Source organism: Cucumis melo, chromosome 2 (assembly GCF_025177605.1).
Source record: "Cucumis melo cultivar AY chromosome 2, USDA_Cmelo_AY_1.0, whole genome shotgun sequence".
Classification (NCBI taxonomy): Eukaryota; Viridiplantae; Streptophyta; class Magnoliopsida; order Cucurbitales; family Cucurbitaceae; genus Cucumis; species Cucumis melo.
In genome coordinates, this window is record NC_066858.1 from 17873699 (window position 1) to 17945472 (window position 71774).

Genomic DNA, 71774 nt, shown 5'->3' on the forward strand with positions numbered 1-71774 from the left:
TTGAGAGGAACGCTTAGAGATGGACTTTACCAACTTGAAAGGGTTGGAGTAAAGATAGGAGCAGAATGGATAGTGAGCAGCAGCTTGTGCACAAAAATAAGGGTATATCAACTTTTGTATTGTCTGGAGAGAAAAAAAAATCTTGTCAATACAAATTTTGTTGTATCTAAAGTTGTGTGGCATATGAGATAAGGACACCCTTCTTCTAAAATTTTGAACTCGGTACTAAAGAATTGCAATTTGTCAGTTTTTTAGAACAATGAAATAGAATTTTGTGATTCTTGTCAATTGAGAAAAGTCCATAATCTTTCATTTACTAAATCTGTGTCTTGTGCTGCAGAATCCTTTGATATTGTGCATTCTGACTTGTGAGGTCCAACGCTTGTATGTTCGTCTAATGGTTTTAGGTGCAGTTGTTGTTGCCTTTAAGCACTTTATTACTTATGTCAAAAACCAATTCAATAAAACAATTAAAAAATTTCAATCTGACAATGGGGGAAAGAATAAGAAAATACAACGGTTGTGTTTAACCATGGGAATCGGTTATCATTTCTCTTGCACATATACATCGGCACAGAATGGTAGGGTTGAAAGAAAACATAAGCATGTCGTAGAAATTGGATTCACTCTTTTAGCCCAAGCCAACATATCATTAAATTATTGGTGGGATATCTTCTTAATTGCTGTCATTCTCATTAATAGGATGCCAACTCCAAACTTACAAGGTATGTCTCCCATTGAAATGTTATTTGCTCACAAGCAAAATTTTTCTGAATTGAAGGTGTTCGGTTTTGCATATTTTCCATGCCAAGTCCATATCAATTAAATAAATTTGAGCAACATTCTAAGAAGTGTGTATTTTTTTGCTCAAGTCCAATCCATAAAGGGTTCAAGTGCTTCTAAAAAACGGGCACAATTTTTATCTCCAGACATGTGAGATTTAATGAAAAAGAGTTCCTATTTTCTCAATTATTCCCACCCGAATCCACACTTCAATTGGCCCAACCGACATCTCAATAACCCACGTCGTCTCCCTTCTTTTCTAGTTCTTCCTACACTAAATGTATCACCTCTCTCCAACCGACCTAATCTCCTCCAAGCCCATCTTCTGACCTAATAGAGCCCACCTCATCTTCTGACTCAATATTACCCAGTCCAAGTCCTTCTACCGACCTTCGAAATTCAACCCATTTCACCGACAATAACCCTACTCCAATCATTCTGCCACATCAATCCACATCAACAAATTTTCCTCACTCGTTCTCATTCGCATCACATCCCATCGATCCTCCTCTGCACTCGTCTCCTTCCTCATCCTCTCCTAACATTTTGACAGCCCTCTTGATGTTGATGATATTTTTCACAACCAACCTATACCTAACCATCCCATGGTTAAATTTTTAAACAAAAAATTTGGGGGTCATCTCTTACAACCGACTGGAGCACAACCGAACCCACACAAATAAAAGATGCCTTAGATACTCCTCAATGGACAAAAGGCTATAAATGAGGAATATCATGCTTTACTCAAGTAAAATACATGGAGCTTGGCACCACCGTCTCCCTCTCAAAACGTAGTTAGCAGTAAATGAGTATTTCAACTTAAAGGTCATACTGATGGTTCAATCTATAGATACAAAGCCATAATGGTTGCTAAAGGGTTTCACCAGCACCCTAGTGTGGATTTCTTTGAGATATTCATCTCTGTTGTTAAAGCTTCAACAATCAAAGTTGTTCTTAATATTGCTATAACAAATGGATGGCCACTCAAACAACTTGATTTTAACAATGCTTTTCTAAACGGCCACCTTGAAGAAAATGTTTAGTGACGCAATCTCCTGAGTATGTAAATCACTCTTATCCAAATTATGTATGCAAGTTGAATAAAGCCATATATGGTTTGGAACAAGCCCCCCAAGCATGGAATCTTACCCTTTCTAAAGAATTTTAAAATTAGGCTTTATGAACTCTTTATCAGATTCCTCTTTATTCATATTTCAAAGAAATAATTTTGTTATTTAGTTGTTGGTCTATGTTCATGACGTTATCGTCACTAGTAATGATTCTGTGTTAATTAGCAATCTAATTAATTCATTGGATAAATAATTCTCTCTAAAAAATTTGGGCAGGTTAACTTATTTTCTTGTGTTTTAAGTAAATTATCTTGAATCTAGTTTTATTCTCAACCAAGAAAAGTATGTCGGTGATCTTCTTCACAAACTTCAACTCAGTGACTTAAAACCAGCCCTATCTCCAAGTATTGTTGGAAAAAATTTATCCGCTTTTGATGGCATTCCACTTGATGATCTCTTTGTTTATCGCAACAGTATTGGTGCCTTACAATACCTTACAAACACGAGACCTAACATTGTCTATATTGTTAATCAATTAAGTCAGCTTCTTTATAAGCCTACTGATCTTCACTGGCAAGCGGTTAAACGTGTTCTCATGTATCTCAGTGGTACAAAATCTTTTGGTTTCATGTTTCAACAAGGTGATGATCTAGCCATTTCTACATATTCCAATGTCGACTAGACACCAAACATTTATGATTATACACTACAAAAAATTAGAGCTCTGCTTATGCAGAAACGGGTGTCGGGAAAATGGTACGTTGTAAGATGGCCTTTTTGCGATGCCATGAACAAGGCGTCGAAAGTGTCGAGCTCTGGCAACGTCAAATAGAAAATGTTGACAAAGAATGAGGCTTCCACGAAACCGAGCGAGGAGACGTCGCAAAAACTTTTAATTTAAATAATAATATACACTTTTTGCAACGTCGTGCATGTACATGTTGTCGTTGTTCCAATAACTATCGATTTTGCATGCAAGGCATTGTGAGAGGTCGAAATTGAGCCGACATTTCTTTGATCGCATTGGCAAAGGTTGAACATTTAACAAACTCTAACAACCATTTCACGACGCCAAAATGCCTGGCGTCGTGAGAGGTCGAACATTTATGAACATAGGGTAGACAACATCGCGAGATATGTGATTTGACAAAGTTCTCACGACACCATAAGTGACTGCGTCATGAGTGGAGGATCCTATGCCGACGTCATAAGTAAAACGTCAGGAGTTTCTCTATAATAAACCAACTTCATGTTCTGTAATTTATAGAACTGAAAAGAAGAAGACCGAGAGAGTTGAGAGAGAGACCAAGAAGGAGACCAATCGTCGCTGCTTCATTCCATTTGTCGCAATCTGTTGTCGTCTCTCTTCATTCTAGTAAGTGGTTTACTTTGTTTTAGTTTAGTTTTAGTTAATTAGTTTTAGTATTTAGATTTCAAATTATTTTTAGGTTTTAGATTTTAAATTACTTTTAGTATTTAGATTTTGATTTAGTTGTAGGTTTTAGTATTGCATTTAAACTTAGTGTTGTTAGGATGTAAGATTAAAGTTGAATTTGAGAATGAATTTCAAATTTTTAATTTGAATTCCAGTTTCAATTTGGGAGTTATATATGTTTGAAATTTGTTTCAAAACAATTCAAGGGTGTTTGTTGATATATTTGTGAACATATACAATAGAATGAGTAAAGTGTATTTGGCTAAATGTTATTGACATAATATGACAATGGATGTAAGAAATTTAACTTTACACTTCATAATTATTTGGCAAAATGTATATTGTATGTATGTTTGACATTAAGTTTGTTGTATAGAATTACAATCTGTTATATTGAAGCATCAAAGAAAGAAAAGGAATAGTATGAGAAGACTACTGAAGAGCTTCATTGCAAGAATTTAAAACTCTAATATCCAGTGAAGGAGCTCAATATCAAGAAATTAGAATTAGAAAGTCAAATAGTAGCACTTAAGAGCTCAACATGGACTGTAGTTAGTCTGATCATAGGGACATGGGCAGAATGTGCAAAGAGAGAAGTTGAACATTATTACGAGGTGCGTCGAGGAAAATACGAGGTTTCTTCAAATAGAAACAACCCTTACTCTGGTGGTTTATAAAATTGATTGGAAAGAGAAGAGCAGAAAATGACAAGATCGAGAACCGAATAAGTAAGCCATAGAAAGTTCCACACTTGCATATTATGTAAATATGATTGATTGTTAAAAAAAGGCTATTGTTCAACAAGAGATTTTGGCAAATTAAATCTCGCCACATCATGACAACAAAATTGTGATGATTGGATTTTAATTGGATTTGGGTAGTTAAGTTTTCTCATATCCAACCCAATTCAAGCCCTTAATGAAAAATTGGGTCAAAGAAATAATGGGTATGAATACGTCAAACAAGTGGGCCCGAGCCCAACAGTCAAATGGGCCCAAGCCCAAGCCCAACAGTCAAATGGACCCAAGCCCAAAGACATCTAAAACCCATGAAAATTCTCTATAAATAGAGACCTTCTCATTCATTTTGAAGATCTTTGGTTGAAGGAAGAATCAAAGCTTTGAAGAATCAAAGCTCTGAAGAATTGAAGCTCTAAAGAATTGAAGATTCAAACTTCAAAAAGCTCTCAAAACGTGCTAGTTCTTATCAACATTGAGGTCATTATCTTCTGAAAGATTGAAGACTTGGAAGATTAAACTTTCCTTGAATTTCAGAAGATTGAAGATCGAATTGACTTGCAACTCCAATTTTCTAAAGATCGAAGATCAAAAAGTTCTAAGTTTAAATTGCATTTGAGAGAAAGCATTAAAGCAGTAAATACTAGAGATTGTATCCACAACACCATATAAATCAATACAAAGTTCAATTCCATGAATTACATTTCTTCGAAAATCTCATGTGAACAGTTTAGTATGCCCAATGGGCCAATCTCTACCTCCCATCTCTTTCTCTTCTTGAAGAACACCTAAAGAAATCATGACATCTTAAAGCAACACTTCCAAAGCTCTAAGTGACATCAGCAAGCGGTCAAATACTCACAGTTGCTCAAGGGAGACTTAATCATATGAGGAAATGTCACCCTTTGAGGTCGCAAAGAATATTTGGGAACAATTTTTAAAGCCACCAAAAGGTAGAATTGTAATCAAAGAAAATCATGTGATTGACAAACACAATTCGTCCTTTAAACACTCAAGTGAGGAGACGCCTCACCCAAATATAATGCGAGTTAAGGTGATTGACATGGATATACAAGTGAAGATAGAATGGCAGAGCTTGAAAAGAAGATCAACATGCTCATGAACTACGCAAGAGCCTAAATTGCTTGGTGCTCCTAGCCCACAAGAGATTAAAAGGTGAATGAAAAAAAAAATCAATTGAACTACATTATGACATGATCCCTATGTCATAAAAAGAGTACGTAGCCAGCTTAAAGTTTACTTTGAGTTCAGTAGGATGTAAAAGAAAAAAATATTATGTTTCATTTTGATCTCATAGAAAAGGATGTGTAAATAGCACAAAATGAAATTCATGAGCAGTCACACCAGAATAAGAACATTTTCATTACCATTCAACAAAAATCTTGCATTTACAAGAATACAACGAAAGAAAAAAAGAATGGGAGCAAAGGGCGCAAAGTTAAAACTTTCCCTTGAAGTTCTTAAATTCTTCACGTGAAGCCTCTAGACTCTTATGAACCGTAGCTAGGGTTTCGGTGGCTTCTTCGGTGAGCATGGATGTTTAATTATCTACCTTCTTAATATAGCTAGCTTCGTCTTCCTAAAGAAACTTTGTCGTTGCTTCTTCAAGTTCAAGTTAAAGGCTTTAAACTACATCGTTGCAGGTGCGGCTTCGCCTCCTCTCTAAAATGTCAACCAACAAACTCTACTCCTCTCCGACATGTTGTAGGCTAAGATCTTCATCTCCAATAGGTTGCAGCTGAGAAGATCGTCATCTCAAATATGTTACAGCCTAGAGGATTGTCATCTCAAATATGTTGCAGCCGAAAAGATCGTCATCTTAAATATGTTGTAGCCAAGAAGATCTTCATCTCCAATATATTGCATCAAGAGGGTCATCATCTCAAATATGTTGCAGCCGAGAGGACCATCATCATCATCTTTGATGTGTTGTAGCCAAGAAGACCATCATCATTATCTTTAATGTGTTGCAGCCAAGAGGACAATCATCATCATCTTCAATGTGTTACAGCCTAGAGGATCATCATCTTCATATTTGATGTGTTGCTACCGAGAGGTTCTTCATCTTCGTCATATGTTGCAGCCAAGAAGATCATCATTTTCATCTTCAATGTTGCTGCAGCCGAGATGATCATTTTCATTTTCGTCTTCAATGTGGTCATAGCCGAGAGGATCATCTTTATCTTCATCTTCGATGTAACGCAGCCGAGACGATCATCATCTTCATCTTAAATGCGACACAGCCGAGGCGATCATCATCTCCATCTTCAATATGACACAGCCGAGGCGATCATCATCTCCATCTTCAATGTGATGCAGCTGAGGCGATCATCCTCTTCATCTTTGATGCAGTGCAGCCGAGGCGATAGGATCATTATCTTCATCTTCAATATGGCACAGTCGAGACGATCATCATCTTCACCTTCAATGCGGCGCAGTCGAGACGATCATCATCTTCATCCTCAATGCAAGCCAGTAGGATCATCATCTTCATCCTCAATGCAGTCGCAGTTGATAGGATCATCATCTTCATCCTCAGTGCAGTTGAAGTCGATAGAATAATCATCTTCATCTTTAACACATTTGAAGTCGATAGGATCATCGTCGATAAGATCATCCTCTTTCATGTGTTGCAGCCGATATGTTGTTGTAGTCTATCTTCTCCATCTCCAATCAGACTTGGTGTGCTCCATCTTTAAATTTGTTCAAGCGCTCCATCTCTTTACACTTATATAGCTTCAATCCTAAAAAAAAGGGATAAGTTAGTAGAAAAAATGAGGTAAAAGAATTGCAAAAAAAAAGTTGAAAAAAAAAAGTAGTATGAATAGGGGATAAAAATATTTTTTAAAAAAAGAAAAAGAAAAGAGAATAAAAATCGTTAAAAAAAGAGTTTAAAAAAGTAAAAAGAAAAAAAAAGTAAAAAGAAAAGAGTTAAAAAAAGTAAAAAGAAAAAAGAAAAAAATGAAGTAATTATAAAAGAAAAAAAAAGAAAGAAAAGCAAAAAAAAAACAAAAACAAAAACAAACAAAAAAATGAAAAATGAAAAGAAAGAAAATGAAAAATGAAAAAAAAAAAGAAAAAAAGAAAAAACGAACTTCTTTTCTAGGGTAACCACCTCCATTTTTCTTCTCCTTCTCCACTGTTCTATTTTCCTCTCCAGCTTCTCTTTCAAATTTTAAAGAAGAAGAAAAAAATATATATGTCGATCACCATTACCATCGAATGGTGCCAAAAAAAAGCTTTTTTCAAGCCATTCTCCCTTACCATCGGATGCCAAAAAATTATTAAAAAAATCATCTCTTGGCCGATCACTCCCTTTTCTCCCAAATATGAAAAGAAAATGGAGTTAAAAAAGAAGAATATAGAGGAAATAGTGAAAAAGAAGTGTTTTGATTTTTTGTTTCCACCGATTGTTCTCTATTTATAGAATATAGAATGTAGAAAATCTCAACCAAACTTCTCAACGAACAATTGAGATTGGGTTGGGAGTTGAGATTGAGTTATTAGTTTAATTAAGGGGCTCTTGCAAATATGATAATTAAAGTACCATAAATTAGGCCCATAACACATCATTTTTACATTTACAAAAATAGCAAAATTGAAGCTCAACCCGCATTTTAAAAATACGAAATTACGAAGCTACCCTTCAGTCATTACTGATACCAATATATACGATTGATATACCAATATATATCGTTGAGACACCTGATTTGTTTTGTTGATGTACTACTCATACACTTTTCTTTTACTCTCTACTACTTCACTGATACATATTATTAGTTTGAAACACTTGATATGTTGTTGATACACTTGCTCAATTGTTCATATATTCAATCAATTAAATACACTTGATGCAGTAAGAATGATACACTTTATATATTGTTGATACACTTGTTATTGTTTGCTGATACACTTGATAGATTTAATACACTTAATCACTTGCTAAACTTCGTTGATACATATTATTAGTTTGAAATACTGGATGTGTTGTTGATACACTTGCTTAACTGTTGATACACTCAATCAATAAAATACATTTGATGCACTAAGAATGGTACACTTTATATATCGTTGATACACTTGTTTGTTTCCTGATACATTTGATAAATTTAATATACTTAATCACTTGCTAACCTTTATTGATACATATTATTAGTTTGAAACACTTGATATGTTGTTGATACACTTGCAAAACTATTGATACACTCAATCAATTAAATGCACCTGATGCACTAAGCATAATACACTTTATGTATTGTCGATACAGTTGTTATGATATGTTTACAATCTTAAGAACATGTTGAACATCATTATCGCCTATGGTCAACAAATTAAAACTGAAAGTTCAGTACATGACTCAAACCTGAATTTCAGTATGAATCAAGTTCCCAAAAAAACCAAATGATGATATCACTCTATTTGCTCAAGTAATAAGAGGTAACCAAAACACAATTTGTTTTGTAATCCACGTAGCAATTTTGCTCATCCCATTGACCAACTAAAAAATAATTACTGCCAACTTAACCATAACTACAATGAACTGCAACAATTTTGGAAACATAAAAAACACGTAGTAAGTGTATTAGTCAATTAATACATATAATATCAGTACATCATACCATTGATATAAAAAACTTATACAAATTAAAAGAAAAATCAACTTATACAAATTAAAAGAAAAATCAAACGTAACTAAATAAAACTTAACGGATCTGCAAAGCCCCTTTCGGTAAAAAATATGAGGGACGAATAAAAGATATGAGGAAGAACAAATCGTAGCCTTAATTTCAATAGATAATAAATATGAGCGATTCTTTGAAAAAAAAAAGGAAAAGGTAATGATCAAACTCCCTAACCAATTTTGAACACCAAAATACGTATATAAGTATAAGAAAGAATATTAGAGCTTTAAAAAAGGGAAAGAAATACATACATAATTCTTGTTTTCCCTTGAGAAAAAATGAGGAGAATAGGAGAAGAAAGACGATAAAAAAAGAAGCAGACGAAGAGGGAGAAATCTAAAAGAATGAAAAGAAAGAAGAGAAGAACGATGGAGAAAAGGGAAAAGAAGACAAGGAGAGGAGAAGTAGGCGAAGAGGAGAAACTGTGAAGAAGAACAGTGGAGAAGATCAGAAGAAGAAAACCAAAAATGAAGAAGAACGATAAAAGAAAGACATTCAAGAGGAAGAGAAAAAAATGAAGATTCAGAAAAAGGACAATTTTGGAATAATGAAAAAATTAAAATAAAAAATATCAACCAAAATTAAAAAATTGCTATATTTGCAAAATTGAAAAGGTTAGTGCGAATATTGCTAAATTAGATTTTTATTGTACCACCCAATACAATTTTCCTTTAATTAATTCCTAAACTTTTTTTATTTCAAGTAATAATAATAAATAAATAACTAATAAATCAACTAATTAATTAAAAAAATTCTTTTAAAAAAATTCCTCTTAATTAAATCTAGAAGTGGAAAAAAAATTGGAGAATTAAAAAAAAGATTGCTCAAATCATTTTGTTTTTCCTATGTTTTTCTTACGTTGGAAAAATTTTAAGCTTTATCCCATATTATAAATTTATTTCAAATTTAAATTAAGTAAAAAAAAAAGTTTGGAAAGCTTTTCAAATTTAAGTTTAGGGGAAATTTAAGTAGCACATTTTGCTAAAAATTCCAATTAAGAGATTATGAAAAAATAAATCAAAACTTTGACTTAAATTTATATTTTTATGAGTTGACAATATTCCAATCTTATTCAATTTTAAGTCCAGTTCTCCCAATAAATTCATTGGTAAGAAAAAATATCCAATTTCATTCAAATTATTTCTTGGTCATATTACAAGTGATTTAAATTTTAAAAAATTGAATTAAATTTAAAATTCTCTAAAAATTTGACATCAAGTCATATTCCAAACTTCTTCAAATAGCATTTTAATTACTATGCCAAAATGCATAGTGTGATTAATTTGGCATATTAGCATTGGAGCCAAAGTCAAGCACAAATCACTTGTATTGTTGGTTTCAGCTTATCGTTTTCGAGACTCACTCACCCATACATGTGCACGAATCTCCAAAAGGGGACTTTTGTTGAATAAGAAATTTTGACCAATTAAATCACGCCACATCATCACAGCAAAATTGTGATGATTGTATTTTGATTGGATTTGGGTAGTCAAGTTTTCTCATATCCAATCCAATTCAACCCCTAATGAAAAATTGGGCCAAAGAAGTAATGGGTTCGAACCCGCCAAACAAGTGGGCTTGAGTCCGAGCCCACCAAACACATGGACCCAAGCCCAACAAGCAAATGGGTCTAAGCCCAAGCCCAACAGTCAAATGGGCCCAAACCCAAACCCACCTAAAGCCCATGGATATTCTCTATAAATAGAGACCTTCCCATTCATTTTGAAGATCTTTGGTTGAAGGAAGAATTGAAGCTTTGAAGAATCGAATCTCTGAAGAATTGAAGAATCAAACTTTAAAAAGCTCTCAAGACGTGCAAATTCTTATCAACATCGAGATCATCATCTTCTAAAAGATTGAAGACTTAGAAGATCAAACTTTCCTTCAATTCCAGAAATTAAAGCTCGAATTGACTTGCAACTCCAACTTTCTGAAGATCGAAGATCAAAAAGTTCTAAGTTTAAATTGTATTTGAGAGAAAGCATCAAATTTGTATATAAACCAATATAAAGTTCAATTCCACGAATTACATTTCTCTTGAAATCTCGTGTGAACAGTTATCAATCACATTTACTTAATATGCAAGTGAGAAACTTTCTATCGCTTACCTGTTCGGTTCTTAATCTTGCCATTTACTACTCCTTTCTTCCCAATCACTTTTCTGGAACCACCAAAGCAAGAGTCATTTCTGTTTGAAGCAATCTCATATTTCCTTCGATGAAGCTCGTAATAATATTCAACTTCTCTCTTTGCACATTCTGCCCATGTCCTTATGATCATACTAGCTATGGTCATGTTGAGGCAATGTGCGAAAGTTGGGGAAACTGGCTTCAGCGCTTAGAATTATGGTTTTAGTTTTTAGTTTTTACATTTTATTATTCATGTAATTTCTGAACCTACAAGCATGTACTTTTTTAATATTTGAATTAATCATAATATAAATTCGATTTGGTATTTTAATAATTTTTTATTAATTTTACATTAACTGTAATTTGATTTGGTATTTTAATAATTTTTTATTAATTTTGCGTTAATTGTTTTTAGAATTTCATTAAATTTAAATCAGATAACATTGTTGATTTCGTGTCGATGGTTCATGTAAGTCGACGTACTTAACAACGTCGAGAGTAAGATATTTACGACGCCATTACCAAACGTCGGTAGTTTTCCATTGCCAACGTGTTGACCATGTCGGTAAACAGTGCGTCAACAGTAACCCTTTACCGGCGTCGTCCTATTCACACGTTGGGAGTGCCTTTGATAACACATCTCTCACGACGCTCTTGCCGACATCCGTTTCTGCATCGGCATAGCCTCTTCCGATATATATATCTGACCTATGTTGATGCATCTCTATGTCGACATACGTCCTTCTTCTTGTAGTGGTAAATCTATTACAGCCTACTGTGTCTTCATTAGCAATAATATAGTATCTTGGTCATCTAAGAAACAAACTGTCGTTGCTCGTTGAAGCATGGAATCTGAATATCGAGCTCTTGCCGTTTCTGCATCTAAAGTCATTTGGTTGAAACAACTACTCTCGGAATTGGCTAGTTGCCCATCTCGAAAACTGGTCATTTGGTGTGATAACATAAGTATTGGAGCATTGGCTATGAATCCTGTGTTTCATGCTCGCACGAAGCATATTGAGATCATTGTTCACTTTGTTCGAGATCAAGTTCTTAAAGGTGTCTTGGAAGTTCGTTATGTACCTTCAATTGAGTAACTTGTAGACTGTTTAACAAAATATCTAACACATTCCCAGTTTCAACATCTACAAACCAAACTCAGGGTTATTAATCCACCCTCTCATTTGCGGGGATGTTAGAGAAGATGGTATCAAGTGACTGGGCAGCCCAATCAAAAAGGAAGTGCACAGCTAGATCCCTCTCATCAACAAAATAAAGAAAGCTAATACAATGAGAAGAAATTACCTCCCGTCACAAGTTTAATTTGTTTTTATTCTCTAGTAACAAAGTGACAATTGTCATTTATTATGTGAAGTATTATTTTATTTATTTCATTCTTTTCGTCCAATATTTTAGGGATTTTCAAGTGTATATAATCTGACCAATAATATGTCCTAAATCTCATATTAAGGCAACACCGATATTCTCTATATTTTTCAGACCTTACTTAATTGTTTTTAGCAAAATTTGATTTTAGGTGAAAGATTAGACATAATCTTTGAAAAAATTGAACCCTAGTCAACATAGAAAAGATCAGATTTTTACGTAGATCGACCAATTGGTGTAATAAATTTTAAAAAAACGTGCAATTTCTAAAATTTTCCCAACTTTCTTTAGGATATATATATAGGGCTATTGCAAATATGACAATTATAGTATCATAAATTAGGCCCATAGCACATCATTTTTACATTTGCAAAAATAGCAAAATTGAAGCCCAGCCCGCATTTTAAAAATACAAAATTACGAAGCTACCTTCAGTCTTTACTGATACCAATATATACGGTTGATACACCAATATATACCGTTGACACATCAATATATACCGTTAATACACTTGATTTGTTTTGCTGATGTACTGCTCGTACACTTTTTTTTTACTCTCTAATACTTCACTGATACATATTATTAGTTTGAAATACTTGGTATATTGTTGATACACTTAATCAATTAAATGCACTTGAAGCACTAAGAATGATACACTTTATATATCGTTGATACACATATTTGTTTGTTGATACATTTGATAGATGTAATACACTTAATCACTTGCTAAACTTCATTGACATATTATTAGTTTGAAACACTTGATATGTTGTTGATACACTTGCGAAACTGTTAATACACTCAATCAACTAAATACACCTGATGCACTAAACATGATACACTTTATGTATTGTCGATACAGTTGTTATGGTATTTTTACAATCTTAAGAACATGTTGAACTTCATTATCGCTTATAGTCAACAAATTAAAAGCTGAAAGTTCAATACATGACTCAACCTGAATTTCAGTATGAATCAAGTTCACAAAAGAATTAAATGATGATATCACTCCATCTAACAAAACACAATTTGTTTTGTAATCCATGTAGCAATGTTGGTCATCCCATTGACCAATCTAAAAAACAATTACTGCCAATTTAACCATAATTACAATGAACTGCAACAATTTTGGAAAAATAAAAAACACGTAGTAAGTATATCAGTTAACTAATACATATAATATAAGTATATCATACCACTGATATAAAAAATTGATACAAATTTAAGAAAAAACAGAACCGAACATAACTAAATAAAACCAAACTGATCTACGAAACTTTTTTCGATAAAAGATGTTAGGAACAAATAAAAGAGATGAGGAAGAACAAATCGTAATCCTAATTTTGATAACAATATATGAGCAATTCACAGAAATAATATTAGGGCTTCAAAAAAGGGAAAAAATACATACATAATTCTTGTTTTTTCTGAAGAAAAAATAAGGAGAATAGAAGAAGAAGACGAGGAGAAGATGATTAAAAAAAAGCCGATGAAGAAGGAGAAATCTAAAAGAACGAAACTAAAGAGAGAAGAGAAAGACGGTGGAGAAATAGGAGAAATCGTGAAAAAGAACGACGAAGAAGAGAAGAAGAAAATGAAGAATGAAGGAGAACAATAAAGAAAGAAACAAGAGAGGAAGAGAAAATAGCATAGAAGGGCAATATTGAAATAATGAAAAAATAAAATAAAAAATATCAACCAAAATTAAAAAGTTGTTATATTTGTAAAATTGAAAAGGTTGGTACTAATATTGCTAAATTAGATTTGTATTGTACCACCCAATGCAATTTTCCTATATATAAATAAGCGGAGAGATTAAATTTTTAACTTTTTCACACAACACTCCTCCGCGCCATCAGTCACCGCTTCCTCTCCACCTCCCAATGATTGATTAACTCTGTCGATTGCACCACGTCTCTAGCTGTTGATCGTCGTTCACCACTTTTCTCTCTCTATTTTTCATTCCCCCAACATCTTATTACACAAACTAGCACTACTTCACACCAACTTCCGTCGGCCAATGCTTCATCTCCTTGTCGCTTACCTCCGTCAACCACCACACCTTCGTTGGTCAATCATCTCTTTTTTTTCTCTATCAATTGATTGTTTAGGAAAAATATGAAATAAAAAATAATTAAAGATCCAGATTTGAGTTTACCGCATAAGTTTTGTAGATGGTTTACCAATGTTGGTAAGATCAGTAAATGGTTTACCAATGTTGGCGAGATTAGTAAATTTAAAAATATAAAACAAATTGCTTACCAAATAAACAATAAAAAGTAAAACCATAAGTATTAGTTTTGTCTACTATTTAATGAATAAAAGAATTAGTCGGTAAAATTCAATTTAAATTATTTTAAAAAATGAACCAATTACAGGAATGGGATTGGAATGTACAAGGAGCTAGCAAATTGAATGATCCACAAAGCACAAACACAAAATCTCCAAACCCAACAAAATATTAACATAACAATATGAAGAAGAAGAAGAAGAAGAAGAAGAAGAAGAAGAAACAAAAAACTCAACATTGGTGGAAGAAAGGGAGGGAGTTGTTAAAATTGATCGCATCAGGATCAGAATGTCTCTATTATTCAACCTGCAAAGAGTTATTACTATCAGTTTTGCTATTATTAACCTTATCCTGAAACAAAACTTCCATTTCCTCCAAGCTTTTTCCTTTAGTCTCAGGCAAAAAAAAGTAAAAGAAAAGTGAAGCCACACCCATGATTCCAGATAATACCAAAAACATCCCCCCAAAAGTAATCTCCTTCGAAATACTCAAAAACGTCATCGACACGATTCCACTCACCAATCTATTCACCGAAATCGCCAAGCTCGAACCTTGAGCTCTCATCCTATTTGGAAATATCTCCGAAGAATAAACCCATGTAATAGGCCCAAGCCCAATTGAAAATAACGCCACGTCACCACATAATGCTATTACACTCAATGCTACTCCCCATCTCGGCCTTCCTTTTCCCTCTTTCGTTACTTTCGAGCCCAGGCCCAATAACGCTAGCGCCACCGTCATCCCAATTGAACCCACCAGCAACAGCGGCCGTCTTCCGAATCGGTCTAGATAAACAGCTGACAACATAACGAAGCAGGTTTTTGTAATCCCCATTACCACGTTCACGCCGAACAGATGCCGTTTCTCGTGGATTCCAGCTGCTCGGAATACTTCCGGTGAGTAATACATTACGGCGTCGTTTCCTGATGCTTGCATGAAGAAGTTTATTCCGATGGCGGCTATTAACATTCTCCGGATTGGCTTTGTGGGGTTTATTAGTAGTTCCTTCCAAACCCCTTGCCCGTGCCAGCTGCTGCCTGCCGCCGCGGCGCCGGATATTGATCTCAGTCTTTCTTCTGCTTCGATTTCGTTTGATGAGATTTTGAGTAACACTTTTTTGGCTTCTTCTGATTTCCCTTTCATGATGAGCCAACGTGGGGATTCGGGCATCGTGAGAACGCCTAATCCGACGGCTATCGCCGGGATTCCGGCGAGTCCGAGCATGATTCTCCAGTTGATGTGTGGGGGAAGACCGGATAAGGCGTAGTTGATGATGTAGCCGAGTAGAATACCGAATGTGATGAAGATCTCCGGGAGGGAACTGAGGAGGCCGCGGGATGTGGACGGAGAGAGCTCTGCTGTGTAGACTGGGGCGACCATTAGGGCGTAACCGACGCCGATGCCGGCGATCATTCGGCCGGCAAGGAGGAGAGGGTAAGATGGGGCGAGACCCATTAGTAAAGCGCCGATTAGAAATGTTGTGGATGCGAGGAATGTTGTGTATCGGCGGCCGATTGAATCGGAGGTTCGGCCGGAGGCGAGTGAGCCGATTAGTGAGAGAATGTTTAACGATCCGACGAGGATTTCGACTTGTGTAGAAGAGATTTTGAGATTGTCTTCGATGTAAAGCACAGCTCCACTCATTACTCCGATATCTTCAAGAATCGACCCAAAATATCAGAAACCCAAAACGCGCAAAAAAAAAAAAAAAAAGCCAAAAGAGATTAATTAAATTAAAGAGAAGAAGAAACATACCATAGCCTAACAAAATGGAGTTTGTGGAAGCCAAAATAGAGCAAAATAAAGTGTATTTGTTGATCCCAAATCCCATGGATTGCATTCCTAAGCTTTGTTCTTCCTCTTCAATGGCTTCCACTGCAGGAACTGCAGTGGCCTCCCTCTCCAATTCGTTGCTTGTCTTCAGCGGCATTTTGTGAATATCAATGGACAGTTCTATTTCGATGCGCGAAAATAAAGCAGATAAGAGGGATGTAAATGTAATTCTGATTTCTTTTTGGTAGGTGAGTGAGGATTTAGTTCTTGGAGGTTTTAGGGAATGCCCAAATCTGCTATGAATGGCATTATTTTAGGAACTAATTACACGTCAATTCCTAGTTTCATATGACGTGCCACTTGAAAGATATTTTGTTGATTTTTTTTTCTTGGAAGTTAGTATATAAATTAAGCATCAATTGCTATGGGTATGGCCAATTAAATATCTTTAATTAATCAATGTACAACTTCTGAAAGTTTCTACTAAATGAACTAATTTTGTGAAGTTAGAACACGCTTCCATTCAAAGCATAATAATTAGAAGTCCTAATCGTAAAATACATTGATATCCAATATTGAATTATGTTCAACGTTCTTCACTGTTCTATTTTCTGAGTGGCCCATGAAACAATGGCCGCCGGTTGAATTATTTACAACGGCAAAGGATATGTATTAATGTTTTTCACATCAGTTGTACATTATCAATGTACTGATAGACTTCTAAGGCAACTTCGGAGATCCAATTTGCGGCTGTGCCAAAAAAGAGTTCCCAGAACCAGAGGTCGACGGCTAGGACTGAGGAGAATATTAGCAGTGCCAAGGTTTGATAACGGTTCAATGGCCAACCTGAGACATCCGCCAGAGCCTTGAGAAATGGGAGAGAACTGCTGGCTAGTTTTCGCTTAGTAATTGACCATGCTGTTATCCACTTTACACGACATGGGATGAGATCGAACTCTTCTCGTAATCGCCTCCCCAAGTCAGGCATGTGGCCACCGCCATATAGTATGGCGATTCTGTTGTGCCCCTTGTCAAGGGCATCTCTAAGCGCTTCTGTTGCAGCTTTATTTCTCTCGCCGATTATAACAGAACTCTCCTCCACCTCAGCAGTTACTTGAGTAAATCTTCACCAACAATAAATTACATCAGATCCATAAATAGCTGAGCTAAGACTCACCCATTCAAGCATTTACTCGATTTCAATTCCAAATAGCCTCTAGATTTTAGCTTTCAAATAGAAATGAAGTTCTGAAACTAATAAGGAAACTAACGTGCTAAAGAATTCAAATTATACGTACTCAGATGTTAGTCGCTTCGCCAGAAAAACCTTCATCGCGGCACTTAAATCAAGCCTTGACAATGCTTCGAATTCTGGAAATTCTGATGCTTGACTTCCCCCATCTGCACAAACACTTCCAATGATAAGAAGTCCAACAAGTGGCATAGGAAGCACACGAGATGCCCAGAGAAGCTTTGACTTCCAAGGTTCAAGATCTTCTGGTACTGCAGTTGGCTGAACCATAGCTTTGGTGGATCGTATAGTCATGTCTCTTGCAAATGTAAAGAAGTTTTCCCCTTTTTCTGTCTGTAACATGATACCATCAAATACAGTGTCGAAATATCATCATATAACATCGACCTTCAGGTGTCAAAGACGATCCAAAATTGTAAAAATGAGGAAGCAAGGTCATCTTGGAGTCGAGAGGAAGCAAGGTCATCTTGGAGTTGATAAAGAAGCATACTCTTTAACTTTAAACAGCCTTATACCACTCTAGAAGGCATAAATGTAAAGCGACTATTTCAACAGAAAAATCAAATGGGGAAGTTACTTTTTTTGTAATTGATCATAAAAAGATTCTTATAAAATGCTATGATTCGAATATTTGGAGTATATTCTGTCAATTCAACAATTTCCACTTCATAAATGATCGTACATAGACTAGTTAAGTGAAAAAATCAACCAGAGAATGAAAATGGCCATTTCCAATCACCTGCATCTTGACATCTTTAAAAATATGTTTCTTGCTCAATCGATTGTGTAAGATGTGAGGGAGGGAAAAACCTGAAGTATTCTGAAGGTTTCATAGTCTAGATCTGCATGGCACCAATTAGAAGCCTGGTAATCAAGGCAATCTAATTGGAAATCAAGTGTAAGAACACGAGCCATCTGCCGTTGAATGCAACCCAGAATATTAAGACCTCGTGACCGAGAACTTTTTAGTTTTTTCATAGCAACTGGATTTCTTCTGTTTTCTAAGCTCTCCCTACTAGCCACCATCTCATAAAGTACAGAGTCATAGGACTCGAGTTCTTTCTGTAGGGCCTCAAAATACCTATGCAAAATAGATGGGAACATATAAAGTCAATGGAAAAGCCATATAGTAAATCAACTAATATGCAAAATCAAAGCTAGCAATCGTTATGAAAAGAAAATTCCCTTGAAACCTTCCCATAGTTATATTAGACCTCCAATAATATTTCAGTATAGTAGGAAAAATAAGCGGAAGTCACATGAGGGAATGGGCTGAGTTGTAATAAGCTACAGACTGGTTAGTTAGTCTGTTAGTTAGTAGGTCGGTGAGAGCATGTATAAATAGGTAGTTGTTGGCGGGAAATGGAGTTATGTGATTTGAGGAAATTAGTTGGCTTATTACTTCTTGAGAGAGAAAAGAACAAGATTGCCCTGACCATTGAATTGAGTTTTCCTCAATTCAATTATATTGTACTGATTTTATATTCTTCAATAAAGCTTAAATCATTATCTACAAGTTCGGGATCTATCATTTTGGTATCAGAGCTCGCCGATCCGGTGAAGTGTATTGACGATGGTTCAAACAAGGATCGAAGAGAAGATGGAGATGTTTGATCAAGAGATTACCGGAATAAAGAAGGAGTCGAGTAAGATGCCGGTGGTTGAAGCAACGTTGATCGAAATTACGAAGAACATGGAATTGATGCGTCTAGTGTCCAAAAAGCTTGGCAACAGCAAGCTATACTATCGTACATGGAGACGAATGCGAAGGAGCGATCAATGATAAGTGATCGACTGACTGAGTCGACATTGCGGGAGTCATCGACGATGAAATCAAAGGAGAACAAAGTGACTTCCAGCCAACAAATTGGAGAAAACAGAGCCGAAAAGAAAGCCGATTCAGACGAAAACTCGGGAAATCAAAGCAAATTTAAAAAGGTGGAAATGCCGGTTTTCATTGGTGAAGATCCCGATTCCTGGCTCTTCCGTTGAGGTATTTTCAAATACATAAACTGACTGAATCGAAGAAAATGTTAGTTTCTACTATTAGCTTTGACGGTCCGGCTCTTAATTGGTATCGTTCGCAAGAGGAAAGAGAGAAGTTTGTGAACTGGTCCAATTTAAAAGAGAGACTATTAGTACGGTTTCGATCCACTAGAGAAGGATCTATCTGTGGCCGTTTTCTTAGAATTCGGCAAGAAACAACAGTAGAGGAATATAGAAATTTGTTCAACAAGCTAGTAGCTCCCCTGTCGGATTTACAAGAAAGAGTTGTGGAAGAGACTTTTATGAATGGACTCTTTCCATGGATCGGGCGGAAGTAGCATTCTGTAGACCAAAAGGCCTAGCTGAGATGATGTAGTTGGCTCAATTGGTGGAGAACAAAGAAATAATTAGAGGTGAAGCGAATTTGAATGGATTTTTTGGGGGAAATATCCACCACAGCCTTCAACGAATGTGAAAACTGTAATGAATCAGCCTACAGGTGATAGTAAAGGAAACACTTCATTTCCTATAAGAACTATTACACTGAGGAGTTCGAATACTGGAGAAGTGCGAAAGGAGGGAACATCTAAACGATTACCTGATGCTAAGTTCCAAATGAGGAGAGAAAAGGAACTGTATTTTAGATGTAATGAGAAGTATTCGGCTGACCACAAGTACAAGATGAAAGAACAACGTGATCTCAGAATGTTTGTGGTTACAAATAATCATGAGTTTGAAATCATTGAAGAAGCTGAAACCGAAAATAAATAACGGAGGATGGTGGAGGTAAGAGATGATACCGCAGCCTATGTGGAATTATCCATCAATTCCGTGGTAGGGCTGAATGATCCTGGAACTATGAAGGTTAGAGGAAAGTTATAGGATAAAGATGTGGTAATTTTGATTGACTGCGGGGCCACACATAATTTTGTGTCTGAAAAATTGGTGAATTCGTTACAATTACCAATTAAGGAGACGCCTCATTATGGCATAATCCTAGGGTTGCACAGCTATCCAAGGAAAGAAAATATGTGAATCCTTGGAGGTAAAAATGAAGGAGTGGAGTGTGAAGGAGGATTTCTGCCATTAGAGTTGGGAGGGGTAGATGTTATCCTTGGTATGCAGTGGCTTTATTCACGGGGAGTTACAGTGGTGGATTGGAGAAATTTAACTCTAACATTCCATGATAATGAGAGACAAGTGTGTATTAAAGGGGACCCGAGCCTCACCAAATCAAGGGTGAGTTTGAAGAATTTAATAAAGACAAGGGAGGAGCATGATCATGAATATTTGATTGAATGCAGATCAATAGAGATGGCGATGTTAAATAGAACAGCCCCTTAAGAAACAGATACAAGTTGTGAAACAGAAGGATTAATAACTACTGTGCTAGATCAGTACACTAATGTAGACTGGCCAGAAAAACTACCACCTAGAAGGAGATTCGAACATTATATACATTTAAAAATGGGTACTAACCTTATAAATGTAAGGCCATATCGTTATGCATACCACCGAAGGAAGAAATGGAGAAGTTGGTGGGGGAAATGCTTGCTTCAGGAGTTATAAGGCCAAGTGTTAGTCCGTATTCAAGTCTAGTACTTTTGGTTAAAAAGAAAGATGGTAGTTGACGGTTCTGTGTGGACTACAAAGCTTTGAATAACGTCACTGTCCCTGATAAGTTCCTCATCCCAGTTGTTGAGAAGCTTCATTATTTACTAAGATTGATCAGAAAGCTGGTTACCACCAGATCAGAATGGCTGAGGAAGATGTAGAAAAGACTGCCTTTCAAACACACGAAGACCATTATGAGTTTTAAGTGATCCCTTTTGGGCTAACAAATGCTCCAGAAACATTCCAATCATCGATGAATACAATATTCAAGCCTTACTTGAGGAGGTTTGTTTTAATTTTCTTCGATGATATATTGGTCTATAGTAAGAACATTGAGGACCATTTGAAGCATATGGAGGCAGTGTTGGCTGTGCTTAGAAGACATGAATTGTATGCTAACAGAAAGAAGTGCAGTTTTGGTAAGGCAAGAGTGGAATATTTGGGGCACATCATATCTGAAAATGGTGGGGAAGTGGATCCAGAAAAAATCAGATCCATAGCTGATTGGCCTAAACCAACAAATTTGCGAGAAACACGTGGATTCCTCGGATTAACGGAGTATTATCGAAGGTTTGTGCATCAGTATGGAGCTATTGCTGCTCCTCTTACTCTGTTGCTTAAGAAAGGAGGGTTTAAATGGAGTAAGGAAGCTGATGAGGCATTTGACAAACTAAAGGAAGCAATGATGTCTTTACCAATTCTAGCACTGCCAAATTTTGATCAGTCTTTTAAAATTGAGATGGATGCGCCTGGCTTTGGAATAGAAGCTGTGTTAATCCAAGCTAAACGGCCTATTGCTTTTTACAGCCACACATTGGCGATGAGAGACAGGTGAAGACCAGTGTATGAAAGAGAGTTAATGGCGGTTGTTTTGGCTGTACAGAGGTGGAGACCTTACTTGTTAGGGGCCAAATTTATTGTGTGAACTGATCGGAGGTCCCTAAAAATTTTGTTGGAGCAAAGAGTGATACAACCACAGTACCAAAGGTGGATTGCTGAACTCTTGGGTTATTCGTTTGAGGTGGTTTATAAGCCAGGAGTTGAAAATAAGGCAGCTGATGCTCTCTCGAGAATGCCTCCAACTGCACAATTGTGTAGTATCACAGCTCCGGTTCTCCTTGATTTGAAGACAATTAAAGAAGAGGTAGAGAAGGATGTTAAGCTGCAGAAAGTTATAGCTGAACTCAGTGTAGAGCAGGAACAGAATGACAGCAAGTTCAAAATCCATAATGGCATGCTGAGATATAAGAATCATTGGTAATTACAGAGTCCTCCATTTTGATCCCATCAATTCTACAGACTTATCATGATTCAGCCGTGGGAGGTCATTTTGGATTTTTACGAACTTATAAGAGAATAGTAGGGGAGTTGTATTGGCAAGGCATGAAGGCATACATTAAAAAATATTGTTAAGAGTATTTAGTATGCCAACGTAATAAGACATTGGCCCTTTCTCCTGCTGGATTGTTGCTACCACTGGAAATTCCTACACAGATTTGGAGCGATATATCTATGGACTTCGTGGATGGTCTTCCAAAAGCAGCAGGCTTTGAAGTGATTTTTGTAATTGTGGACCGCTTGATTAAGTACGGGCACTTTTTGCCACTAAAGCATCTGTATTCAGCAAAATCAGTAGCAGAATTGTTTGTTAAAGAGGTAGTAAGGCTTATGGCTTTCCTACATCTATTGTGTCAGATAGGGATAGGGTGTTCCTTAGCAGTTTTTGGAAGGAGATGTTTCGGTTAGCTGGCACGAAACTGAACAGTTCTGCGTACCATCCCCAGTCAGATGGGGAGACAGAAGTGGTAAATAAGGGAGTGGAAGTTTACTTGCGATGTTTGCAGTGAGAAGCCTAAAGAGTGGAATACGTGGTTACCATAGGCTGAGTATTGGTACAATACCACTTTTCAGAGAGCTTTAGGCATGACGCCTTTCCAAGTGGTTTATGGGCGACAGCCACCCCCTTTGATTTACTATGGTGATGGGACAACAACAAATGCTACTTTGGATGAACAGTTGAAAGAAAGAAACGTGGCTTTAGCTTCTCTAAGAGATCATTTGCAGCTAGCCCATGATCAGATGAAGAAATATGCGGATCAGAAAAGGAGACATGTGGAATATGAAGTCGGGGATCTTGTGTTTTTGAGAGTCAAACCGTATTGTCAAATTTCCTTAAGAAGAAAAAGAAATGAGAAGCTTTTCGCCAAGTATTTCAGGCCTTATAAGATCCTTGAAAGGATTGGTCCAGTTGCGTATAGGCTGGAATTACCTGATAATTAATCCGCTCTGTTTTTCATGTGTCTCAACTGAGGAAATTGGTGGGGGAACACATCAATGTTCAGCCAATAAGTCAACAGCTAAATGAGAACTATGAGTGGGAAGCTAATCCTGTAGAAGCTATTGACTATCGCAAAAATAAAACAGGAACCTGGGAAGTTATGGTGAGCTGGGAAGAGCAGCCAAATCATGAGGCAACTTGGGAAGTTTATGAAGAAATGAAGTGCAGGTACCCGAATCTTCACCTTGAGGACAAGGTGAATTTGGAAGGGAGGAATAATGTTAGACCTCCAATAATATTTCAGTATAGTAGGAAAAATAAGAGGAAGTGACACATGTGAATGGGCTGAGTTGTTATAAGCTACAAACTGTTAGTTAGTCTGTTAGTTAGTAGGCCGGTGAGATCATGTATAAATAGGTAGTTGTTGGTGAGAAAGGGAGTTATGTGATTTGTGAGGAAATTAGTTGGCTTATTACTTCTTGAGAGAGAGAAGAACAAGAGTGCCCTAGCCATTGAATTGAGTTTTACTCAATTCAATTATATTGTACTGATTCTATATTCTTCAATAAAGCTTAAAATCATTTTCTACAAGTTCGGGATCTATCAAGTTACAACCAATTCTGGATTAGTTTATTTAAAACCCAGACTACCCACATAGCATGGAAAATAGTAAAGGCTCATGAAAAGAGAGTTCATGCCAGTGCCGAGAACCCACAAAATGAAAGTTTATAAATTTGTGTTGCTAGATATCTGCTTTATTGATTCAATAGAGGTCTCTGCCTGCTATCTTCCAAAGCTAATTTTATCTTAACCCTTTGAATTTAATTGCAGATACAGAACAGTTTCAATAAAATGCAGCTCTTTCCTTTTTCCTAATGTAACAGTTTCTCATATTGTTGTGGATCCCTTGTTGTGACATAAACATACATCTGGCCCCATTTTAAACAACTCCAAAGAAAAATCAAACTGCATATAAATTATATCTCCTAGACATGAGTTTACAGCCAACAATTCACGAGCGGACAAGAGGAAAAGACAGAAGATGATACAATTTGATAAAATGAGTAGGCATACTCTTTGTCTGCAATATGAATTGTTGATACCAAATCAACCTGAAAAAGAGTAGAAACCAAAAATTAAAGAAACCCCATGTAAAAAATAAGAATACCGATTTGAAAAATTAGAAATTCGAGGCGAAACCTGAACAAATGGCTGGAGAATAGACCATGGAAACTTCTTTTTGTAACTAACAATAGCAGTCTGAAGCTCCGCAGAGGGTCCATCCCGTTTGAACCTCATGAAATCAGCAATTGAATTGTTCTGGAAAAAGGAGTCGGGGGAGGCATCGTCGCGTAATTGATTAGAAAGGGAAGAAGAAGAAGAAGAAGAAGAAGAAGAAGAAGAAGCAGGAATTTGGCACCGGAACAACCTAAAACGCTTGGGGAATCTGGAAGAATCTGTGAAGAAGGGAAATTTGGTGGGGATAGAAGAAGAAGAAGAAGAAGAAGAAGAAGAAGAAGAAGAAGAAGAAGAAGAAGAAGAAGAAGAAGAAGAAGAAGGTGAATCAGGTTTGGAAATGGAAGGAAAGGAAATGGGTAAGAGAAGTGAGAGTGAGTTAGAGACCATATCCTCTCTGCTCAGAGAGGAAGCAAGGAGAGCGAGAGAGAGAGAGAGAGGAGTGGGAAGGCAAAGCCCAAAAAATCTGATAATGTTGAGAACTTACAACTGAAATGAAAAATAAAAATATATTCTCCTTTTTAGGACCATATTAATAAATAAATAAAAATATAACCTTTTGAGCTCTCCTAAGTCATAACACAACACCCTTTCCAATTATTTTGGAAGTAGGGAATGTTATGTTTAGTTATACTTTCATACTTCCTCCATTATTGAATTCCAATCTTTTTTTCATTTTTTTTCAAATTCTAACATTATATTTGGATTCATCAAACTTCAATAAATAGTTGCAAAATTTGCAATATATTCGAAAAAAATAACTTCACTTTAGTTTCAATTTAGTTCATAAATTTTAAAATACAATACATGTTTAGTTCTTTGATATTTTATTTTTTTTTTTAGATATTATAATTCTATTTTCTTTTCCTGTCTTATAATCATTTTTATTTTTTTAATATAATGGTTAAATTATTAACCAAATTATATAAACAAAAACTATTTTTTAAATCTACTTATTTTTTTCAAATCTTCACTTGGTTGTTCAAATTATTGGTAAAACGTTGATAACAAAGGAAGAAAATTGAAGTTGAAAGTGATTTTGTTAGGTTTAGTTTTCAAAAACAAAATAAATACCAAATGGAACCTAAACTTTTAGTTCTTAGTTTTTCTAGATTGTTCTGGATTGAGTTCCAATGTTTCAAAACCTTTCTATTGATCCATTCAGGTTTGAATTTTGTTTTAATTTAGTTTGTTTTTTAGGATTCAGAATTCGTACTTTTAACTCCAATTTTTATTAACTACTCACTTTTCAGCCTTTACAACGAACAGATAAACATTAACACTAAAGAGAAACGATGAACATTTATGAAAAATCAAGGCTAAAAGTATAAATCTTGAAATTTGGGAATAAATGAAATAAAATCTAAATCTCGAACATGAAATTAAACTTAAAAGATAAATTGAAACTAGAGTCTAAATTAAAGACTAAAAGTGTAACATTTTAAATATAGAGCTCAAATAAAAAGTAGAAACAAGATTTGGAGATAAAAAAAAAAAAAAAAAAAAAAAAAAAAAGTGTTTTTCTTTTCATTGATACGCAACATATTTGAAAGAAATGTATTTAAAATGGGTTTGGTTGCATATGTAAACCCCAAAACAAAAGGGAGTTGAAGAAGTTTCTTGCATACACACTTTTTCTTATGTTTTGCTAATAAATAATTAGAATGGATTAGGCTGTGTAATTAATTTACCTCCAAACCTATGAAATCTGCAAAAATCAAGTGTGCTTATGAATCCCATCTTTTAACCTAAAAACAATAAAAAAAAAATTATAAATGAGAAAATAAAATAATAAAATAGATCAAAATATTTACAAAATATAGCATAGTTTTGAAAATATGTGTTTGATTTATTTTATAATATTTTAATTAAAATGCTAAAAATGGTATTTGAAATCAATAAATCTATCAACAAACATTACATAATTATTCAAAATTAGGATATTGATTATATTTGGAAGAGAAAATTTCAAAGTTAATAATACATATAAACATAGTTTGCATATTGTTTTAGTAATTTAGACCAGAAAGCATATATATATATATATATATATATATATATATATATATATATATATAATGAATATATTTAGGTGAATAATAATACAAACACGTTTCTGTAGGTCAATAATTCATGTTGGAGAGTTTTTGTTTTAGGACAAAATAAAACTGATGCATATGAGACTGAGTTTGTTGAGATTGGGAATGTAACAATTTTGCACGCAACGCCGAACAATATTCCAAAAAAGATTGGTTTCTTTCAATTGATTACAATCCATATTTCATTACTGAATTTCTAAATAATCATTTCATATGCCGCATTTTAGTTAAGATTTTGCAATCTATACGTCTTTTCCCCCAATGTGATTTTTCTTTTTAAATTTATATACCTTCAAATCTGAAAATTACTATATTTTTGTGAAATTTCGTTGAAAGGTTTTCGGATACCAATTTTTATATAATAAACCAAAACATTTAAAAATATAATAAAATATTGCTATTTATGATGAACGACCAAAATAGATTACTATCGATTGTGTCGTGATAGGTACAGATAATAGTCTATCTAGATTTGTCGCAGATAGATTATAATACGTTATATTTGTAAATATTTTTAGAAATTTTGTCAATTAAAATAATTTTTTTTCTTTTAACAGTATTGGCTTTTTTTTCAAAATCTTTACTATAAATAGACTTTGAGTACTTTGTTTCTTTTTATCATGATAAGTTGAATTCAAACTGCAATCAGCTAGGAAAAGAAGGAAGTTTAGTCTTATTTTAAGAGAGATGGATAACCATTTAAAGTCATATAAAAAGTTTATATATATATATATATATATATATATAGTCATTTTTTAACACAAATCTTGTTAGGAAAAATACATGTTTCTTTTTTTAATAAAAATAAAAATGAAAGAGCTATTGAATATAGTTTTGATTTAGTTTCTAACATTCCAAGTGTTATTTTTTATTGATCAGCAAACCAAGAAACCAAAACAAACTAACAACCCAAACTAGTGATAAAGAGGAAAATAAATAAAAGCCGGTAGACACCATTATAGTAAGAGAAAGCTTAGAACATGGGGCCCAAAGAAGATAACTTTGTTTTCTGCTCTAAGAATTCTTTTAAAATATATATATATCATGGAGGAAGCAACGTTTAAAGCCTCCTTCACACAAAGAAAAATCAATCTCAACAAAATCAAAATCAACAAAGTTCAATTATCTCATGACCTCTGGACATTTATATTTGAATTTCATCAAAGAATCACTATTAGAAAAATGGACTCTCTTGACATTTGTGATTTTTAATACTTGACATTAAAAAAAATCAAGAAATGGATGATTTCAAAGATAAAACGTTAAGAATTTTTATGAAAAGACGAAGGTATGCTAATTTTCGACTTTCTTGATGTTTTTTAAACGTCAAGTGATATGTACTTTTCCTTGACATTTGTAAAATATCAAGAATTTTTATGAAAAGGTAGAGATAGTTGAATTTTTTTTTAAAATGATTTTGTACATCTAAAAAGAGTGAGTAAACAATTTTGAGCTCACAATAATTAATCCTCACAATACAATAAGAATTCTCTCAAGGATAAGATGGAAAGAATGAAAATTGAAAGCTTTAGAGAGAATAACAATGAAAATCGGAAGCTTTAGAGAGAATAACAATAGTGGCTTTTGCAATTTTTTAGGATTGTAAAGTTAAACAAAGTTCATAAAAATTTGGGTGAAAATGAAGTATTTAAAAGGAGGAGAAGGATATTGAAATCCAAAATTATTTTGGGTCGTTAGATGTAAGTAAAAGAAAATTGAATGGTTGGGAACTAAACTCAATTAGGGTGTGTTTGGATTGCATTTTGAAGCGATTAAATTAAAAAAATAAGTTGTTTTGAAAAAAAGATTATGTCTTTGACAACCACCTAAAATAAACTTTGAAAAAATGAATTTATAAAATAATATAGTTTAGGATAAACACCTAAAACCAACGTATAGAAAAATAAATTTTATGTGTTTAATAGTCTCCCTAATTTATATGAAACACCTTTAGCTATCCTCACAAACTAACCTTCGACAACCATCTCTAACAACTGTTGTCGACCAACTTTCTTTCACTGCTTTTTTCATGGTCGTTGCCTATCAACTTTTGTTGGTCATTTTTCTGTGACCATTGTTGGCTTATTTTTGCCAATCCTTTTTTCTATGACTGTTATCAGCCAATTGTCAACAACCTTTTTTTTTTTTGTGATTGTCATTGTTTGACTTCCAACGACCACTGTCGCCAACATCAGATTACAACCATCTCTGTCAACTGTAGATGACCAACTTTCTTTCACCGTTTTCATGGTCATTGCCTATCAACTTTTGTTGGTCATTTTTCTATGACTATTGTTGGCTTTTTTTTTTTGTTAATTATTTTATGGCAACCGTTACCGGTCAACTTTTATCGATCGATTTTCTATGACTATTATCGGCCAATTACCGACAACCATTTAGTTTTTGTGATTGTCATTGTTTGACTTCCAACAACCATTGTCTTCAACCTCTGATTATCATTTTACAGTGATTATCCCCGACCACCTCAAACCACAATCCTCGATGATCATTATTGAACTTCTATCAAAATCTCCACGAATAAAGTTTATATATATATATACAATCTTTTACTCTATTACAAATCGAACAAGTTTTTACCTAAGAAAACACTTTTGAAAAAAAAAAAGTTACCAAACACACATGTGTTTTTCTTTCAAGGAGTTTTTAGAAAAAAAGTTTAAATTTAGAAAACATTTTTTTCTTAATTCATTCCAAAGAGGCTCTTAGGGGCCGTTTGAGGGAAAGGTTAGGTTATGATAAAACTAGTGTAGGTAATAACATGTGTTTGGGGGAAGAGTTTCAAGAGATAATTTTATGATAAGATGTGTTTCGGGAAAGGTTAAGTGGTTAGGGTTATGATAGTGTTATGATAAGATGTGTTTAGGGAAAGGGTTATATAGAGAGTGTTATAATATTTTTTAAAAAAATATATAATATATTCAATATATAAATTTCATAATTTTATTTTATTAAATAATCTTATTTTTCTTAAAATCATTTGTCTTTAATTTTTTTCAATTACCATATTATTGACGTTAATTCGAGAGGAGTGTATCTTTTTTATTGATGTTATACATATTCATTAAATTAGTTCATAAATTTCAAAACGTACAATCTCATTATTGAAAATGAAATTTGTATATATTTTGTTTTCAATTTAATCTCTCCCATTCACATTTTAATCTAAATTTTTCATTAAATTTTCAATATCATTTGTTAAATTCAACTTTATGTTTTTTTATAATATATATAATTAAAATAATAACTCAAAACTTCACTCTTTGCATTTTTTCCGAATTACTTTCTCAGTCAATCAAATGAACAATTATGCATTTCTAATTTTATAGCCCTTTTCAAACAATTTTATAAACAAAATGAACAAAAGAAAAAAAAAACTGAATGAATCAAAATTTCTTTACACAAAGAAAAGCCGAAAATGACAATTAGGACTTTTATTAAATAAAAACTTACTTAAGGTAAGTATAAACAGATTGTTAAGAAAGGTCATTCTGAAGTAGATTAGTGTCAATTAACGACTAATTCTACACACTCATTACAGAAAATTGATGAAATATAGTAAAATTCTAATGTTATTTATCATCTAATATATCTAAATCGAACCCCAAAAGATTAAGGGCCAGAAAAAAAGAAGAAAAAACAGTCTGAAGAACAAAAAGAGGAGGCAAAATCTATAGTTTAGATATAGATTTAATCACCCTCTTCCCTAAAACTCCATATGTATAATCTTAGAGTGATTTTAGTTTTCCAAACTCAAAAAACAAAATATCCAAAAAAAAAAAAAGAAACGAAAAACACATCAATCTCATATAAATCTTTTCCCCCTCTCTTTCCTTCTTCTTCTTCCCTGTTATTTTTGTTGTTGTAATGAGTTTCTTTTAAAATCTAAGCGGGGCCAATGGTACCGACATAGAAAGGGTAATCTGACAAAGGAGAAGATTTATTAGGAGAAGTAGATCTTTTCTAAGGTTGGGAGATCGAGGAGAAAAATAACATCGAAGATGATATCGTATCAGAGAGTAAAATAGAAAGATTTGGATAGAAAAATAAAGATAGAAACGATGAAAGGGGAAGAGACAAAATTGGACAGAAAAAGGAATGATGCATAAAAAAATCGAGAAGGATTACCACGGTTTTAAGGGGTATTACACAAAGGTAGAGAGAGAGAGAGGGGAGGAGTAGTGTGAAAAGGATTTAGGAGGATTATGGAAACCCTAAACAAGGGTTAGGGTTATGGAAACCCAACCCCACAGTGATAAATTGGAGCTCAAACGGCTCCTTAGTCTTTAAACACAAACACAAATAATAATATAATAATATATTATTTTTAAAATAATTTTTTTAAAGCCCAATAAAAACAAGTTTATTATTAGCCATTAGACACAAACATAAATAATAATATTAAATTCCTTTTCTTTTAAAAGCCAATCCAAAAACAAAAGCCACATGTGTTATTCCTTAACTTTCTTTAATTGGTTCAATTTGATTATTTGGTCACCATCTTGAGAATTTCTCTATTAAGTTTCTTTTAACAATATTTTCTTCGTTTGATCTCTAATTTGGGTGATTCAAGAGGCGTCAAAATCATTGTTCTGAGCTCCACATTATAGACTATTCAAAATAATAAAATTATCAATAAAAATTTCAAATTTGTTATCACCAAAATATTAATTAATTAAGTAATTAAATGAAATTAATTAATTTGAGATTAGGGGCCAAAAAACCAACAATTATAAGGACAACAATTGTTTCACAACTACCCAAAAAATCCAATTAGTCCTTGGAGACTTAAACTTCTTTTTGGAGTCGATGGAAAAACATGTTCGACAATTTGATCTACTTGAAATTGATGAAGATATTCATGATTATGAAGAAAATTCCAACAAGGAGATCGTAGATGGAATTTATTAAAATAGAGGAAGCAGATATCCAAGCATCAAGTTGAACAATGAATAGAAAGTTGCTTATAATATGATGATCGAAACAATTAATACGAATAGATATGCAACATTCTTCATAGATGGCCCTCGAATAACTGAAAAAATCTTTTTGTATCGAGTACTTTTAGCTACAATAAGGTCAAAAGGAATGATAGCTTTGGCAACTACAACATCTAGAATAACAATATCAGTTTTGCCAGGTGGTCGAGTTGCACATTCTAGTATCAAACATTCTTTGGAAGCAAATGAAACATCAATGTGCAACATATCAAAGCAGAGTGCAATGACGGAATTAATTCAAAAAGTAAAATTGATAATTTGGGATGAAGCTCCAATGGTAAAAAAAAGTATACAATTGAATCAATTGATAGAACACCAAGAGACATAATGGATTGTCCCTACTCATTTGGAGGTAAAGTAATTGCCTTTATGGAGGAGATTTTCGTCAAGTGCTTCCATTGCTTCCTAAAGCAACAAGACAACAAATAGTGGCAACTGTACAAAGTTCAGCTGAAGAAAAATATGAGAGCATATGATGATACAAGATTTGCAGATTTTATTTTGCATGTTAGAGATGAAAACAAGTCCATCATTAAAAATGATATCATTAAATTGCCTGACGAAATTGTAGTTACGAATTATGGAAATGATGTGAAAGGGATGTTGATTAGGAAAATATATTCACATTTAGAACTACATGTAGAAATAACAGACTACGTAACAAACAAAGCTATTTTGGTAACAACAGAATGACCATGTCGATAGTTTAAATGAAGAAAGGTGAATTGTCTCGTTATTTTATCAAGAAATTTGGATCCATCCAATGGATTGTATAATGGAACAGGATTGGTACGTCGATCATTCAGCAAAAATATTATGCATGCTTAAATAGCAATGAGTGATCATGTACAAAAACTGTTTTTCTACCACGAATACCATTAAGCTCACCAAATGACAATGGATATCCATTTAAGTTCAAGAGAAAACAATTTCATGATTCGTCTATGCTTTGCAATGACAATTAACAAAGCACAAAGACAAACAATTCCTAACGTTGGAATATATTCCTAAAAATGTGTTTTCTCATAGACAACTTTTGTTGCACTTATCTAGAGGAATTTCAATGAAGACAACAAAAGTTTAGATCAAGCCCATAGGTGAAAATAAGTTACCTTCAATTTGTGCAAAAAATATTGTTTATAAAGAAATCCTTTTTTGATATATACATGATGGAATACAAAACATGTACAACAGAAACAAAGATCAAACTTTACTCTATATGCAACTAAACACTTTATTGATTAACATGCTAAAAAAGACCTAATTCAAACTAATTAGGAGTAAGGAAAATACTTACCTTTTGAAGCTATTTTCGACTTCTCGAAATCTCCTCGCGATCACAAATCGAGACCACAACTAGTGTTGACCTGCTATTCTCCGAACTTAGAATCAGGTTGTGGGACCCGTTAAGTGAAGGAAAAATTAGAGAGAAATGGAATTTGAAGGTGGAAAATTAGGTTGAGATTTGAGAGAAAATTAGGTTTATTTTGTAATTCAAAATTAAAAAAATGGCAAAAAAAAATTAATTTGAAAAACAACCTTTAAATAGATAAATTACGTGCAAAAATGAAGGTAATTACGTTCTTAAATCTCAACACCTAATAATCCACTAATAATTAGTGGAACTTAGTGGGCTAGGTGTTTACATCTCATGTAGCCACCTATCCCACTAAGTGTTAGGGGGATTATCCAACAAAATGTTGGATTTTCCCACTAATTTTAGTCCAAGGGCATTATGGTCATTTGACCAATTAAGTCAGAGTCAAAAGTCAACTTTTTGACATTTTACCTTTTGTCCATTTTGACTAATTTCGACTTCCCGAGCATGAATCCACATTCATTTTTCTGAAATTTAAATCACATTTGAATATAAAACCGGTCAAAGTTTGACTTTTCACAACTTAGTCAAATATGAATATGAATCCGTATTCATATTTTTAATATTTAAATTACATTTAAACATAGAGCTCTATAATCGACGACTATATCATATATATTCGTCAGTTTCTCTCTCTACCTAATTCGAACAATTCGAATTATTCCAACATATTATTCTAAGTTAATTACATATGAGCTAGCAGAGGAACCTAATGCACCTATAAATCATAGTCTCCAACGATCCGAGATTAACTGGCTAAATCCTTTTAGACCGAGCTAATCAACATTGTTAACTAAATGGTCATTCCACTAAAGTCCCGTTGTTGTACTCCCCACACTATAGATATATTTGTGTCCATCTCATATAACCATGATCAGTAAGTTAATCCTTCACAGGTTGTTCGTAACCTTGGCTGGGTCAAAATACCGTTTTACCCCCCGAGACTACATCTTGTTCTTTAAGTCCCACTAATCCACTATTGAACATTAGGTTTAAGGTTCAACCTATAAACCGAATCTCTCTCGGGCCAATGAAAGGGCGGGATCCCTTGTTCAAGACTTGGATTCAGTCCTTAAGGGAACAACCTATCTACTAACCCTAAAACAGGTAGGAGTGAATTATGTTTTGCACTCTATATCCCTAGCCATCCACCCGGTCTTACCCCTGAAATGAAAGACTTATTGGGCCAGCACCATTTAACTGTCCTCACCTATGCAGATCTAAGGATAATACCGTTTGAACAAAACTTCATAGTTAGCTTATGATTAAGATTAAGTTACCTAGGTCATCGTAATCGAAACAGTCAGTTTATATAGTCAACGATGTTATAACTTAAAAGTGACTATTTTATGGTTTCAGTTTTATGTAAACTCTTTACATATAATGTCCTCACTTCCATGTCTTTACACGAACGATTTAGGATCACATCGTTTGTACTAACTATAGAGCGGGCTGTATCCATAGCGTTCCCGAAATAAGGCGTCCAACCTTATTCATACAATATAGACCGTTTGGACTATAAACTCGAACTTGATCCACATTTATGTCTTTACATAATGTTCAAGTCTACACTCGATAGCCTCAGGACCTTAGTTAATTGAATTCAAGATTATAGTATTCTAATTTCACTAATAAGTCCTCATAACCACTTTATTGAATAGAATATAATTATAAACCACAAGCTGTTTTATGACATAAATTCCAACAATACAAGCCTTACATTTAAATTATTTTATATTTTAATGTAATTATTGTAACTTCTTTTTATGTACATCTAATTCTATTACATTTTAAATTTCGTACTTTTAAATTGAATACAACTTAAATATATACATGTATTGCTTGCTATAATCTAAAGCTACATATTTTATGTGCATGACACGTATCTTCTACCGGTTAAAAAAAGAAGAAGAGATTATCTTAATTAACATTCAACTCGTGTTAGCTACGTCTCCTCTTTGATTTTGCAAATTGTGATATTAAGAAAAACGAGGACCACTACTTAGAGACAAGATTCAAAAGCATGATACGTGTAAGGCTCCATCACCCTCCCTTTTAGGACTAATCACCATCCAGCTGGACATAGACAACCCGGAAAATGATGTTGACATGGACCAATAGCCCCACGTGTCATCTTTGTCATACAAGGATTGGGTTGCTTATCGTGTGGTCATCACAATCCTTCTTCTCGAATTTACCCACAACGCCACCGCCCACTTCGATATTTCATTCGCTCTATATATACTTTTTCCAAAAATATCGCAGATTTAAACTTTACCCACTTTCCAAAAACCAAAGAAATTGGAGTGATTCTTCTCTTGCATGAATTCCTACCTTTTCTGCAACTCTATCTTCCATTAATGACTACGCTCGCGAAGCTCCACGTCTACCCACAAACTTTTGAGGGTCCAAGTACTAGAGATGGGCATCTGATCGGAGCTCTTGGTCCGGGAGTTCACCGGTTGGATGTTGGAGTATCGACGAGCCGTGGTCGTGGGTTATGCTTGAGAAAGTGTAGATCCTTCAGAGGAGGGGATGGTGGGGATTTTGAGAAGGAGAATAGTAAAGGGGGGAACCGGAGAAATTCGAGGTTGAAAGAGGTGAAAATGAAGAAGGAAAGTCAGTTTTGGAAATTTTTGAGGTCTGGTGTTTTGGGTAAGTTTAATTTGCTAATGGGATCGGATGTTGATCAGGGGAAGCTTATGGCTAATATGGAGGGTTTGCTTTCTTCGGTGAGTATTGCTGTGTGTTGGTCATCTTATCTTCTTCGTAAACCTTGTCTCGAGTTCATGTATTCTTTATTCATAAAGTGATATTGAGTTGTTTGGAACAAATTTGAGGTATTTTCACATAGTCCCCTGATTATTGATTCTTTACCATTAGTTGGCTTGTTGAGCAAATGTGCCTGTAGTTTTAGCTCAAACCACCGTACCTTGATGTTCGATTTTTTTTTTAATATAAGAAACCAATCGTATTAAAGGACATTAAAAAAATCTACTAATACATCCTCCAAGAATGGCTGCATTCGAAAGAATGATACTAAGCTGATAATTACAAAAAGTTTGACAAACGGATGCCCATAAGGAGGCATTAAATCTCACCCCCTCCATATTTGTTCTAAGGAATTCAAATTGGAAGTTTTCGTTTTCGGTGAGTTATTAGTTTTTAGGATTTCGAATTTAATTTCGGATAATGGGATAAAGATATGAATGAACAAGAAGGAAACTCCTCTAGGCTACTGTGGCATAAAATTGAACCAAAGCCAACTTAAGTCGTAAATATATAGATCTACTTTTTTCTATATGGTAGATTTGATGTATACTCATAAACCAAGGACATATGCTTTAATCTTTATTGGAGACTGTAGTAGCATCACTGACTGGAGCTCTTTTATTATCTTGAATAAATAGGCTGCAGTCCAAATTGGAAGATATATTGTTACAATGATGAGCACTGGTGTCGTACTTGCTGTCGGGTTTCAGTTATCAGGTATACCACATTTTAAAGTTCAAAAAAAGAAAAAAGAAAAAAGAAAAATATTGGTGTCATTGTTGATATTAATATGAATTCTGTTTCTTGAAAATTATGAAGGTGGTGACAGCCAGATGAACACATTGATTTGGTATAGTTGGCTCGGAGGGGTTATTATTGGAACCATGATTGGTGCGAACATGGTATTAGAGGAGCATTGCAGTGCTGGTCCACGCAATGTTGTAATAACTGGAAGGTAACTAATCAGTCCGCAGGGAGAATGTAGATAATTGGCACATTGTTTAATAATTACGTGGTGATAGGATGATTACGTTATCTAATGTCCATTGTTGGCTTGTATGATCTTCCTTTGATATATTAATCTGCCTGCCATGTTCGTAACATGAAGACTCATATATGATCTGTTGTCTGTTACATGGATGGTTGATTATGCAGCACTAGAGGATTGGGGAAAGCACTAGCCAGAGAGTTTCTTCTTTCAGGAGACCGTGTGGTTGTAGCTTCTCGCAGGTGGTCTTCAGAATTAAATTAAAGCTCTGATACTTAATATTTCAACGTTTTTACACCTTTCTAACATCACATTTCCTTGCCCAATAATTTTCTGAAGACAGCTCTGAGTCTGTTCAAGAAACTCTAAGAGAGCTCGAGGAAAACTTAAAAGGTCTAATGGTCAGAAGTGGTTCTTCCAATAAAAGCCTGGCACATGCTAAAGTTGTTGGCACAACGTGCAATGTTTGTGACCCTGAAGATGTTCATAATTTAGCCAATTTTGCTCTGAATGAACTTGGTTCCATTGACATTTGGGTGAGTCATGAACTTACAGTGGACTTTTCATGCACGAACTTGTACTATATGCTGGTTTTCTTGAAGTCTTCCGTAATCATAATTTGAGTTTAGATCTACTGATACATTCTTAAAATAGTGTCTTCATGCCTCATCCACTTTGAGGGAATTTATCTTACTATCAAAAAATAAGCTATGCTTATTCACAAACATTTAAATTTTATATCATTAAGGATATTGTATCATGCCTATTTTCAGTCTTGAGAAAAAAAAATCTTGAATTTGTTTAATTGGAAAAATTGTGGACAGATAAACAATGCGGGGACGAATAAAGGCTTTAGACCATTGCTGCAGTTTACAGATGAAGATATTACTCAGGTAAGCTAAAATTATTAATTCTGAATTTTCCCCCTAAACTTCTTTTGATAAATATGAACATAGTGTTCTCCAATAGATATGAGCTCTTAGAATATGTTTAGCGCTCGACAGTTTATTGGGCATATTTAAAATTAAGATACAACTTACAAGTTGATTTAATTTCATACACCGGTTATTTGATAGATTCTCTCAACAAACCTTGTTGGTTCTCTTCTTTGTACTCGAGAAGCCATGCGTGTAATGAGAAATCAGCCTAAAGGAGGGCATATATTTAACATGGATGGTGCTGGTTCTGGAGGTTCAAGTACTCCTTTGACGGCTGTGTAAGTTCATTGGCTCATTGCTTACTGTGAAATGTAAATTTAGTTGTTATGTCTATGAAATCAAACGTTGGTTTTGGTATTTATGCAATTTAGTTTACTGAACTTTTAGGTATGGATCGACAAAATGTGGTCTTAGGCAGCTTCAATCGTCTCTTTTGAAAGAGTGCAGGCGGTCCAATGTAGGAGTACACACCGCATCTCCCGGCATGGTTTTGACAGATCTCCTTCTTAGGTGAATCAAGTTTTTTCTTACTATCCTCGTATCTCTATATGCAACAGATAAATTGCTAGAAAAACACAGTTTTCTAATCAATGGTTTATGCCTTCCACTTTCCCAAGAAATATATGAGCTTGTGTTATACTTGGTTGATACACATTTTTCTGTGGATAAGTATTATCAATTGGAACGATTCTTACTAAACTTGTAATACTCGTGGCTTCCATACAGTGGTTCAACTGTGAGAAACAAACAGATGTTCAACATAATTTGTGAGCTTCCTGAAACAGTTGCTAGAACATTAGTTCCCCGTATGCGGGTTGTGAAAGGAACAGGAAAGGCCATCAACTACTTGACTCCTCCAAGAATCTTATTAGCTCTGGTCACTGCCTGGCTGCGACGAGGTCGTTGGTTTGATGATCAGGTAAGTTCACTTCCATCATGGGAAGTAGCAAACACAGATGCTTCATAAGTTCAAGGATTAGTAAAATTAAAAAATTCATCAAGAACCCAAATGCACAATTGTGAAGAGTTGTATTATTCATCCAGTCTGTCAAAATATTGCAGGGGAGGGCTTTGTATGCAGCTGAGGCAGACAGAATCCGAAACTGGGCCGAAAACCGCACACGTTTCTCCTTCACCGATGCAATGGAGATGTACACAGAGAATACCTGGGTGTCTGTCTTCTCCCTTTCGGTCGTTTGCGCCTTCATAATTCTCTCAACCACAAACAACACTCTTCCCGGAACTTGACTCTTGTCAACTTCAGCAAAGACGACATCATTCACTTTACCGAATTAGAAGCAGCATTGTTAGGTACTGATAGGGGAGAAAAGAAAGGAGAAAGTGACATTGTTAGTTCATCTAGCATCCTTGCACACAAAGAAAAACCAAACCCCACTACCATTAGCTAATGTATTGACTGCCTAACCACAAAGCAAAGCCTTGAAGTGGGTGGCCTCTCTTGAGGCCTATTTATTTATTTACTTCAATGGATGGACTGATCTGTATTGAAATGTAATGTGTAAAATCTACACAGCCAAGTAAAGTTTGTGCCTTCCTTTTTTTTTTTTTTCTTTAACAGCCACCAGATACATTTTTCTCTCTGTGTGCTGTGGGACTTTGTCAAGTCAAATGCTTTGCCAGTCCACAAATGACAAATGGCTTCTGCTGTGTTTCAATCAGCCTTCCTCATTTGAACAAGCAACAATCGTCTTTATCTCCATCCCAGCCTTGGCTGGCAGCCGGTGGGATACGTATTTTAATTGAAAACATAACCAACGTAGTCCTAAAGATGTTACAAAAAAAGCATATCTTAATCATAGAATCCTATGGCAAATATTTAAGTTTAAACATTGACTTTTTTGATATCAAAAAAGTAGGTGGGCTTAAAATATCCACCCGAACCTATTTTTTAAAAATTACAAAAATATTTCGCTAACCAAGAGCTTGTTTGTTCATTTTTCATTTAATTAAAAAATATATTGATTTGAATGTCGATCCCAACCCCACATGTTAAAATCTATATGTAAACTTTTTAACCCTAAAGACACTTCTACTGTATGTTATGAATATTTCAATTTAATCAAAATTGTTCTTCTTTTCTTTGGATATAGCTAACACATACTTAAGCCACGTAAATGTGTATGTTCATAGTCTTTGCTACTTACCATTTTTGTTTGTTTATTTTTATTTGTCAATAGTAAAGAATGATGTGTGGAATGAATGGCCTAAAATGGACCACAACCAAAGGGCACATGGTGGACCTTATACTTTCTCTATTTACTAATTACTTATCCATAATTCCCTATTTCACTTCCATTAAACCTTACCTCACTTCACTTCAAGGGAATGAGAATCATCCAAAGTGACATTTCCATTTGTGGGGTTTATACCCATTCTAGGAATCTTATTCCTCTTTTCATTTTTCTCCATCATCTCATTCTTATTCTTTATTTCCTTATATATTGGTTCATTTTCCTTATTTGGTCCTATCAATTGTTTTTATTTTCCAACTAACCTTATAGTTTTCCATATAGCAACCTACCGTCACATGTAACCGTTGCCATATGTCAAAGGATATTATTGTAGCACAATTCAATCACCCTAACAAAAGAAAGAGTAAGTAATCTTTAAAGGAGAAATTTAACCTTATTTTCCTATATATATGTGTGTATTGGTTGAGTAACAATTTTTGTGTTTGAAATTTAAGTTTCATATATTTGAATTATGTACGGTAAAAACATTTTTTTGTTGCTTCAAAATCTTATTAATAATTATACTTGATGTCTTATGAACATAACTTAAAATTGAAAATAATATATATATTTTTAATTTAAGTTCATATTTATTTAGTTCTTATAGTTTGAAATAAAGTTACAATTCAGTCCATATAATTTTAAAAATTAAAATTTATTAATCTTTATAATTTGAAAAAATCTACTATGTCTATGATTTAATTAAAAAGGCATACATATAATCTCTACGGTAGATATTATTTAGAAAGGTGATATAAAATCATACAAGGGAACTCTCTTTAAATCATTATGAATAAAATTTCAATTTAACTTTCCTTCGAAAATAAAATGGAAAGTTGTAGGGTATTGTGAGAGATTCAAAATTAGGAAAGTAAATTGTTTTTAGATTTTTTTTGTGTGTGAAATTGTGAAATTATGTACATTAGAACCTTTTCACTTTTCATAAATATCCAAGTACATTATCCACGTGTATTTTCTGTGGTTTTGACATTTATTAGAAAAATAGAGGATAGGTGACATTTTAATTATAATAAAAAAATTTAAAATATATAGGGTCTTTTAGTAATTATGACATCCATTTCATCATCAAAACGATGGTAGAATTCACCCTATAGTTAAAATTAAAAAAGAAAAAGAAAAAAAAAGTTGAAGGTGCAACGCTACCATTTGGAAAGAAAAATCTTTTGGCTTTTCGTCACATAATTGTTTAATTAGTGGAAATTGTATTACATCATATTTGGATCTCCTTTCCAAGTTTAAATTAAATCCCATATGTAAATAATAATAATTATAATAATAATAGCAATAATTTTGTAAATATAAAACATATTGTGTTCATTGTGAATGTGGTGTGTCTTTTTGTTTTCTTTCCTTCTCTTCCAATACATATATGTGGTAGGACAACCAACAACTGAGCTTTTTACTACATTAACACTAAATCAAATTATAAATTTATTATTGTTGTTTTTTTTTCCCAAAAATGTTGTTAATATATTGTTTTTTATAAAAGAATTGTCAAAAATAGTAAATTTGACAAAATATTTACGACATATAACAAAATTTCATATCCTATTAATAATAAATATTGATAGACACTAATATACTTCTATTAGTTGCATTGATAGACAATGATAGAAGTCTATCGATTTCTATCATTAATATAATCCAAAATTTTATTATAGTTTGTAAATATTTTAATTTATACATGTATACATAATATAATATAATATAATATAATATAATATAATATAATATAATATAATATAATATAATATAATATAATATAATATAATATAATATAATATAATATAATATAATATAATATAATATAGGAGGAGTTATTTAATGTGACAAATCCTACTACTATCTCCTATATTATCCCTTAAAAGTTTTAAATACATTTTTATTCAAATTTACTTTTATCGTGTTATTGAAATGATAAGATTAAAAATGAAAAATGGTTGAAGATAGAAAAATTAAAGTTGGTGAGACACTTTATTTCAAAAAGAAAAAAGGGGTAAAGTAAGTAAGTAAGTATTATATTGCCCTTGAACTCTTTTGAGATTGGAAGGAATTCTCTATGTCATGTGTTTGTATTAAAGAAATAAATATATGATATATAGTATAAAATGCTCAAATATTGAAAGGAAAAATCAGCTTTTGGCTTTAGGCACATGCATGTTTAATCCCCAAAATTATATTATATCAACCTTCATTTCCTTTCCAATCCCAATTTTAATTAGAATCCTACCTGCTTATTGTGCTTACCCCTTTTAGAGCAAATGAGGCCAACCTTTTTCTTTAGATAATAAAAAAAAAAAAAGCATCAATTAAGAGTAGTTTAGATATTTAAGACATTTTATTTTTTAGTACAACAATTACGAGAATGGATAATTGAACCTTTTATCACTACTCACTAGATCATATAAATTACCATGGAAGATATATTTTTCCTTGTGGGACTTTATTTTTTATTAAAGTTTGTAATAAGGTTGTTCATGTCATTGCAATGATAGAGGTTTGGTTTTTCACAATATATTTTGTAGTGTTTTTTTTTTTTTTTTGAGTTTAAGTTTGGTAGTAGCGATAGATGGTGGATTACATTTAGTTTTGTCTAGTATTATAAATTTAATTTATGGTTAAAAGAAAAATGAGAAACTGATATGTATGATACAAATATTTATATGTAATTAGATATTTTTAGAATATTGTGTTGTGAATGTGGTGTGTCTCATTGGGTTTTGTTTTGTTTCCTCCAAGATGGAGGTTTTTGTGGGACAGCAAACGAATAATGATGATCCAATATTGAATCTTTCCCCTCCCACTATTTCTCAACCAATCTTCAAAATATTAAATTTCCATTTGTCCACTTTTCAAACATATATATATATATATATATATATATATATATATATATATATATATATATATATATATATATTAACAGTGATAAAATATCATTTTCCTTCGTCTAAATACTAAACATTTCTTTATCATTATTTTCCTATTCCAAGAATTTCATGAGAGAGAGAATTAAATTCAAAGTTTTGATTGAAATAATAATATAAATAAATAAAGGAAAAAAGAAAGTCTACTATGGATAGCTGGACAGAACCCAACTTCCACCATTATTTCATTTTTGGAAAAACATATGAATTCTCAATTCTTCATTCCAATTTTTTTTTTATTTTTTTATAAAAAAAATATAAATTTTTTTTATACCATATGGATTATAAATATTGATAGCTTGTATGTCTATCATTTATAAAATCTAAAATTTTACTATATTTTATAAACATTTTTAGTCATTTTGTCATTTGCCATAGTTTTTCATTTTGATTTTTCTATTTTTCAATTGATTAAAAAGTTAGTCTAAATTATAAGTTTGGTTTCAAATTTTCAAATTTGATTTGATCCTTCATTTGTAAGAAATATGAACATAAGCTTTTAACTTTTTGTTTTGTTGATAAGATGTTAAATTAAATAATGTCTAATAGATATTTGAAATGTTAGTTATATATATGTTGTATATTTTGAAAATTAAAAGAAAATTAGGGATTGAAAATTTTGTGAATAAAAAAGGTTAAAATTTTAAGAATTGAAATTGTAATAGGTGAGGTTAATATTATGTGTTTGTTGAGTTATGAGTTATAGAGGTGAAATATAAGAAAGAAGTTGTAAATTAATAAAAAAAGAACATGTTGAATATTAAAGAAAGAAAAACTTAAATTATGGGGAGCGGTTGATTAGGCATATATTCCCCAAATTAGAAAAATGTACATAAATATATAAAATGGTTATCCGAAATAAATAAATAAAAAAGAAAAGAAAAGAAAAGAAAAGGAAAATGATAAAATTAAAATAGAATGAAATCCCACTTTCAGCTCCGTTGGAAAATAAATTAAAAGAAAAATAATCCAATTGCGAAAGGAAAGGAAAGGAAAGGAAAGGAAAGGAAAGGAATGGAGAATTAAACGGAGGAATTGGCGGGCCGTGTGGGTCCCATCTATCTTAACATTATTATTATTATTATTATTATTACTTTTTCACTCTTTGTTTTGTTTTGGAGTCGACAGCTCACATAGTGCAATACAGATTATAGATTTGGTACTCTTTTCACAATACCAAATTTCTTCTTCTTCTTCTTCTTCTTCTTCTAATAATAATAATAATAATTCCGCCATTCCTAATCTTCTACAATTTTCAGCTTTAGAGCACGTATTTTCAATCTTCCTTTTCTTTTTTTCTTTTTACAAACCTCAACCACTTCCTTTTTTTCTTTTTCTGGTTTTTATTGCTCTCGACTGATATTTTTTTTTGGAACAATGTCGTCTCCGTCTCCAACCTCGCCGCCGGCGACTAACACCACCTCACCCCCACCTCCCACCACCACTGCACCACCTCCGGCAACCCCATCTCTCTCACCGCCTCCTCCCGACTCTGCCTCTCAGCCTCCTCCTGCTTCTTCATCTCCTCCGCCTTCTACTACTCCTTCCCCGCCACCTCCGGATACTTCCACTCCATCTCCGCCTACTTCTTCTCCTTCACCACCAACCCCACCTTCGACCTCTTCGCCTGCGCCTCCATCTACAAACTCGACTACTCCCCCGCAGCTGCCTAGTCCGACGCCGCCTTCGGGTTCTGGTACACCTGCGAGTCCCGGAGAAAATTTGACTCCGTCGTCTCCCTCACCGTCGTCGGGAGTTTCGGCTGGACTTGTGGCTGGAGTCGCCATTGCTGGAGTGGTGGTGGTTGTTGTGGCGTTGATTGTTATGTTTTTGTGTATGAGAAAGAAGAGAAGACGCGACGAGGAGGCTTACTACAGGCCGCCGCCGCCACCCCCGGCGTATAAAGGTGAGAAGGGTCAAATATATTCCAGATTTCTCAACTAAACCCTTAATGGATTATGGAATTTGTAATTAACTTTTATGAATAATTGAATCTCAGATGGCCCATATGGTCAACAACAGCACCACTGGCAATCACATCCCCCGCCGCCGGCAGATCATATTGTCGGGGCAGTGCCGAAGCCATCTCCTCCACCAGCACCACGGCCACCGCTGTCACCTCCGATTATAAACAGCAGTGGGGGCTCTGGATCTAATTATTCAGGGTCTGAAAATTCGCTTGCTCCTGCTTCATCTTCTATTCCCTTAGGCTTTTCACAAAGCAGTTTTACTTATGAAGAGTTAGCAATGGCCACAGATGGGTTTTCAGAAGCCAATCTCCTTGGACAAGGTGGGTTTGGTTATGTGCATAAAGGGGTTCTTCCAAATGGAAAGGAAGTGGCAGTGAAGCAACTTAAAGCTGGAAGTGGACAGGGAGAACGTGAATTTCAAGCTGAAGTGGAAATAATCAGCCGTGTTCATCATAGACATCTTGTTTCCTTAGTTGGATATTGCATTACCGGCTCCAAACGATTGCTGGTTTATGAATTTGTTCCTAACAACACATTGGAGTTTCACTTGCATGGTATACCCTTTTGCTCTTTGGGTTGATCTGATACGTTTTATTGTTGGGAGATTTGAGAATCTTAATAGGATAACTCTGTTTTTCCAGGGAAAGGACGACCCACCATGGATTGGCCAACGAGATTGAAAATTGCTCTCGGATCTGCCAAGGGATTGGCTTACCTTCACGAGGATTGTAAGTATATTGTGTTTGTGATAAGATTTGTTCTGGCTTCTGGGTTTGTACAATTCATGTATTGAAAAGAATCTTGTGATGTAATGTGCAGGTAATCCTAAGATCATTCATCGCGACATCAAAGCTGCAAATATACTTTTGGATTTGAAATTTGAAGCAAAGGTAAATAATGGCAGCTTTCTGAATTCTTGAATTTGAATCTATAATAAAGTTGACTCTGTTCAAGTTACTGCCAAGTAGAAGAGTAAATGAGATTTATTCTCTTCTAACAAAATGGGTATGTTGCTGATACGTTGAATTTGATATCTTTTTTCCAGGTTGCTGATTTTGGGCTTGCTAAGTTGTCTTCTGATGTTAATACTCATGTTTCAACCCGAGTCATGGGAACTTTTGGGTATGCACTCTCGAACCACATTCAATTCATGCCATCAATCTGAGTGATGAATTCGTGATAAACTGATAAACCATATTTTTGAGTTCTTGAATTTGATATCATGGTTACTCCATTCAGATACCTTGCTCCAGAATACGCTTCAAGTGGGAAACTCACTGAGAAATCAGATGTCTTCTCCTTTGGAGTGATGCTTTTGGAGATGATTACTGGACGTAGACCTGTAGATACAACTCAATCATTCATGGACGATGGATTGCTCGATTGGGTAAGCCCATTGAGCCCATTAGCTATTAGCAATTAGCCATTAGCCATTAGTCTTTTTTGTTCAAATTAAACATCTATACAGACCTTCCTCAGAATTGTGAAAACTAAATCGACCCATCTTGTCAATTTCAGGCAAGGCCATTACTACTTCGGGCCACGGAAGATGGGCACTACGATGGTTTAGTAGATCCAAAGCTGAGAGATAACTACGACCACAATGAAATGGCTCGCATGGTTGCTTGTGCAGCTGCCTGTGTGCGCCATTCAGCGAGGCGCCGACCACGGATGAGTCAGGTGGTTCATGCTCTTGAAGGTGAATCCTCACTTTCTGATCTTAACGAAGGGATACGGCCTGGACATAGCTCTGTCTACAGTTCTTATGGAAGCTCTGACTACGACACAGCTCAGTACAATGAGGACCTGAAAAAGTTCAGGAAGATGGCGTTGGCAAGTCAGGAGTACGGCAGTGAGTTCAGCGAGCAAACGAGTGAGTATGGTTTGTATCCATCTGGGTCGAGTGGCGATGGCCAAACAACCAGGGAAATGGAGATGAGAATGACGGCGAAGAAAGAAAGTGGAGGTTTTAGTGGAAGCTCATGGGGAGAGGAAGTAAAGAAGCACTGATTCTGTAATGTGTACAATCTACAACACCTTTCTTTCGTTCTCTTGGATTTAGTTTTTGGATTATAGGAATTCTTTCAAAATGTAAGTTGAGTTTGTAAAACGGAGGAGTTTTAAGATGAAAGATTGGATTAGATTTTGTCTTACACAAAACAAAACAAGTTATAAGATGGATTTCGATTCTTTTATTTGTTCTCTGCTGCATTCTGGATTTGTGTACAGCCTAAAATGCACTTCAAGTCTTCATGTACTCTTTCTTTGAAAGTTATACATAGGTTGATTTAAGAGTTCTTTTCACTCAAAGTACTTCAGTGGTGAGCTGTTTACACCTTTTATCAGGTCTACAAATGACACCTTTCAAGTCCTTTAGGGTGCGTTATCATGTCATTGTCGAACAGAAACTTATGAAGTTATAATGTTAACTACATATAAACAATCATTTTACAAATATTCTTGTGGAGAAGTGCCACTAAACAAACAATAAAGCATTTAGATCTAAATTGGAAGTTGTCTAGTAATTAGAACCTTGCCTTCCTGGAACGGGATTCAACAATCGAGCACTAAGGTTACTAATTCATAATGAAAAAATTGTTGTCACAGCCACAATGAATCAGGATCAATTTGATCAAACATGTTTCAAACCTTATTTGATTACGATTGAAGCTATTTACTTATTACTTTGATAGATTAGGATCAATTGGTAATGGTATACTTGTTATAGGCAATAACTACAACAGATTGGTAATCTTTCTATTGCACAAATATCATCTCTTGGTGGTCCTACGCAATAAATTTATTGTATTTGTTGACTATAAATTTGGTTGTGAACCCGACATTCCATTAGGGCAATGATAAAGTAGTAATTGCTTCTTCAAATAGGTCAGCGCCGTGCAAGGAAAAAAGGAATCGCCCTCAAATTTTCTACTCTCCATTGTATCATATCTATAACTACGGGTATTACACAGCATTTACGCGTCTAATTTTACACCAAAAATTCTTTCATGGAAGTATATTATACTTCAAAAACTACAACATCAAAATTTTCCCTCTAACTATATATTGGAAAAACGTGCAGATCCAGATCCTCTTCGTCGCCGCCGTCGCTTCTGTCTAATCCGCCAAAAACTCAAAAGGAGCAAAAGCCCTAAAAGTGTAGAAACCGAGTGAGGGATACATTTAGGAAAAGGAAACCAAATTCAGGAGCAATGAGGAATATATACTGACCTGTTAATGCAACTACAGCAGGAACAAGCCAATGATTAGGAACAGACAAAGGCATGTCAGGCTGCAAGGAAGAACAATTAAGAATCATATTGATGAAATAATATATAATTGGTAATTTATGTCCAAATCGTCTGGAAAGTTTAACCTCACCTCATCCCGGTAGAACAAGCTTAAGTATCGGTTACCATATGTATCACTTCGGTCTTTTGAAGTTGACTTCGGAGGTCCCATTGAACTTTCTGAAGTAGAATTCAAGCCTCGTCCCAAGTCAATTACAGGAAATCCAGGAAGTCTTCGATTTCTTCCCCGGACTTGTGTACTGTATCCCTTGGTCCCCCATACTTCAAACCTAGAATCACTTCTGCATATCAATTCCTTTCCAGCAACAGCAGAATACAAAGAGAAATTTACGTCACTTCTTCGAGATGGTAGTTTGCTGTCTTCTAGATACAAAGGTGTTTTTCGTTTGGAAAACTTGGTGAATAGTACCGGATCTCTAATATTTCCACTCGTAAAATCTAATATTTTCCTCAGCAGCCAATAGCAATTTGTAACCATATGGCTGCTATCCAGACAATTGGAATCTCCATAGACTGCAATGCGACCTTCTGCCGCCTCTAATAAGCCAAGAATCGAAAAGTCAGCCTGCATTTGTTTACGAACAGTTAGTTTATAGGTATTACAAAGACCACAATATGAAAGGATGAATGCAAGACCTTTATATGAAGAATCTTGATGTCAAGAAGAAAACAGAACGAATCTATAATTCAAGCATGTAAGCATGTAAGCATGTAAACTATTTAAACGTTCTTTACAAGTCTTCTATGGTGTCATGCTCCTTTCACAGGAACCAAGAAACTAACTTACCAAGCATTAAATAGATATGCTGCTGCTCAACTTACTAATTCCCTCTTGTGCAAGATATCAACTGTTTTAAGGATCTATTCAACTAAAATACAGAGTTGTTCATAATTGCTTAATTTTCAAAATAGGAAACTGGTTGTTTAGTCAAATCTTAAAAGAATTTTGGTCCCACAAAAATTATTTTAAGATGGATTTTCATAGAGATACTTATGACAAGTTACCTTACTCATGCTAGACGTTAGTATGCTCTGAGCTGCCCCACTCTCTGAGCTATCAACGAAAGGGAAACTATGTACATAACCACCTTGTGGAAACCTCACAATATCTGTTCCTGACGCATACCTACTCTGTTCACCGTCAATAGAAAAATCACCATTCAGAATCTTATCCCCGAAAGCAATGCCAAATGGGGCTAAAAGATCATTGAGTGCAGGAATATTTGCACCTCCAGTAACTGGTGTCCACCAGCTTCTTGTGTTATCATCAAAGAACCTCATCTTTACCATTGTTTCTACATTATACCATTCGGAAAACACAGCCAATCCCAATCCAGTAGTCATAACATCATCTCTCAACTTCTCAATTTCCTCTTTGAAGTATTCGTCTTCAAGATCCACTAGTAAAAGTGTTCCATATTGACGAGCATCAAAGCATGTAAGAGGAGAACCAAGGGTTTCAACATAGTACCCAGCATCTCTTAACATGTTAAACATTATATGAAAATTTGTGTGCAGGTGGTCTCCATGCCAGTCCAGAATGTCATTGCGTACATCCAAGGAATCTCTAGGAATATAACCAGGAGGATATTTGATATTATGAAATTGATCCCATAAAATTCGTTTTGATCTTGGAGGTGTAGGAACTACTTTTAGCTTCAGCTGTAGCACACAAGTACTAATCCGGCGGTTCTTCTCGCCTCTTGATGGAGGACTATATACTGTTAGAGTCACATTGCCCTCAATTTCTCCAGAAAATTGAGCACCTTCTTCCTTAATCTGCATATGCAGTGCAATATAACCAGTCCATGGCCAAATGACCTTAGAATAAGTGAAGTGAATACTTAAGAGATTGGCTTCTTCATCAGAAGGGTGCCAAGTTGGTTGACCTTCAACATAGCCAATTACACCCATACCATTTAAAATGGTAGCATTGAAAATAATAGGCATTGCACCTGCATAAAGAGGTTGGCGGCAAAAGGGCCATGTATAAGGGCAATCTGTATAGTCAAGAACACCAGGGAAGATGCTTGCCCTGGGTTGGTAGCTCTTAAGTACTTCATATGATTCTAACCTGAGAATATTCAGAGAAATAAGAATATACTCTAGAAGCAAAACATATAAAGAAAAACAACAATGAGAGTTTAAACCTACAAATCAACTCTGCCAGCTCCTTGCTCGTACATATTAGGACCAGCGAGCTTTGCAGCCCCCTCAACAAGTGCTTGTTTCATGCTAGCTGGATTTAAAATAACCTTCCGCTGGCTTTCAGGGATGACACTAACAAGTAGACATACCACACCAGCAACTACAGGACTAGCGACACTAGTGCCTGATAAACTTTTGCACCCAGTACTAATTTTGGATCCCATAATTTCCCGACCATATGCAACAACATCGGGCTTCACACGACCATAACTGAACAAATGACAAGTTTGAGAGTGTCAATATGGACCAAAGGAGGGAAAGAAAAAAGAAAGTACAGTAGTATAACTGTATAAGGTAAAATAAATTTAGTTTAATAATTGTGGGGGTGGAGAATCAAATCATGACCTTTGTGACGGTAATTTGAGCATTAATTGATATAAACTCATTATATATATTGGACAAGTAGTCAAAACCTTATGGGCTTAAGTTTGAATTTCGATGCATCCAACACATCTGCTTCATTGAAGGCCAAATTCCAATCAAAGGAAGGTAATAAATAATTGCCCAATATTACCAAGCAAGCAATAGCTATAACATTTTGAAACTGCTCAAAATATCTGAAGGAGATAGGAGTAAAATACTGAAGGAACTTTAAGAGTCTAAGCAAAGTGTAATCTACCCATGAGGCATCTCCCAAGTAGTCATGCCACGTGAGGAAAATGAAGCAATATGATCATTATAGTCAATACCCCCAACACCAATGACGTCACTCTGATCTGCAGGATTGTTTAAAGTCCCATAAAGTGGTCCATCATTTCCAATTGCAGAAACCATGATGATATTATTTGCTGTTATTTCCCAAATCTGGCAGACAAATAAAAAGTTTAACATACAATGATGATGCCATAATTGCACTCATTAGCTTCCGGTGACACACATGATTACAATAAGTCTAATGCATAGAAACTCAATTAATTGGAAATAATTTTTTGATGCCTGGATCAAAGGCCTCTCACATTATTAATATGTTACAACCAGAAAGCCAATAGTTTAAACTACAGATGCAACAATATAAGAAACCAAATACTCAATAAGCTAAGAAATCTTCTGAAGAAACTTCATCAAGAGATTCTTGAAATGAGAAAGTCTTCAACCGCATGTTCATCAATGATCATGTTATAAGTTAATATTAATAAAACTGCAAGACTGTATTGGTCGTCCAATAATTGTAAACATATAGGTTAAATTACAGGTTTAATCTTTAAACTTTGAACTTTAAAAGTGTCTAATAAGTCTCTAACTTTCAAATTTATGTCCAATAGGTTTTCAACAATTAATTTTGAGTCTAATAGATCTGTGAACTTTAAAAGATTTAAAAGTTCGCAGAATAAATTTTGTATTTTAACCTAACATATATCATGAAGAAAGAAATAGCAGTATCCCAACAATGACACATTTCAATGATTTCATTAACGAAAAGCTCTTTGTAATAGCAATGCTAAACTCTAATCTGAAAAGAAGGTAAATAATTTCATTTAATAGGCAACTCACATGTAGGAGATATTTATTTGAACAGACATATTCAACAATTAACTTAACCTCAAACCAAAAAAGAAGTCATATTCAGATGATAACTTATTTTTCCAGATCACCAAATCGCAATCATCCAATCAAAGAAAACTTACCTTCTCTACAAATGGAAGATCCAAGTAATCTGGTCCACCAATGCTTAAATTTAATACATCCATATTTGTAGCAATTGCATAGTTGAATGCATCAAGGAACCAAGAAGTGTAGGACACCTGCAATAGGCTGAATACATACTTTTCATAATCCTTCTTTTAGATGAAAAGAAACAAAAAAAAAAAAAAAAAAAAAAAAAAAAAAAAAATTTAAACCTTCCACTGTGTTTGAAGAAAAACCAGGGAAAATTGATATTGAACACATATTTGCAGTTAAAAGCTGTCATAAACACATGTTAATGTAGAGGAATCCTCAATGTGCATTACCTGTGCATCTGTAAACACACGAAAAGCATATATCTCTGTATCTGGAGCAAATCCTAGACATTCTTCATCTCCACCCGCAATGACACCAGCGACAAATGTCCCATGTCCAAGATTATCATTTAAAGTATCTTCATTGGTCCAATTGGTTCGCTCCTGAAAATACTCAAAACCCAAAATCAATCATGTCATGAATCTTGATAGGTGGAAATTTTCCTTGGATCTAATAATTAAACAAAACGCATGTTGAATGGAAACAGATTCCAGGATTTTATTACCTTGATATTCCTAAAGTGAGGGTGATTAGCACGAATACCAGTATCGAATATAGCCATCTTAACTTTGGAACCAGTATACCCTTTTGCCCAAAGAGAGTCTGCTCCAAATAGTGAGGTAACTTGAGATCTCTGAAATCAAGGACTGCTTCTCAGAGAAAGTTAACTAGAACCAAAATTAAAACGGGAAATGAAGGGAGACATTTAGTCGTATTTCATTTGGTTTTTCCACATAGAACTATAGTAAATGGATGAAGTATATGCATTACAGTAGTTATGATTGAAATCTGACCTATAAAAATTTAAACTCTCCTTCTGAGTTACAATAAAGTCTCATTACTGAACTAGAGCTTTTCCTATAATAAATTCAATCAGTCTGATATACAGAATTCATTCTACGAGACACATGAAGCCCTCACTGCATCGTCCTTTTCCTCATAGTTGATGTCCGAAAGCCAAATAAAACAACAGAAAAGATTAAATATGCCATAAAAAGAATATTACCTCCATCGACAGATGCCGTCCCCATCTATTAGAGGCATTGGTAATTGCTGTATAACGTTCTCCGCCTCCTTCTTTAAACGACATGGAGGTGAAAATCTTCCCCGGACGCTTCTTGCCATCGACAAAAGCTCCAACTCTACCCGCATCCTCCGTTAGCAAACCCCTCACATGACTTGCATCTACATTCACATCCTTGACAAGCTCCAATTCCTCAATCTCCTCAATCAGCTCCCCTCTCACTGAGTCCTCAATTGACACCAAACCGAAATCGGTTGGATACTTGGACGCAGGGTTCCGCCTCTGGATCCATTCCCAGCCGCCCGATCTAACACGCGATTCCAGATAAAACCGATGGTCCTTCGCCTGCCTGTATTGAAGGAAGCGAACAATGTAGTTCTGCTTTCGGAGGACTGAGTTTCTGTGAGTGAGATTATTGAAGGGAGATGGATCGAAGGTTGAGTAGTTTGGAGTTAGGGTTTGGAATAGGGTGTTGGGTTTGAATTGGAAAAGAGAGATGGAGATGAAGATAGGAAGAAAGATGGCGATGAAGGAGACAGAGGAAGAAGCGATCATGATTGCAAGAACAAGAAATGATGAGAATTCATTGGATTGACGGGAAATGATGGATGAACTGAGTATGATGAAGACGGGGAAATTGGAGTTCGTGAAATTTTTCTCAGGACTTTCCGTCCCCTCTATCTCTCTCTTTCCGATGATTGCACTTTCTTCCTCAGTGCTCTTCTTTAGTTTCCGGCATTTATATATTTCATCGTCAAATATTTTAGGGAAAGATAAGTCCAATTCTAATATAATCGGTCATGAAATAAAATAAGGGAAATTTAAAAAATGGTAAAATGTACGAATTATTTAAGCTTTATGTCAACATCAACCTAATGAGTTTTTATTTTGCCATTAAATATAAATAGTTTCTATCTTTTAGAATTGGACAAACTATTTTCAAACTCATTGCCCCATCAACATATTCAATATCTTTTTTAGATTTGTTTTTCAATTCTATCTTGGTTGATTTGTTTAGATTTAGTTGACTAATCTAAACAAGCTATCCTTTAGATTTGTTTACCTAATAAAAAAACTATAGGATCGAACGAAAAAGAAAAGAAGAAAGGCATGCACGCAAATCTAAAAACAAACAAACAAAAAGATAGAAGGACAAACCTGTAATATTTAAAAAATGAGTAGTTTTATGAAATTTGTTAAGTTTGTTATATTTAGGAAATTTTCCTTTTAAAAATTTAAATATTTAGTTTTCGAATTTATAAAAATAGACATATTTAGTTTTTGAGTTGGGGTCTTTTAAAAAATATAAAAAAAACGGCAAAATATTTACGCTCTATAAAACAATTCAAAAAATGGAAAGAACGTATATGTCTATCGTATAAAATACCAAAAATGTCCCGTCAACCGAGCTGTAAATAACGGCGCATAATATATTTTCAAAATTTGGTACACGATTTTTTTAATTTTTTTTTGATATACGATCGTTTAGATTTCTTTATACGATGGTTTACTTTTTTTTACACGATCGTTTACATCTGGCTACTCCAATTGAAATGATTTTTTTTCAAGATTCTTTATACACGATTTTTTATTTTTTTTACACGATCGTTTACTTTTTTTAAGCGATTGTTTACGTTGGATACTCCAATCTAAATGATTTTTTTTTCAAGTTTCTTTATACACAATCTTTTATTTTTTTTACACGATCGTTACTTTTTTACACGATCATTTACATCTACTCCAATCTAAATGATTTTTTTTAAGATTCTTTATACACGATCTTTTTTTTTACACGATTGTTTACTTTTTTTACAAAATAGTTTACATTTGGTTATTCCAATCTAAATGATTTTTTTTTTCAAGATTCTTTATACACGATCTTTTAGATTTTGCGTACACGACGTAGAAAAAAGAAAAAGAAGAAAGACGATGAAAAAGTGAAAAAAAAAAAGAAAAGAAGAAAAACTATGGAAAGATTAAAAGATGATGGAAAGAAATTGCAGAAAAAAAAGAGTAAAGAAGAAAGACGATGAAAGAAATAGCAAGAAGAAGACGAATCGCGAGGAAGAAAAGAAAGATGGAAGGTGCAAAGCTAGAATATTTAAAGAATGACTAACTTTACAGGCTTTGTTATACGGGCCGTAAATAGTTTAGTGTTTTGTTACATTTACAAGAGTTTCTCTTTCAAGTTTTCAAAAATATACCTTTTTAGTCTCTGATTTTTAAAAAATGAATTTTAAATTTTTATGAATTAACTTTATGTTTTTATTTTAAATAATTATATGACATCTAAAATTAGAGGGAATAATTTCTAAAAATCATATTCTCTCTAAAATTATATTTTTTATTTTAACATCATTTAATTAATTTTTTTTAAAAAATAAACAAAAAATACTTCAAGAATCTTTTAAACCTATTTTTAATAGAGTAAAGGTGGATTATGGGGGTTAGGGTTATGTAATCCAACCCCGGTTTGGGGGAAGGGTTATGTAACCCTAGTTTTAACTTCTTAACCCTTCTTCAACACTTCTTAATCATTTTTCAACCTTTCCTCAATCCTTCTTCACAACATTATCATAACACTTCCTTCATAACACTTCCCCCAAACACATCTTATCATAACACTTCCTTCATAACCCTTCCTCCAAACACATCTTATTATAATCCTAGGTTTATCTTAACACTAGGTTTATCATAACCCTAACCCCCATAACCCAACCCTTCCCCCAAACGGCCCCTAAAAATATTTGTTTTGAAAACTTAAGAAACAAATGGGTTTATTCTTATAAACTGATTGACTAAAAGGTATATTTTCAAAACTTATAGACCAAACGTACTTATTCATCAAAATTTGGGAATTAAAAAGTTAATTTATAAAATATCAAGATAATATTTAACCTGTAATATTAAGCTTAACCTCAATTCACATTTATATTTGTTGAACACTGGATGGTTTTTCTACATCGAGATAGGTCAAATCCCTCGTATGTTTCACAATTTTCAACCAATTGTTGAAGAATAACTTTCTAGGCATCCTCGTTTTCGAGGGTTGAGAGTTTTCTATTCCTTCTAGTCCCTCAAATTTTCTCTTTTTCTATCCTGTTTTATTTTTTCATTATATGTATAATTTCATTTGGAATATAGTCAATTAGTTAATATTAATATAATAAAATTAAGAGGTCTTTTAAAAATATAACGTCAAAATATTTAATTATAATTTTAAAGACGAAAAAAGTCCATAGGCTCGCAATGAAAAATACAAATATCAACAACACGTGTAATATATATTTGACTATCGTTTAGATTTGATCATTTAGAATTGGTTTTTAATTTGTTTATATTTGTTACAGGATCGTTTAAATTTGAATAACGATTTTTTTCAAGATTTTTTTTGTACACAATCGTTTATTTTTTGATACACGATCATTTAGATTTGGCTACCCAAATCTAAACGATTTTTTAAACATTCTTTGTACATGATTGTTTATATTTAGCTATTTTTTATACACGATCGTTTAGATTTGGATGACGTTTTTTCAAATCTTAAGAAGAAAAAAATCAAATCGCAGAGGAAGAGGAGAAGAAAGACAATAAAAGGGAAAGGTAAACCTGAAATATTTAAAAATTGTAACTTCATAGGTTTTATTAGTGGGGTGTAAATATTTTACCGATTTATATTTATGAAAATTTCTTTAAAATTAATATAAATATTTAAAATCAATAACAATCTATTAAACCTTTATTTAACTAGTTTTATAACGAAATTTTATTAAATGAATGAACATTTTCACATAAATTATTATTTTTTCGGTTAACAACATTTTTAATGAAGAAACTAAGAATAATTAAATTTAGTTAGCACAAAAGTTTATTTTTGAATAATAATAAATTATATTATTGTTTTCTAATACTCAGATATTTATTGAAGTTAATTTTAATTTCATCATTCATTTGTGAATGTAAAATCATTATTTTTACGATAAGTTAATTGTTTATTTTAATTTGTATTAATTTAGATTACTTTATTCATTATTAACGTATCATATTTATATAAGGAGAATTGTCAAAAATTGTAAATTTGACAAAACATTTACAAAGTATAGCAAAATTTTATATTCTATCAACTATAAATATTGATAGATATTGATATGCTTCTATCAGTAATATTGATAGACAGTAATAGAAGTCTATCATTGATAGAATCCAAAATTTTGTTATATATCGTATATATTTTAGTTTATTTTACTATATTTAAAAAATGTCCCTTTATAAAATTGTTCTAGTATTATTTATTAATATATCATATTTATATTTTATTTTTTTTTCACTTTTTATATAATATATTTTTATATTATTTAATGGTTAATTTACATATAATAGAACTAAAAAATATTTACGACCCGTGTAACAATAAACAAAAGTCCATGAAATCGGTAAAATATTTTCATAATTTTCAGATTTGTCCTTGAATATAGCGGACAATTCGTCACTTCTCTTTCTTCTTCTTCTTTCTTTGTGATTTGTCTAAATCTTGCCTAAGTAGATTTTGAAAATGATAGAAAGGCTTTTTAGAAGTTGAAGACCGTCATAACTTTATTGTCTAGTTAAACCATGAGTTAGGAGTCTTTTGTCTAGCCACAATGAAACTAGAAGTCTTATGTAAAGAGTAGTTGTTCAATAAAGCTTGTTGTCACTTCGAAGGGAATGATCACACTAGAACTAAGTAAAGACTAGGATAGCCCTCCGATTCTAGCAAGACCTAGTTACTATTTGCATACCAAAGAAAGAAAAGAGTGACTTGCTTGCTATATGTAAAAAAATTGAGGTTATCTTTGAGCACAAAAAAAAAAAAAAAAAAAAAGAAAAAGAAAAGAAAAGAAAAGAGAGTTAAGTCGGTTAGGTTAGAATGTGTTAAGTTCCTTCAGTATCAGAACTTGTGCAAAGAACTCTTCACTTTTGGCCTAACAAAACAAAACTTGCCTAGTTCTTAGAGTTCTTAACCTTACATCGAGTTGATCGAGGACTTAGAAAAGAGGAGAAATCCTTCTCGATCCACAGTAGGGGAAAACAAGTCCAAGGCATTTTTAAGTCTTTCTAATCATGTCTAGAGTCGGAGTAGCAAAACTTGAGTGCATACTAAACATGTTTTCGCTGGGCAGTTGTAGTTAAAACTTGTCTCCAACCAATAGCTGGCTTTCTTTGAATGACCAAATGAAACTTAGAATTACTTTAGATTGATTGTTGAGGCATAGAGTTAAGCTTACTTAGTTGACTTGTTAAGAAGACATCAAAGCTATACTTGCATGATTGTTTGAGATTTTACACTTAAGTTTGCTGTGTGCTTCTCGTGCATGCTGCACAATTGACTGATCCTTATTAGAATTACTTTGCTTGGGACGACTAAAGCTTAAGTGGGGGAGGGGGGGGGTTGTTTGATGGGACAATATTTTCATTTTTACTATAATAGTAGCATATAAGAAAATTAAAAAAAAAAAAAAAAAAATATATATATATATATATATATATATATATATATATATATATATATATATATATATATAAAATAAAAAGTTTGCATATTCTTGCCTCTTGAATTCATCTTTTCTTAAGTAGTACCATAAAGGATAGAAAATATAAAAAGATTGCATGCTCTCTTTTCCTCTTCTTGCTTATAGTATATGCATGATCTTTACTCTACTTGCTTTTTGATGCATGTGTTCTTCTCTAAATAACATAGAAACCTTTGAAGACATAGGATTAGTAGAAAGAAGATTAAGAAGAGAGAGGAGAGAAAGAAACTTAGAAGAAAATAATTTAGGGTCAAACAATCCTTAAGAAGGTCCACCCTTAGAACCCCACTTTGAGCAAAACTTAGAACGACTTAAAATGGGGGAGGAAGCTAGAGAGAAAACTTTAAGATAACTCTTTGAGCCATATATTAACCAAAAAACCATCTAGCATTGTAGTTCCACCTACCATCCATCCTTTTGAGTTAAAATCTAATATCCTTATCCATTTGCGAATCCCTAAAGGATGTAGTGGGGAGGATCCAAATAAGCATCTCAAGGACTTCTCCATGGTAAGAGAGTTGATGAAACCACATAACGTGACGGAAGAACAATTGAATTTGATAGTCTTCCTTTTCCCTCATTGATGGTGCAAAATGTTGGCTTTACTACCTAGAATCTGACTCTATTACAACTCGATCCCAAATGAAAAAGAAATTTCTAGAGAAACATTTTTCCATAACCAAGGCTAACTCAATCATAAAATAAATCTATGGAATTAAACAAGCCAATGGGGAGACTTTGCATGAATATTGGCAACAATTTAATGAGCTTTGTTCTACTTACCCATACTACCAAACTAATAACCAATCCTTAGTACAATACTTCTACAGTGGCTTAACCCCCTTAGATAGAAATTATGTCGATGCGGTGGTAGGAAGTGCACTTGTGATAAAACCCCAACTGAGGCTAGGACATTAATTGCTAGAATGATGGAAAATACTCAAACCTTTGGGAGTAGGATCGAGAGCTCAAATTCTTCCTCTAGTGAGATAAGTGAGCTTAAAAATCAAATGAGCTATCTTATAAGCATGGTTAGAAGAGATACCCATTAATTGATGATTTGTGGGGTATGTGGGAAAATCAGACACTGTAATGATCAATGCCCACAAGTAAAAGATGTCAACCTAGCTAATGGGTTTAGGAGATATGAACCACCAAGTTCCAACTTTTACAATCCTTCATGGAAGGATTACCCAAACCTTATGTGGGGATCTCAAGAACCTAGACAAACACACCCATCAAATCTTTCTTCCTTAACTAACATGAACTTAGAGGGCATTTTAACCAAAATGAGAAACAACAATTTGACTTTTCAACAAACAATGCAAAATTTTCAAAAAGATACCTTAGCTTTTCAACAAGAAACAAGGCTAGAATTTCTAGTTTAACTAGCCAAATGTCTCAACTTGCTTCAACGGTTAGTAAACTTGAGTCTAAGGGTAAGCTTCCTTCACAACTTGATGTTGCAAATGTATGTGCCTTTACTCTTTGTACTAGTAAAGTTGTAGACACTTCTAGTTTAAGTACTACTTTGCAAGTCTAGCAACCCTTTCTTGTTAAAAAGGATAAGGTAGATTCACATTCAACTTCATTTTCTTCAAAATGTACTTTTTCTGCTTCAAAATCTTTGAACAATGTTGTTAATGCTCCTTTTTCATCCAAGTTAAATCCACCAAGGAAGGACAAAGCCAAAGATGAAGAACTTCTTGAAATCTTGAAGAAGGTGGAGATAAATCTTCCTTTACTTAGTGTGGTGCAACAAATTCCCAAGTATGCCAAATTCCTTAAGGAGCTTTGTACAAAGAAGAGAAGACACTCCGACAAAGAAAATATCATTGTAAGTCAAAATGCTTATGAATTAATCAAGAAAGATATGCCAAAGAAAAGCTTGGATCTAGGTATGTTCATCCTTCTTTATGTGTTAGGGAGTAGACAAATTAACTATGCCATGTCAGACCCAAGGGCCTCAATAAATGTTATGCCTATGCATGTTTCTAAAGAACTAGAGCTAAATAATTTGCAAAAGACCAATGCAAGCATCCAATTACTGGATAGGTCCTATGTTAGCCCTTAGGCATAGTTGAGGATGTCCTTATTAAGGTAGGAGAGCTTATTTTTTCCACTGATTTTTTCAGCCTAAATACCCATAAGACATGCACACCTAGAACATCTAATATCTTGTTAGGTAGGCCATTCATGAAAACTGTCAAGGCCATACTTGATATCGATAAGGGTAGCTTATCTATAGAATTTGGTGGAGATAGGATATCATTTAACATTAATGAGTCTATGAAATATCCCATGGAGAACTTTTTCCTCAACTACCTTGATTCTTTCAAATATATTCCCATGGCATGTGATAGCTTGTTTGGAAACCATTTTGAGAACTATGTTCTTGAATTTGAGTCTTTTGAGAACCTTTTGTATGATGAATATGCTTCTTGTAAGAATTCTTTTTGTAAGAATTCTTTTTGTGATTATGACCACACATGTGTTAATGAAGGAAATGTTTGTTTTGAAGAAAATAGCGTTTTAGATGAATCCTTGTTTGAACTTGACTATGAGCTAGATTTAGGAGAAGATGAGAACTCAAATTTAGATAGTCTCATGTACCTTGATAAATTCATCTAAGTTCGTTTTAAAAAGAATCTAAAACTAGCTCTAGAACCTTTATGTGCACCTAGTCATAATTCTTTGAATATTGACAAGGAGGTTGTACATGTTCTAGATTCTTCTTTATTTGCTAAAAAAGAGACTTCTTTGGAACAAAGCATGCATGTTGAAAATAATTTCCATTTAGAACAAGAAACAAGGGTTGAAATTTCTAGTTTAACTAGCCAAATATCTCAACATGCTTCAACAGTGAGTAAACTTAAGTCTAAGGGTAAGCTTCTTTCACAACCCGATGTTGCAAATGTAAGTGTCCTTACTCTTTGTACTAGTAAAGTTATAGATACTCCCAGTTCAAACACTACTTTGCATAAGTCTGGTAGCCCCTTCCTTGTTAAAAAGGATAAGGTAGATTCACATTTGGTTGCCATTTAGGTATTGAAGTGCTTCTTTTATACTTTTTTTTTTTTTTACTTTTTGGTAAGTCATGAGTTGTGAACTTACACTTAAGCTTTGTCAGGTCGTTTTCAAAGTTCGAGTGATACTTACACAATTTTGAGCACTTTTTAGGTTGGTATGAGAATAAGTTTGATGAACTTACACACTTGGTTATTATTTTGGGTCTTATAGTACTTTTTTCACACTTTTTTGAACTTGTCGGTAGGTTATGAGTTATGAATTTACACTGAAGCATTGTTAGGTCGTCTTGAAAGTTCAAGTGATACTTAGAGAGATTTTGAACACTTCTTAGGTTGGTTTGAAATAGAGTTGCACTTACACACTTAGTTGTTATTTTGGATCTTGGAGTGCTTTTTTTCATAGTTTTTGAACTTTTTGGTAGGTTATGAGTTACGAACTTATACTTGGGCATTGTTAGATCATTTTGATAGCCTAGAAACCTTTTGAAAACTTTTTATGTTTTCTGAAACTATGTTTTTTACACATATACACTTGGTTGCCATTTTAGGTATTTATGTGCTTTTTTCACAATTTTTGAACTTTTTGGTATTTTATGAGTTATGAACTCCTACTTAAGCATTGTTAGGTCATTTTAAACACATTTTAGGTTGGTTTGATACTAAGTTTGTTGCACTCATACACTTTGTTGACATGATGGGTCTTGAAGTGCTTTTTTCACAATTTTTGAAATTTTGGTAAGTTGTGAGTTACAACTTACACTTAAGCATTATTAGGTCGTTTTGAAAGTTCAAGTTATACTTAGACACATTTTCAAAAACTTTTAAGATTGGTTTTAAACTAAAATTGTTGCAGTTACACAATTTGGTTTCCATTTTGGGTGTTGAAGTGCTTTTTTAACTCTTATTGAAATTTTTGGTAGGTTATGTGTTACGAACTTACACTTAAGCAACGTTCAATTGTTTTGAAAGTTCAAGTGATACTTAGACACGTTGTGGACACTTTTTTGGTTGGTTTAAAACTAAGTTTGTTTCATTTACATGCTTGGTTGCCAATTTGGGCGTTGAAGTGATTTTTTTTCACAACTTTTTGAACTTTTTTTTAGGTTATGAGTTACGAACTTAAATTTTAGAGTTGTTACATAGTTTTAAAAGTTTAAGTGATGCTGAGGCAGGTATTTGGTCATTTTAGGTTGGTTTGAAACAAGGTTAGGTTCACTTACACATTTACTTGTCATTTAGGGCCTAGAAATGCTTTTATCACACTTTTTGAACTTTTTGGTAGGCTATGAGTTACAAACTTACACTTAGGCATTGTTAGGTCATTTTGAAAATTCAAGAGATACTTAGACACATTGTGGACACTTTTTAGGTTTGTTTAAAACTAAGTTTGTTTCACTTATATGCTTGGTTGCCAATTTGGGTGTTGAAGTGATATTTTCCCACTTTTTGAACTTTATGTTAGGTTATGTGTTATGAACTTACATTTTAGAATTGTTACGTCATTTTGAAAGTTTAACTATACCGTGATAGGTTTTGAACACTTCTTAGGTTGGTTTGAAATAGGGTTAGGTTCACTAACACACTTGGTTGCCATTTTAGATCTTAAAGTGATTTTTTCATAGTTTTTGAACTTTTTGGTAGGTTATGAGTTACAAACATAGACTCAAGTATTGTTAGATCGTTTTGAAAGTTCAAGTGATACTTAGACACCTTTTGGTCACTTTTTAGGTTGGTTTGAAACCAAGTTTGTTAAACTTACACACTCAGCTATTTTGGGTCTTTAAGTGCTTTTTTCATACTTTTTGAACTTTTGAGTAAGTTATGAGTTTTGAACTTACACTTGAGCATTGTGAGGTTATTTTGAAAATTAATGTGATACTTAGAAATGTTTTGAAAACTTTCTCGATTGATTTAAACTAAGTTCGTTAAACTTACACACTTGGTTGCAATTTTCGGTCTTGAGGTATTTTTTTTTTATGTTTTCTAAACTTTTTGGTGGGTTATGAGTTTCGAACTCACACTTGAGCATTGTTAGGTTATTTGAAAGTTCAAGTGATACTTAGACACGTTTAGGTTGGTTTGAAACTAAGTTTGTTGGACTTACGCACTTCGTTGTCAATTTGGGTCTTGAAATGTTTTTTTAACTCTTATTAAAATTTTTGGTAGGTTATGAGTTACAAACTTACACTAAAGCATCGTTAAGTCATTTTGAAAGTTCAAGTGATACTTAGACACATTTTGGACGCTTTGTACTTTAGTTTAAGACTAAGTTTGTTGTACTTACACACTTGGTTGCCATTTTGGTCTTGAAATGCTGTTTTCATACTTTTTTAACTTTTTGGCAGGTTATAAGTTACGAACTTACACTTGAGCATTGTTAGGCCATTTTGAAAGTTGAAGTGATACAGAAACGTTTTGTACACTTTTTAGGTTGTTTCAACTAACTCTGTTGCACTAACCATTTGGTTGCCATTTTGGGTCTTCAAGTGTTTTATTCACACTTTTTGAACTTTTTGGTAGGTTATGAGCATTGTTAGGCCATTCAGTCGTTTTGAAAGTCACGTTTTCAAAATGTTTTAGGTTGGTTTGAAACTAAGTCTGTTGCACTTATACATTTGGTAGCCATTTTGGGTCTTGAAGTGTTCTTTTTTTAACTCTTATTGAAATTTTTGGTGAGGTTATGAGTTACGCTTACTCTTAAGCATCGTTAATTCATTTTGAAATTTCAAATGATACTTAGACACGTTTTGAACATTTTGTATTTTAGTTTATGACTAAGTTTGTTGCACTTACACACTTGGTTGCCATTTAGGTCTTGAAGTGCTTTTTTTTTAACTCTTATTAAATTTTTTGGACACTTTTTAGATTTGTTTGAGACTAAGGTTGTTGCACTTACACACGTGATTGCCATTTTGGGTCTTGAAGTGCTTTTTTTTTTGAACTCTTATTAAATTTTTTGGAAGGTTATGAGTTACGAACTTACACTTAAGCAACATTAGGTCGTTTTGAAGGTTAACATGATACTTACAAAGGTTTTGAACACTTTTTAGATTTGTTTGAGACTAAGGTTGTTGCACTTACACACTTGGTTGCCATTTTGGGTCTTGAAGTGCTTTTTTTTTTTTAACTCTTATTAAATTTTTTGGAAGGTTATGAGTCACGAACTTACACTTAATCAATGTTAGATCGTTTTGAAAGTTCAAGTGTTACATAAACACGTTTTCAAAACTTTTTTAGTTTGTTTGAAAATAAGTTTGTTGCACTTTCACACTTGGTTGCTATTTTGGGTCTTGAAGTGCTTTTTTTTTATTCTTATGAAATTTTTTGGTAGGTTATGAGTTACGAAGTTACACTTAAGCAATGTTAGGTCGTTTTGAAAGTTCAAGTGATACACACGTTTTGAACAATTTTAGGTTTGTTTGAGACTAAGTTTGTTGCACTTACACATTTGGTTGCTACTTTAGGTCATGAAGTACTTTTTTTGCACTTCTTAACCTTTTGATAGATTACGAGTTATGAACATACACTTAAGCTTTTATAGGTCGTTCTCGAAGTTCAAATGATATTTACACACGGTTTCAACAATTTTTAGGTTGCTTTGAGACTAACTTTGTTCCACTTACATACATTGTTGTCATTTTGGGTCTTGAAGTGCTTTTTTCACACTTTTTAAACTTTTTGGTAGGTTATGAGTTACGAACTTACACTTAAGCATTGTTAGGTCATTTTAAACACTTTTTAGGTTTGTTTGAAATAAAGTTTGTTGCACTTACACGCTTGGTTGATATGTTGGGTCTAGAAGTGCTTTTTTCGCACGTTTTTTAAATTTTGGTAGGTTGTAAGTTACAAGTTACACTTAAGCATTTCTTGGTCATTTTGAAAGTTTATACACGTTTTGAACATTTCTTTGGTTGGCTTGAAACTACGTTTGTCGCACTTAAACAACACTTGGTTGGCATTATAGGTCTTGAAGTGCTTCTTTCGCACTTTTGAACTTTTTGGTAGGTTATAAGTTACGAACTTACATTTAAGCATTGTTATATCGTTTTGAAAGTTCAAGTGATACTTAAACACATTTTCAAAACTTTTTTGGTTGGTTTGAAAATAAGTTAAAAAGTTTGTTGCACTTATACGCTTGGTTGCCATTTTGGGTCTTGAATTGCTTTTTCTAACTCTTATTGAAATTTTTGGTAGGTTATGAGTTACGAAGTTACACTTAAGCAACGTTAGGCAATTTTGAAAGTTGAAGTGATACTTACACATGTTTCAAATACTTTTTATGTTTGTTTGAGACTAAGTTTGTTGCACTTACACACTTGGTTGACATGGTAGGTCTTGAAGTGCTTTTTTCAAGCTTTTTTAATTTTTGGTAGGTCGTGAGTTACCACTTACTCTTTAGCATTGTTTGGTCGTTTTGAAAGCTTATACATGTTTTGAACTTTTTTTTGTTGGTTTGAAACTATGTTTGTCACACTTACACAACACTTGGTTGGCAGTATAGGTCTTGAGGTGCTTTTTTTCGCACTTTTTTAAGTTTTTAGTAGGTTATAAGTTACGAACATACACTTAGGCATTGTTTGATCATTTTGAAAGTTCAAGTGATACTTAAATACATTTTCAAAACTTTCTTGGTTGGTTTAAAAATAGATTTGTTGCACTTACATACTTGGTTGTCATTTTGGGTCTTGAAGTGCCCCTTTTGACTCTTATTGAAATTTTTGGTAGGTTATGAGTTACAAATTTACACTTAAGCGACGTTAGGTCTTTTTGAAAGTTCAGGTGATACTTACACACGTTTTGAACACTTTTTAGGTTTGCTTGAGACTAAGTTTGTTGCACTTACACACTTGGTTGCCACTTTGGGTCAAGAAGTATTTTTTTTTTTTTGCATTTCCTTAAGTTTTTGGTAGGTTATGAGTTACGAACTTAAGCTTAAGCTTTGTTAGGTCGTTTTCAAAGTTTAAATGATACTTAGACACGGTTTCAACACTTTTGATGTTGCTTTTAGACTAAGTTTGTTGCACTTATATATTTTATTGCCATTTTGGGTCTTGAAGTGCTTTTTTCACACTTTTTAAACTTTTAGGTAAGTTATGAGTTACGAACTTATAGTTAAGCGTCGTTAGGTTGTTTTAAACACTTTTTAGGTTTGTTAATTGAAACTAAGTTTGTTGCACTTACACACTTGGTTGACATGTTCAGTCTTGAAGTTTTTTTTCACACTTTTTTAAATTTTGGTAGGTTGTGAGTAACAACTTACACTTAAGCATTGTTTGGTCGTTTTGAAAGCTTAGACACGCTTTGAGCAGCTTTTTTGTTGGTTTGAAACTACGTTTGGCACACTTACACACTTGGTTGAATTTTTTGGTAGATATAAAATCATTAAAGTTATTATAATTTAAAAATATAATTATTAATCATTAAATACATAAAATTAAGTTATTTGTCATAGGTAAGAATAACTTGCCACTTTTTTATTTGGTAGTATTCTTTTTAAATCTAAAACATTTCAAAATAAATAGTTTATTATTTAGAGAAATGAGATTGAATGATTGAATAAAAAATGATATATTTTAATTAATACAAAACACAAAAGAGAAGGACTACATGGTCTTGAAGAAAGTGACATTTCTATAATTAATTAAAAATGAAAAGGATAAAATAGTCAAAAAAAAAAAAAAAAAAAAACAAAACAAAACAAAAAAAACATCGTGGGTCTTTAATTTCAATGAAATATTGTTTAATATAACTATTATTTTAATTACGTTTTAAATTTTAATTTCTTCGATATTTTAATGACTATTGTATAACATATCTGTTTATTTTTTCAATTTACATTTTTTTTTAAAAAATTGTTTCAATTTAGTTCTTAAGTTTTAAATATTTTTCAATCTAGTATCTCTCATGGTTATTGATAAAAATATTCCATATCAAATTTACGTGACATATTATTTAATACATGAATGATAGAACATTATCTTTTATTTTTTATCAATAATATTGTAAAAATAATAATAGAGGAAATCTCTAAAATTCTACAAATTTTAAACTTCTTATAAAATAAGGATGTAAATGTACTCGTACACATTTTGTTTATGTCATAATTGTTTTTTTAATCAACCATACATAGTATTTTAATATTTAAAAAAGTTTTATTCTAAAATGTTTTGGGTGCAAAAGAAAGTTGTGTTTATTTTATCCTAATGATTTCTTTATTACCAAAATTTATTTTTACAATTAAATTAAACCTACTTTTTATATCTCTTTTAGTTGTTTTTGTTTAGTTAATTGAAGTTGATGTTTTTTATATTTCATTTTAAAATTAATTCTTGCTCTAGGTTATACATGTTCATCTTCAACTTTGTCTATTATTGGTTTTTATCTTTCTTTGATTCTTATTTTTTCACCCTTGATTGCATTCTTCATTTTCTTACTTCAGTTCAAAATCATCAACTTTGCAACAATTTCTTTCATAGTAGATTAGTTTATATAATATAGAATAGCTTATTAATTTAATTTTAAAGTATAGTCATATAATAAAGAAATATACTTTAACTTATAGTAGAATGAAAAGATAAATTTTGTTTAATTTGTTTTAGTAATTCATAATTAGTTTCAGTTGTGGATTGAAATTGTTTCCAATATTATTGTTTGCACAGTGATAGAAAAATCGCTAGAAATTTTCATTCCCATTTTAATTAATTGAGAGAACTCTTTTATCTCTTGTATCCTAAAATTCATAAAAACCATGTAAAGATTTAATTTCTTTACTTTACTTTCTTACAAATTGATCTCACCTAACACCCCATTCACATGTTATAATTTTTTACTCTTGATTAGAGATTTGTGTTTGGCAAATTTGATTTTTTGAAGGCAACAAAATCATTCCGTGGAGAAGTTTGTGCTTGAATGCCTAACGTTCTATCAGGTTGGTTTGTAGATAAATCTAGAGACGACAAATTCTACCGAGAATTTGCACGGTTGTGTTGTAGAAATAAGTGGCGGTTTCTTGTTTTCCACCTAGTGAATAGGGAAAAGGGTGAGAGAGTTATTGGTTTGAAAAGTTTGGTTGCCTTTGTCCTCACCTGGGACATGGATAAATAGAGGTTGGGACGGGCATTGATTTTCAGTTATTTCCTTGGCACGATTGTCTCTAGTTTCACGTAGTATGGTCAACCAGAGTAATGCAATAAGCTAGCTGGAAAATCTTTTTGTTGAGAGAAAAAACTCTCTGTTTACAAATAAGGCTCCCAATATATTGAGAGCAACCACACTAACAAATAACAACCAAACGACTACTTAACAACCAAAAGCTTGTAAAACAAAATTGTTTACTTATAGTATTGATTTGTTCACATTTAGTGTGTCCGGAGTAACTTAGGCAAAAAAATGATTTGAAAATAAAATTGATTTTTTGGAGTACCTTTGACAAATTTAATAATTTAAAGTGTATAATATTTCTTTGTTTTCACGGATTGCAGAAGAAAATTGCTTTGTGCACGATATCTAAAAACAACGGTGACTTTTGTTGGTTTGATATTTGATCTAATCTCAAATTACAATTTATTCCATTTAAAACAAATTTGATTTTTTTAATTTCAAATTTAAAATTTTTAAGCCCTAGAAAAAGCAACAAACACGTCCCAAATTTCCACTTTCTTAAACATCATTACCGAGAGCCCAGTTCTGAAGGTTGGCGAAGAAAAGGAGATTGAGAAGAATGGGTTGAAGAAGAAACTTGTTAAAGAAGGTGAAGGATGAGAAACTCCTGACACTAGTGATGAGATCAAAGGTAAAATCATGATTTTAAGATTTATTTCTATAAATTTATAGGGTTTTTTTATGTTGAATGTCATTGATTCAGGGTGTTTGTTTGTTTTTGTGTAGTGCATTATACGAGAACCCTTCTTTATGGCACTCAATTCGATTTGAGCCATGAACTGAAGGAATGAAATTCCCAAAGCGGAAGCGTATGAACGCCGTGCACAATTTGTAAAACCAATAAATTCAAAGAAAAACAATAAACAAAATAAGCATGCTTCTCATGGAGGAAAATGTGAAAATAAACTAACCCTTGTAGAACCAATTTCTTCCAAACTTTCAAGACAACACAAAATCTTCCTTGTTATTCTCCAAGTAAAGAATCACAAAGAGTTGTGAGCTTCTGTAATTTTTTGGTGAGGGAAGAAATTTTGAGAGAATTTTGTTTCCTTTGGAATACATAGAGATCGTAAGATAGTGCTTAAAAAAAATCTCTCTTTTTTCTTTTAAAACAAATCTTAACAATAAAATAGAGGGGGAAGTTATCAAAATAACTTCCTCCCTCTTTCCCACGTAGAATAACTCCCTTCATTCTATTTATTTAAAACAATATTAATCAAATTAAATTAAATCAATATAAATTTAATTAATATATATTATATCTCATATAATATAAACTTTATATTATATCATATATAACCAATGGTTTAGATCTCTCATATAATCTATAGTTCTAATATGAATCGAATCCATATTAATTTTAACCTATAGTTTATTTATATTATTATTATTATTTGAATCATATTCAAATATTAACTTCTCTCATAAAAACTTTACATTATAATGTATCAAATACATTATATTAATTGTATCAGATACAATTTATTCCCTTTAATCAATTTGAACAATTCAAATTAAACCAAAATAAATTTGATTCTCATTTATCCTTATTGAGCTAACAAGGGGACCTTATGGACCTACAGATTGAAGCTCCAATGAAATGAGATTAATTAATTAAACTCTTTAATTAAATTAATCTGTATTCATTAACTATTAGTCATTCCACTAAAGACTAATAGTTTGCACTCTTCTTACTATAGATATATTTTTGTGTCCATTAGATATAACCAATCAACAATGCAATGACCCTTCACAAATTGCTCGTAAGTACAGCTAGGCCAAAAATTACCATTTTGCCCCTGTAATTACATCTAACTCCTTAAGTACCATTGATTCCTCTAATGAAATAATTATAGTCCTACTATAACTGAACTCCTCTCAGGCCAAGAGAGGGTTTGGCGCCACATTGTTCAAACCCTGAAATCAGTCCTTAAGAGAGCAATTTCTCTACTTACTCTATCTATAAAGAAGGAGTGAATTCCTTCTTGTGTAATTGTGTTCCCAGCTTCCCAATCAGACGAATCCCCAAAATAGTAGGCATATTGAGTCGGCTACATAGGCCACTCTCACCCATACAAATCAAAGGATTGCCTTCATAGACAGCAGTTCACAACTCACTCAGGATTCAGGTCAAGTCACCTATAATCATCCTGGTGAAATGTAGTCTCAACTAGTAACGGTGTTAATAAGAGAGACTATTCATTTCATGGTCCGGTCGTATACAAACTCTTTGTATAGAATACCTCCGCTCTAATGTCTCGACATGGATGATTAGGATCAAGTCATTTGTAGTACTTTAGAACAATTGTAACAACTACAAAGCAGGCCGTATTCGTAGTGTCACCAGGATAAGGTATCCAGCCTTATCCATTTACTACAGGCCATTTAGGTTCTCACTTAAACATGATCCACTTGTATGTCTCCACATACATGTTTAGGTTACAGAAGATAGCCTTAGATGTTAGTTTATTGGTTTTGTGGGTTAAACTAAATGTCAAATAAAATAAAATAATTAATTTTATTAGATAAATAAAAAGTTTGTATAATATATACAATTACAAACTACAAGACCACGAGATTTAGGGCATCAACCCCAAAAATCGTGGAACGTCTTTCAAGTTCAAGCTCAGGGAAGGTAATTTCGTCTGTAATTTGATGTTATCTAATGATTGTAAATGTACTATATTTTGCTTCCTACGTCACAATCATGTGTTGGA

At 33.4% G+C, this 71774-nt stretch overlaps 5 protein-coding genes and 1 pseudogene across 8 annotated transcripts; 3 read left to right on the forward strand and 3 right to left on the reverse strand.

Annotated features, from left to right (window-relative positions):
- Positions 1-14792: 14792 nt before the first annotated feature.
- LOC103501559 (probable polyol transporter 6) lies at positions 14793-16708 on the reverse strand. Its single transcript, XM_008465169.3, has 2 exons — positions 16289-16708; positions 14793-16188 (listed from the first exon to the last, which is right to left on the reverse strand). The coding sequence occupies exons 1-2, from the start codon at positions 16461-16463 to the stop codon at positions 14831-14833; spliced, it is 1533 nt and encodes a 510-aa protein (XP_008463391.1). The 5' UTR covers positions 16464-16708; the 3' UTR covers positions 14793-14830.
- A 135-nt stretch (positions 16709-16843) lies between these two features.
- Positions 16844-25178, reverse strand: LOC103501560 (uncharacterized). 2 transcript variants are annotated; one of them, XM_051081458.1, is made up of 6 exons: positions 24970-25169; positions 24637-24921; positions 24511-24548; positions 18369-18639; positions 17605-17891; positions 16844-17430 (listed from the first exon to the last, which is right to left on the reverse strand). In XM_051081458.1, exons 1-6 carry the CDS (start codon positions 25060-25062, stop codon positions 16989-16991), a joined length of 1416 nt encoding a protein of 471 aa, XP_050937415.1. In that variant the 5' UTR covers positions 25063-25169; the 3' UTR covers positions 16844-16988. The 2 variants fall into 2 exon arrangements, with proteins under 2 accessions (XP_050937415.1, XP_050937414.1); XM_051081457.1 differs by having other exon boundaries at positions 24637-25178.
- Positions 25179-35360: 10182 nt separating this feature from the next.
- Positions 35361-39441, forward strand: LOC103501561 (probable chlorophyll(ide) b reductase NYC1, chloroplastic). 2 transcript variants are annotated; one of them, XM_008465171.3, is made up of 10 exons: positions 35361-35899; positions 36578-36656; positions 36759-36894; positions 37095-37169; positions 37271-37463; positions 37752-37820; positions 38004-38143; positions 38253-38375; positions 38592-38784; positions 38928-39441. In XM_008465171.3, the coding sequence occupies exons 1-10, from the start codon at positions 35528-35530 to the stop codon at positions 39111-39113; spliced, it is 1566 nt and encodes a 521-aa protein (XP_008463393.1). In that variant the 5' UTR covers positions 35361-35527; the 3' UTR covers positions 39114-39441. The 2 variants fall into 2 exon arrangements, with proteins under 2 accessions (XP_008463393.1, XP_050937605.1); XM_051081648.1 differs by having other exon boundaries at positions 35422-35899; positions 38933-39441.
- Positions 39442-44170: 4729 nt separating this feature from the next.
- Positions 44171-47230, forward strand: LOC103501562 (proline-rich receptor-like protein kinase PERK1). The gene is made up of 7 exons (XM_008465172.3): positions 44171-44971; positions 45065-45589; positions 45677-45763; positions 45855-45925; positions 46081-46157; positions 46275-46422; positions 46554-47230. Exons 1-7 carry the CDS (start codon positions 44443-44445, stop codon positions 47043-47045), a joined length of 1929 nt encoding a protein of 642 aa, XP_008463394.1. The 5' UTR covers positions 44171-44442; the 3' UTR covers positions 47046-47230.
- Positions 47231-47934: 704 nt separating this feature from the next.
- Positions 47935-54053, reverse strand: LOC103501563 (subtilisin-like protease SBT6.1). Of its 2 annotated transcripts, XM_008465173.3 has the most exons (10): positions 53280-54053; positions 52779-52907; positions 52504-52656; positions 52180-52296; positions 51174-51358; positions 50501-50764; positions 49352-50420; positions 48417-48911; positions 48267-48327; positions 47935-48186 (listed from the first exon to the last, which is right to left on the reverse strand). In XM_008465173.3, exons 1-10 carry the CDS (start codon positions 53850-53852, stop codon positions 48095-48097), a joined length of 3138 nt encoding a protein of 1045 aa, XP_008463395.1. In that variant the 5' UTR covers positions 53853-54053; the 3' UTR covers positions 47935-48094. The 2 variants fall into 2 exon arrangements, with proteins under 2 accessions (XP_008463395.1, XP_050937785.1); XM_051081828.1 differs by lacking the exons at positions 52779-52907; positions 53280-54053 and having other exon boundaries at positions 52180-52306.
- A 6210-nt stretch (positions 54054-60263) lies between these two features.
- Positions 60264-71774, forward strand: part of LOC103501573 (peptidyl-prolyl cis-trans isomerase FKBP62-like) — a 14437-nt pseudogene continuing 2926 nt past the window's right edge.

Bases quoted from the DNA above. Each gene is read 5' to 3' on its own strand.
- LOC103501559 (XM_008465169.3), bottom strand. From the start codon at position 16,463: ATGCCGCTGAAGACAAGCAACGAATTGGAGAGGGAGGCCACTGCAGTT. The intron at 16,189-16,288 runs GTATGTTTCTTC...CGATTCTTGAAG, and splicing joins CTCCATTTTGTTAGGCTATG to ATATCGGAGTAATGAGTGGA.
- LOC103501560 (XM_051081457.1), bottom strand. From the start codon at position 25,062: ATGGTCTCTAACTCACTCTCACTTCTCTTACCCATTTCCTTTCCTTCC. The intron at 18,640-24,510 runs GTATGCCTACTC...TATTTTGCATAG, and splicing joins ATTCATATTGCAGACAAAGA to GTATTTTGAGGCCCTACAGA. The intron at 17,431-17,604 runs GTACGTATAATT...TTGTTGGTGAAG, and splicing joins GCGAAGCGACTAACATCTGA to ATTTACTCAAGTAACTGCTG.
- LOC103501561 (XM_008465171.3), top strand. From the start codon at position 35,528: ATGACTACGCTCGCGAAGCTCCACGTCTACCCACAAACTTTTGAGGGT. The intron at 37,170-37,270 runs GTGGTCTTCAGA...TTCTGAAGACAG, and splicing joins GTGGTTGTAGCTTCTCGCAG to CTCTGAGTCTGTTCAAGAAA. The intron at 38,376-38,591 runs GTGAATCAAGTT...GCTTCCATACAG, and splicing joins TTGACAGATCTCCTTCTTAG to TGGTTCAACTGTGAGAAACA.
- LOC103501562 (XM_008465172.3), top strand. From the start codon at position 44,443: ATGTCGTCTCCGTCTCCAACCTCGCCGCCGGCGACTAACACCACCTCA. The intron at 45,764-45,854 runs GTAAGTATATTG...TGTAATGTGCAG, and splicing joins GGCTTACCTTCACGAGGATT to GTAATCCTAAGATCATTCAT. The intron at 46,423-46,553 runs GTAAGCCCATTG...TGTCAATTTCAG, and splicing joins ACGATGGATTGCTCGATTGG to GCAAGGCCATTACTACTTCG.
- LOC103501563 (XM_008465173.3), bottom strand. From the start codon at position 53,852: ATGATCGCTTCTTCCTCTGTCTCCTTCATCGCCATCTTTCTTCCTATC. The intron at 52,657-52,778 runs GTAATAAAATCC...GAGTATTTTCAG, and splicing joins CTCACTTTAGGAATATCAAG to GAGCGAACCAATTGGACCAA. The intron at 48,328-48,416 runs GTGAGGTTAAAC...TCTTCCTTGCAG, and splicing joins GCTTGTTCTACCGGGATGAG to CCTGACATGCCTTTGTCTGT.